General features: G+C 37.5%; 1 long non-coding RNA gene and 2 other non-coding genes across 7 annotated transcripts; 2 read left to right on the top strand and 1 right to left on the bottom strand.

Annotated features, from left to right (window-relative positions):
• Nucleotides 1-24,282: 24,282 nt before the first annotated feature.
• Nucleotides 24,283-27,687, top strand: LOC141611586 (uncharacterized). Of its 5 annotated transcripts, XR_012528661.1 has the most exons (5): nucleotides 24,288-24,881; nucleotides 25,706-25,820; nucleotides 26,780-26,968; nucleotides 27,191-27,286; nucleotides 27,434-27,687. It is a non-coding gene; the product is annotated as an uncharacterized LOC141611586 (long non-coding RNA). The 5 variants fall into 5 exon arrangements; XR_012528659.1 differs by having other exon boundaries at nucleotides 24,283-25,621; nucleotides 25,706-26,968; XR_012528658.1 differs by having other exon boundaries at nucleotides 24,285-24,881; nucleotides 25,706-26,968.
• Nucleotides 27,688-28,318: 631 nt separating this feature from the next.
• Nucleotides 28,319-28,425, bottom strand: LOC141616072 (small nucleolar RNA R71). The gene has a single exon (XR_012530447.1). It is a non-coding gene; the product is annotated as a small nucleolar RNA R71 (small nucleolar RNA).
• Nucleotides 28,426-54,433: 26,008 nt separating this feature from the next.
• LOC141616659 (small nucleolar RNA R71) lies at nucleotides 54,434-54,540 on the top strand. The gene has a single exon (XR_012530991.1). It is a non-coding gene; the product is annotated as a small nucleolar RNA R71 (small nucleolar RNA).
• The last annotated feature ends 17,549 nt before the right edge of the window (nucleotides 54,541-72,089 follow it).

Raw genomic sequence — 72,089 nt, 5'->3', positions numbered from 1 at the left:
AGTTCCTCTCATATTTGTTTCTCCATCTACGTGTAAAGTCCATTCCCGTCCTGATTTAAGGGTGTCTAGATGGTTGACCTCTTTTATAGGGTATGGTTCTAGGTTGGGACTGAATTCAGCCACAAAGTCTGCTAATGCCTGAGATTTAATTGTTTTCCTAGGTTCAAAGGTTATGTCATAAGTGCTTAGTTGTACTGACCATTTTGCCATTCTGCCTGAAAGCTCAGGTTTTCTTAGGACAGATTTAATAGGCAGGTTGGTTCTGACAATTATTGGGTGACTTTCAAAGTAGGGTCTAAGTTTAGTGCATGATATAATTAAAGCAAGTACATATTTTTCAAGTAAACCATACCTTGTTTCTGCATCCAGGAGACTTTTGCTTACGTAGTATACAGGATGTTGTTGGCCTTCAATTTCCTTAGCTAGAACTCCGCTTACTGTTGTGTCAGTGACAGATAGGTAGACCGTCAGGGGTTCTCCTCTGTTTGGTTTAGCCAGCATTGGAGGAGTGGTCAGGTATGCTTTTAAGTCCTGGAAGGCTGCTTCGTGTTCAAACAACCATTTGAATGATTTGTTCTTCTTCAGGAGGTTATAGAATGATCTGCATCTTTCTGATGATCTGGATATGAATATATTCAGGGCTGCAACTCTTCCTGTTAATCTTTGGATATCTTTGACTGATTTGGGAGATTCCAATTCCAGGATGGCTTTTATCTGTTTTGGGCTGCCTTCAATCCCTCTTTTTGTTACCATGTATCCAAGGAATTTGCCTAAAGAGACTCCAAAGTGGCATTTGGAATGGTTGAGCTTCATATTGAATTCTTCCACGATTTTGAAGGCTACTTCTAGATCTTTTACATGATTTTCAGCCTTTTTTATTTAACTACCATGTCATCAATATAGACCTCCATTATATCAACTATTTTATCTTTGAACATCATGTTGACCAGGCGTTGATATGTTGCCCCAGCATTCTTCAGGCCAAAGGGCATTGCTGTGTAGCAATATATGCCCCTTTCCGTGATGAATACAGTGTTTTCCTGGTCAGATGGGTGCATCTTGATCTGGTTGAATCCACTTGAGGCATCAATGAATGTTAGGAGTTCATGCCCTACTGTGGCATCTACCATTGCATCTATATGAGGACGTGGGAATGGGTCCTTTTCGCAGGCTTTATTTAGATCTGTGTAGTCTACACAAACTCTCCACTTGCCATTTTTCTTTTGTACTACAACCACATTTGCTAACCATTTAGGGCACTTATCTAATCATTCCCATATCTAGCAATTTTTCTACTTCTACATTAATAATAGAATTGCGTTCAGAGGCGAACTTCCTTCTTTTATGTTGCACATGCTTAAAAGATTTGTCAATATTGAGTTTATGGGTAATAATATTGGCGTCTATACCAGTCATATCAAAGTGGGACTTGGCAAAACATGAAGACTTATTCTTAAAAAAACTTACTAATTCTGGTCTGATATTGTCAGGGACATCAGATCCTACCAGTACATGCCTATCAGGATACTCAGGGTCTAAAACTAGTTGATCTGTTTCCATTTTGGTTTCTGCCACATAAGTTCTCCTGACAGGGTACTGTAATTGCTAAGCGAGAGACTTACCTGTCTTGGAAGGTTTTAATAATTCAGTGTAACATTCCTGGGCAGACTTTTGTTCACCATTAATGGTTGTTATTCCCCACTATGTTGGTATCTTGATACATTGGTGGTAAGTGGAAGATATAGCTCCGACATTGTGGATCCATGGTCTGCCTAGGATAACATTGTAGGATGACAGGCAGTCCAGGACTCTAAATCTCTCTTATGAGGAGACTCCTTCCACAAATGTTGGCAGGTATGTTTCTCCTAGAGTGTTCTTTATCTCACCACTGAATCCTACCAGGGCATTTGATTTCTTTATGATCTAACTTTCATCAATCTACATTGCTTTCAGGATGTTAAGCATGATCAGGTTGACTGAGCTGCCTCCATCTACTAAAATTCTAAGGATACGTGCCGTTCCTATTTGCATGGTAATAACCAAGCCATCATGATGTAGATCAGGGATTCCTTGCATGTCAGTATCATCAAAAGTAATCTGAGGTAAATTTCTGGGTTTAAAAGGAGATTTCATTTTTGACTCCCTGGCTATTTTCTTTGCAGCAGAACTGGTCAGGCCACAGATCTCAGATCCTCCATTGATGAATTTGAACTCATAGATGGGTGGTGCTGGAGGCAGGTCACGTTGTTGTATTTCCTGATCTTTTCTTCCTCCATTGTCTTCCCTTCTTTTTGATGGCATCAGATCTTTTAAGTAGCCTTTCTTTAGTAGGTAGGTTACTTGCCTGCGCAGTCCCAGGCATTCTTCTATTGTGTGCCCTATGTCCATGTGGAATTCACACCATCTTGTTGTGTCTTTCCTTGAGTCGGGGTTGTCTGTCTTCTTTGACCATTTGACAATGTCTCCTATGTTGTCAAGTTTTTTGATTAGTTCTGCAGTGTCAACAGAGAAGTTATACTCTTGAATAGGGGGTAAGCATAGGAATTAGCTCGTTGTTCGTGTGCATAGTTGACTTCTGATCTGCCAGGCCTTGTATAAGGGGATGGCCTGGTATTGCTTCCTCTATGATTGGAACTCTTCCTGTTGGATCTGTCATATCCTGGGTTGTTATCAGTGGTATCCGCTTTGAAACCTTTATCCTCTTCCAGCCAGATGTAGCATATGGCTAATGCCTGAACATCTTCAAAGGTGTAGCAGGGCTTCATAGTCATCTCATCATAGAAATCACTGTCCAGTGGTAGCCCTTGCCTGAAAGCTTCCACAGCTATTTCAACATCACATCTGGGGATTGACACCTTTTCTTTGTTGAATCTGGTCATAAATACTCTGATTGATTCACCAGGCTTTTGCTTGATCCTATACAGATCAGTGGATCTCTTTTCAAGTTCCCTACTGCTTGCGAATTGGTGGTTGAAGGAGTTTATCAGGTCAGCAAAGGACTTGATGCTTCCATTTGGTAGATTTATGTACTATTGTAGGGCAGGCCCATTCAGGGTTGTTCCAGATCCTTTGCACATACAGACTTGTCGTAGTTCACTAGGTATAGAGGCTACCAATATTCTTTGTTTGTAGTAGACTGCATGATTTTGTGGGTCTGTAGTCCCATCATAAATTCTCATTGAAGGGACCACAAATTTCTTTGGTAAATCTATCATTGCTATCTCATCCACGAAGGGTGAGTCAGCATAAATCTCTGGATTTACTTCTTCAATTGGGGTATGTACTCCAGGGATCTTCTCAAATTTCTCATAGAGTTTCTGGATTTCCTGGAGCATGGCCATCATTATTGTTGTATTAGTTTGATCTGGTACATCCTCTTCATTTGGGATTTCTTCTAAGTCTGTATCACCTTCTCCTGCTCTGGATTTTGATGGAGTAGGAGTACCAAAGTTGAAGAAATCAATGTTTCTAATAATTGAAGAGAATGGCGTGCCAGGCTGAATTTTCAATTTTGAGCCTGCGGCTTTGTCTCCTAGCCTTTGCTTCAGACTGGATTCTGGTTCTTTTAATTTCATAACTTCAACTTCAGCCTGAGCCATCTTTTGTTTCAGCTGTTCCATTTCCAACAATTGTTGTTGAGCGGCAGCCAGTTGTTGCTCAATGCTATCTCCGGCCATTCTTTGAGATTGTTTTTGTGTTGTTTGGTTTTAGATTTTGATGTGACACCCTTAAAAATTAGCGTTATCTAATTACTTAAATGCGTAAATTCTACGGAAAAACTGGTAGGATATGTTTGTAAATGGTTCAACTAGATAAAACTTGCAATTTCAAAAAATTTTCTTCCTAAACCATTCACAACCAATCCAACTCAAGAAGAGTGTCAAAAACCCTGCAAAAGCTGATAAACTAATTTATATACATAACTTAAGACGCGGAAATATAGTGATACAAACCCAAAATAGAAAAGGGAGACATATGTCCCTTCAAATTATATACAAACCAAAAGTTAAAAGGTTATATACATAACCAAAAGATAAAAGGTTTCTACAAAAGAAAGCCAAGCTAGGTCCAAGGTTCCTTGCTCACTAGCTCGTCTGTGACCCCAACTAAGCATCAACAACCTGTCAATCGCATTTTATACAAACACGAAAGCCACAATTCAGTGGGGAGTAACTTCGAGTCCTCCCAGCCACGAATCGTCAAAATTAATGTAACATGTAGTAAAACATGTAAACAATATGATAAACAATGTAATTATCATGTAATCTAACCTATGACCCCTAAAATGACCAAACTAAACTATCATGTGAATCATATAATTCAAATAGTAATCCAAACTTTATCAATCAGAATCGCTTACATCTCACCTATTATAGTTCATAAAATCACCATACAAGAAAGGGCAATATATTAGAGACAGGCATAAGTTCTTAGCACCGTCAATAGTCACTTTGTAACTCGAGTCTATACCACGAGGTAGGGAAGGTAATCGAACCGGTATCTTGGCTCAGCGGTTAATATTAATAAAACATGGCCAAGAGACAACACAACCCTAGCCTAAAATCACATGCAGACCTAGACATGCGGATACACACCACCGCACCCAAGACCCACAATTTTTCTAAAACAAAGTGAGTACCCTAAGGAGTCCACCAAAGGGTTGGCTAGTACTTAAGCTGACCACTTACTATCAAAATAAGTAACTGAGGTCATGCCCCAACTTGGATATAAATCCACTAGTCAGGAACACAAAGGCTATCAAGCAGTGAACATATACTCGTCAAAGACTATAAAGACCTATCTATGATGAAGGCCGAAATACTCACCTAGGACCTAGTCCCAGCTAGTCCCAGCTTGAATACTTTAGCCCACACCACACAAGACTCACCACACAAGTCAAGTAAGACACCCACTTAACCTTAAGAGGGCAAAAAGTCCTACTTACCAACATAAATTCTAACATTCTATCATGTGAAAGGCTATATAAATGTCTATTCAGCAAACAATCCAACAGTGTCCTCAATAAGTATTCAAAACTAAATTCCAATTCTAACAATATTAACCATATTAAAGGCTTCAGGGAATCTAGGGCCGTTTCTACAATATAAGAAGCTACTTAAATTCAACTAACTACACATGTGGAATAAAGATATAATAAATGGCCTAAAACAAGAAAAAGGCCGATTATCTAAATCATTCAACCGAATTTTTACCCGCAACCCCTGACCTGCGGCAGTGCACGGGTCAAATTGCGGTCGACCAATCACTCAATTAACTGACATCGCATCAGTCAAAGGGACTAAGGCTCAGTTTTCGGCACAATCAACAAAATATTACAATTATCGCTATAAAATTCATTTTGAGCCTATTAATTACAATTTCATTTTGTAAACTATCCTAACATGTGATAACTATTAATATAAGCACAATTTTACCATTAACATAATTTTTGTTACTAGTATGCTTCAATTCAAAATACTACCCATTTGTTACTTATACTATTCTAACATTAATTAATCCGAAATGACCAATATTGTACGAAAAACCGCGAAACAAGCACGGACGAACCCGGGCCAACCCCAAGGCCGGCCGTGGGCTGCCGTGGGCCTGCCGGCTGCTGGCCGTCCCCTACACCACCATTTTTCAAATTATATGTTTAAATATAGTGATATGTATTCTCATATGAAAGAGTTTTTCATAAGGAATTTAATGGTATAATTTTTATAATTTTTTACCAAATATATTTTTGTAACTATTAAAGTCAAAGGCTCGCCTCGAAAAAGCAAAACGTCATATATTAAAAAATGGAGGGAGTACTTTATATTTAATTTGGTCAATTTGTCATTTAATAATTGATCACCTCCTTTTTTTTTCTTATTCTTTATATTGAAATCAAAAGTAAACAAATAAACGGAACATAGGGGTTATTTATAGGAATTTTGAGCTACATGCCCCACGGTGGGCGCCAATTATTTTAGCAGGGATTTTGATCAATGAAAATGTTCTGGCAGGGTAGATTTGAAGGGGTGATCTAACTCAATTTAATTCCCTGACTAATATTGCTAAATAAGTAAACGAATAGAAAACAATAATACAAAGATTTATACGTGGAAAAACTCTGGGAATAGGGGAAAAAACCACGGGCACCAAGCCAGGAGGGATTATTATTATGATTTTAGGCAACCTGACAAGGAATATGTATGTCAGGCATGGAATAAGGTATGGCAGGCTAAGAATAATGCTAAGTAATATGTTGATTACAAGTATGAGAAAAGTATGTGTGAGTGAGTAAGTAAGCAAGTGTCTCTTCTTTTCTTGTCTTCAGCTATTTATAGTAGCCTTGCAACGTTCTCTTGAGGTTGATTTAGGGTTTCCTGGTTAATAGGCTCCGTGCTCTATTTACCCGGGAGTAGTTTGGTTGACTTGAGAAGTGGCTACCTCTTTTCCTGCTAGTTTGACCGTGTCAATAACTGTTGTGGAGATTGTTGAATAAGTCTTCCATATAAATAGGAACTGCTTTGGAGATCTTTTGAGGTTGCCTGACGCCTTCAGGTTATGTTTTATCATGTAGCTTGGTAAGATGTTTCCTCAGGCCTGGCTTAACAGGTGCCAAGCTTGTCTTTCCCTCCTGGCTGGTGCGTGCTGGGCTGTTTGGATGCTTTATAGTGGGTGCCTTCTGGTCAGGCTCGGCTTTCGGGATCGCCTGTTTGTTTATCTAATCAGGCAGGGTAATTCTGGGCCCAACAATAAATATTGACTAATTACGAACAAATAAACTTAAAACAATTACATCATAATCGTTTTTCCAAACTATTCATGTCAAGCTTGCAAAACCGAACTCGACATCGAATATCGTTAACACAATGATGATTGTTCAAGTTTCGTTCTTCATATGGGCATAAAAGCGGTCTAAACGACCTTTTCAAGCAAAGACGGGTTCAAACACCCCTTTACAAACCGTTTTACAAATGATTTCAAACAGGCAGAAGACATCCCTTTGGATCGTCTGCTGTCCCGCGCCTAAACAGGCCAACTATTTTCCAATTATTAAACCAGGACATGAGACCTTTTTGCATCTCCTGACGACTCGCGGGTTAATCGGCTACCTGATGCAGACCCTGCTTCCTTCCCCGCACGTGTCTAGGACGATCCCGACTTCGGTTAACCTGAATACAAGACGGATCGGATGACAAATCTTCCCCCTTTTACATTATATTTGCAAAACGCCTTTTTAAGACAAATGGATCACGTTATGCACCATAAACCTAACTCGGTAAATGGATGTTTAATTTTCGTTTTGCATGCAAATCAACAATAAATCCAACTTGACATAAATTACTTGATATTTAGATAAACAAACCGACATTAAAAGCTCACAAGTTAGGTTCAAATTTGTGCATGCGCATTCATGCATTTACCCGTTTTATCAACTTTTTCATTTAACCAACCAAGATCGATTAGTAGAAGCCGCTACCGCGGGCGGGATTGGGTGTCCGATTAAAGGGCTTCCCAATACGTACCTTCACCTCTTACTCGGAAACTTTGGATAGTGGACGACCTTATCCAGGGCGAACGAGAGTCAGTCTAGAGATAGGATGCTAAAGAAGGACGACTCCTTATCTTTAGTACCTATGTCAAACACCGCTTTTTGCCTGGGTTGGCCTAGGTATAAAGTGGATTCGAACGGGTTCCAAGCATCCCACAAATGCTTGGTGACGACTCCGAACATCTCTTGCATCGTTTCGAGACCCTTGCCTAAACGAAACCGACCGATCATAAAGGATCTAGTCGAAAGCATTTTTTACGCCGCTAAGCGTGGCTTTCAAAAGACCGATATATGCCCACGGATTGGCCCGACGTGTAGGTGGCATGTCCACAACATCAACTGCATTTTGAAGCAGATTATATGCATATGTACATGTTCATACTTGTGAAAGAAAATGAATTAAGTCCAAATTGGGGGCTTACTTTCCTTACGATGTGCTGCCACTCGTCAAGTCCAGGCTCCGTCACTTACTCTGGGAAGGACGGATCTGTCATGGAAACATCGTACCAGCGCGTGCTCCAACGTCTCAGAGAAAGTTGGGGGCTCGACGCCTGCTGAATAGATCTCCTGTCAATTCAAGTAAATATTAGCCTTCGCCAAGTCAAAGAAACAACGTTCAAATTTCATGAAGAGGATAAATTCTCACCACGATCGGCCAGTAAGCCAGCCGTCTCTGCACAAACTCAGAGTACTCCTGGTCGGAAAGAAATAGGGCGTCAACACTTGACCCCGCCAAGTCAGCTATCCTATAACATTGTATGTGGAGGATCGTTGGGAACCACACAAAAGTGTCTCGAAGACACTGTCGAGCCAAACGTTCACCCCAAGTACCAAATAGACCTCATGGGTGTCACAAGGAGTAACCAACTCGAACTCCTAGGCCGAAGTACATCAGCCACGAAGGCCCGTGCCCCCGTGTAAGGCACCCAAGGCCTCGGTGTTCACTAAATAAAGTCAGTATAAGGGATGGTTTCAAGTGCAAATACAAAGTAATAACAAATTAAAACAGAAAATGAATAAAGGTTACTCACGTTGTCAAGCTTCATAGCATTCACGCTCCTCCTACATGTGTCATATGAAGACCACTGACTCTTTTGCCGATCGACGATCCGGTTTCTCACCATAGGGTACTGCCTGGCTATTGATGTGACCATAATTAGCGTATATTTAGCCCCGAATTAGCCTTGTTCCCATGCTTTTTAGTGCATATTTGGGTCATTTCTTATCTTTAGTTCTTTGTTTTGCATATTCTTTGAGATTTTGATCCCTTGGTAGGAAAGGAGTAAGAATCTTGCATTTTCATGGCAAAACAAGACTAAATTGATCGAATCCAATGACCAAGCATCAAGGAGAGACAAGATTAGAAGGCGTTTGTAGATATTATAGTAGATGAGCAATGTTGAGAAAGGATCCTTGAGTCCCCAAGGAAATCCCCAAGGAATTTATGAAGAAAAGGGAAGAAAAGAAGAAGAAATCTTGCTGAAGAACAATCCGTGCGGATAGACTACAATCCGGCCGTCCTCCACCTGCACAATCCGTGCGGTTTCATCCCAAGACGCTCGGGTTAGCACTGCCACAATCCGCCCGGATTCCTCCCAAGCCGCTCGTATTCCACCGCCAGAATCCGCCCGTCCCGACACTAATCCGCTCGGATTCCTCTACAGCGCAATTTCGTCTCCTCCAAGCTACAAAGAAAGAAGCCCTTCCTTCGAAAAATACCGGCTCCTCCCTGCTCAATCTAAAAAGTGTAATTACTAGTTTAGCCATTAGTTAACCCTAATGCATCCCCCTAATCTCCACTATAAATACCCCATTAGTCTAATTAGAAGAGCATGTTCTTCTTATCAATTCTTAGAGTAGTTAATACCAATCAAATCTCTCTTTAATTTTGTAATCAACAATTAATCAAGTTATAATACAAGTTTTATTTCCTTAATCTCTCTTTTGTTCATCCTTTATTTTGGGTAATTGAAGATTATTTGGGTTATTATTGGGAGATTGACAACCTCTCAATCAAGCATCAAGTACTTCTTTTATCTTTGCTTTATTATTGGAATCATTAGTAGGTATAATTCTCTTAATCCCTTTTTAATTATTGTTAATTACTTTCATTTATTCATCATGTTTCATTTTGTTTGTATGATTGACAACCTTGCTAGCATGATCAACATGATAATGAGTGAGTAGTCTCTTAGCTAGGGTTAATGGGTGATTAGGGGAAACCAACATGGGGAATGATTCATGCTTAAATTAATATGCTTTCATGTTTTATTTGCTTGCTTGTTTTGATCTCAACTCATGCACATGTTATATTTGATGAAATGCTAAGCCTATGAATCCTTGCATTTACCACCATCTCCTATCTTTTCAATGAGACTTGTAAGACATAACCCAACTCGAGTCTCATTAGACCATGCATGTTGTTGAGTAGGGAAGACTAAGTCGACTTGTAGGTGTTGTACAATCTAATCGATTCGGCTCCGGGACCCAAACTTTCCTAGGATTATAAGATATAACCCAACTCAATCCATCACAATAATAATTGCTTGCTTATAATTTGAGAACATGTTTGTATGATCAATTCCCATGATTTCCCTATGACCCCATGACACCCTAGTGCTTTTTATCAATTGTTTACAACCCTTTTAATTCATCTTGCTTGTTTATTTCCATTGATATTTTAGTTTAGTGACCTTCTACATCAACCCAATTTGTGACACCCCTAAGACACCACTAGTTGCAATAGAAATCTCATTTCAATACCCGTCCCTTGGGATCCGACCTTTACTTGCCTCTTTACTAATTGTAGAGTTGTTTGTGAAGCTATAAATTGTGTTTTGATTCGGACGTGACCCAACGACCACACCTTAAATTGTGAACACGAAACGGACCGATCAGCTATGTCTGGCCCTCTTGCATGAGCGAAGCCGGAAAAGTAAGAGGCAACCCAGGCCTTTTGAAAAAGAAAGGAATAACATTGTACGATCTTTCGTTATTCGGTCAAATATTATTTTATTTGCTAAAAGGAATATTCATTCATTTGCTAAGGCCGATTCTTCATTCTTATTATTTCTCTTTATTCGTATAAAGAGTTGAATTTTATTCATATGATCTTTCATTTTGTTAAGTTTCATTTTCGAGTCCATATTCGTATAAGGGAAAGGATGTTGCAAGCCATAATAACTAATTTTGAGTTTCAAGCCACTTAATTTCATTTCAAGATTTCGAGTCCTACTTATAATTGTGATTCAAATAAAGCAAATGCAATAGGAAAGGACAAGTTATACCTAGATGATAAGTCCTGGACCAACAGTAGTAGGTGCGGTCCCTCTCTAGATTAGCTCGGGATGAACCATGGTCTTCATGTACCGATTGAGGACCGCAAAGCTAGGAGTGACCCAGTCCCCCCATCTGAGTCCACCCAAGTCAAAAAGAAAACGCAGAAGCTTTATCGACAGCCTCTTGCCCTTGTCTCTGAAGTAGATCGAAGATAAGAACCACCAAAGCCACAACCGATCTCTCTGCTCAGCTGTACACGGAGGACGAGGTACCTCTCCACCCTTCGGAGTCATCTACACCGGCGCATGAGTCTTACCGTCAAAGTAATGTTTCATCTTAGTCCTGGGAACAAGGCCTGGTACCCTAGCCAAAGCATTAGTGAGGTTCCAACCTATAAACCCTGTAGCCTCGTTCGAGTTTGCTCGTATGGCCACCTCTGGCCACACAATCGGCTCCCCTCCATAAGATAAGCCCGAGATCATACCGAAATCCTCCAACGTGATCCCGATTTTACCAAAAGGCATGTAAAATGTCGAGGTCGTGTCCCAGAAGCGATCCAAGAAGGCCCGGATAAAACACATGTTTGCCCGTATCTTCTTCCCCTTGATTCCGTGCTAAGCCTTCACTAAATTTCTACATGCACCTTGGTCGAAAATCGCCTTCTCTTCTTCCGACAGTTTCCCAACGGCCTCAATCATGGTTGTATACCCCTAGAAATATCTCATGTTGCCAACCTTCTGCAAATATTCAAGGCACTTGTTAAATCACTCACTTTAAGCATACAAAAAATGAGAATTTCAAGCTCAAGCTCATATAAAGCCGAGTTTCTTACCATACTTCTCACCGTACGGTATGACAAGTGACTCTCTGCAGTCCAAATGAGATGTCGACCATCTCATTTCTCAGCCCACTCAGGTGCCCGGGCAAGCTGATATTTGCCTCTCCTCACATTTGCCCTCCTAGGCACCTTCTCTTCCTCCCCACAATCCTTCGGGATACCTGTAAACATCACAAGAGATTCATTGGGGTCAAAGTCCAGGTCCATGGGGTCATCTCGTCCCCAAGTCGAAGGCATATTCTCTACAAAACAGTCCAAAACAAGGCATAAAGAAGGTCATTCCGGGCCGTTTCAAGCTCATTTTCAAGCATATTATCTAAAAACTCGATATGTATGTTCAATTCATGTTCTTATGTGCCTAAGTCAAGCCTAGTATCGATAACGAGTCAAAATTTTGACAACATTTAAGCATATAGGCCTGCTCTCTACCAAAAAGTGTCCTGCAATAACAGTTGCAAACTGAAATTCCTGCATGATAGTAAGTTTACCCATAACCCAATGATTCCAAAACATCAAGTTTCATCGATTTCAGACTCGTTTTCAGTCATTTTTTAGCCTATGGGGTGTTCTAGCATGAAACCGTTTCATTTTAGCCTAAAATTGTCTACGATTGATGAAAATTCGAGATGAATATATGGTTGTGCTCCTAGCATGGCCAATTACATATTTCTAATGTCAATTTAACAAGGCACATTCATTTGGAGCAAATGCCTCAAGTTTTCGACTAAATCAAGCATATAAACCCTAATTTTCCACCCCAAATTCAAGCTACAAACATAAGCAAAGTCGAAAACAAGATGCATACTTAGATTATTCATGATTTATGGCGAGTCTAGATCAAATTTGGTAAATATTGGTGAAGGTTTTCGCGTTTTGTGTATTTGAAGTCGAAAAAATGTTTTTAAATGGGAAATAGAGAACTCGCGCTGAAAGTTCGTATTTTAATGGACCTAGACAAGCCCAAGAGAACGCAACATATGTTGTGCTTCTTCCTGAGGCTCTTGCATGCTGCGCCTCTTCTCTGGGATGATTCATAGTAGCGTTTTTTATTCACCTTTTCCTATTATTACATGTTCGTTAGGAGTTCGTTATTCGTGGGCCCGGGTTGTTTGGGATATTTTTCCCAAATTTCAAGATATTTCTCTAGACAATTCTATGGGAGTATTCTCTCGTCAAGTCATTTATGTCCGCTATGACAGTCAAGTTTCTTTTTCTCCCCAGTGGATTATTCAAAGTTTATTACTCCCAGCGAGAATTCGTTGTCGCCTACTGCCGACTTTCATTCACAGAAATTTGCTCAATCCTGACACAAGCAGATTTCTTCCCCAACATTTTCGCAGAATATGCTTGATCCTGATGCAAGCAGATTCAACCTCAAGTTTTTTTTCGCAAGAGTTCGCTTGAAATTAACGCAAGCATATTCTTTCCAAGTTCTTTTAAAGCTCACTTGAGACTTACGCAAGCAGATTCCTTCCGAGTTTTTTCTAGAGTTCTCTTGAGACTGACGCAAGCTTATTCTTCCCCTGGTGGTTCCCTGATGACTCATGCCTTTGCTTCATTCAGCAAAAAATTCGGATGCTATTCAAGCCTCTTAATATTAAGACAATATCATTGCATTTCCTCACGGAGTTAGAGGCGCTCGATTCTCCGCCTTTCTTGTTAGCCTTTAGGAGGTATCGAGTGTGCTTCTTCTTATGCTTGGCGAGCTTCCTTATGTAGTCTAATGGGCTTTAAAGGACCCTCCACGGAAGTCGACACACTCTAAAATGTTACTGACGACAATTCCTTGGCTCCAACCCCTTGAGCCGCCTCGCATCGCTATAGTCTTCAGGTTGTAATCTTCGATTGACCTGAAGGCTATACTTTGATTTTTAGCTTTTCCAAGCCTCAGTTAAAGTGGGGGATTTGTAGATACCTCATTGAAGCACCTCCCACCAAACACCCAGTGATGATTGGGCCGCATGTTTAACATACAGAGTAACTTATTATATTTCGTAAGTTCGTCGATAAGTGGTAGCTCAAACAATCTTGCCAACCCCTTGGTCATCATCTGCGTGCCAATACAGTCGTTTTGATAGTAATTAGAGTACATTTTGGAGTCCGGGTCAAAATCCGTCTTCATTTTCTAAAACTGTCTTAGTTTGAATCGGAATATTCCAGAAATTAATCTTAAAGAATATTTTAATATTTTATTTCCCGAAATATCTTGCCTTGCGGAGTAAGGAAGTCCATATCTTCCCTATTTTCTATTTCAATCCACGGAAATCTTTCTTGCTGAGGAGGAAAAGCCTCAGGAGAGAACGCAGTAGGTATTGCGCTTCGTAATGCCTGCTGCGTCTCTTCCTTGAATGGTTTTCGTCAACTTCAATAATATTTCCGGATTCTCTCCAATTTTTCTCTTTTTCTAAACTTATAACTCGTTATTAGTATAAATAGAGGCCTCCGTCTAACATATTCTTCACGCGAGTGTCCGCCCTTTCTATTCGCCCATTGCATTCTAAGACCTTTGCTATTTCTTTGACACCTACATACTTAATCACTCGACCACGTAAGCCCAAATCCTTTTAGGTAGCAGTCTCGTTTCATGACCGGCTAATTTGACCAACTCCACCTCAATTAATGTAATCAATTTGTTTCTAAATTTCTTTTTTAAGAGCACCTTTGTTTGCATTAAATCGAGTCGAGCAACCACTAAACGACTACTTAGTAAATCTCGCTTCGTTAAACATGTAAGTTTGAGGGTGTAATCCCACCTTAAACTTGTATTTATTTATGTATTATAACTTTTGTACAAATCTCTGTTATAAGCATGCTCAAAATCGTTTTCAAAGTCATGTTTTAAATATTTTTTTATGGATCAGCAGAGAAAGACCGTCGAGAAGAAACGCAACAGCTGATGGGCCTTCTAGAACAGTCGTAGCATCTGTTGTGCCTCTTCTAGGGGCTGCTTGTCAGTTGTTGCTCTTTTTATTCTTCCATGAGTATCTACTGTTTCGTTCTTTGTTTTTATTCCCTTTTTCTTTCTTTATTTCTTCAAACCTTTGCAAACTACAAGTATCTTATTTTGCTTTAGCAATTTTCAACTTAAATCCCTTATAATCAATATTTGTGGCTTTTTATCATTAATTCAAACCCAGATTTTAGAAATTCGATTTCTACATATCGAGTCGCTTTAGTTTTTTTTAATACATAATTTTAGTTTGTTTTCCGTTCTTAAATCTTTTGATTTTAATCCTTTGGTTCCGCTTATAGACAAAAGTTAATATTTACACTTAATTTCCGAACCCGACATTGTAAATTATCGTATATCATCAGAAACCGCTGTATAATTTGTGTTAAATTTGCCTTGATTAATTTATGCGGTTTCCAGTACATATTAACATGCCTAAATCACTTCATTCAAGTAATTCATGACAATAATCAATCAAAACTAACCAACGAACATTAACAACCCGCGGGTCTGAATTTCCCAATCAAAACCCAGCTCAAGAACAGGCGCATAGACTGATGCTCCTCTTCTAAAGGACGCAACATGTGTTGCGCCTGTTCTGGGTTGGTTTCTGTCTCTGATGTCATATCGTTTTGACGTAGGTTTGTATTAACTTAAAATCACCTATTATCCTTATTATCACCATATTTTGACATATTTAAGTTGTAATACCGCATAGTTTCTAAGCCTGACACTCGACCGAGTAAATGGAGTACTCGACTGAGTGAAGCTCACTCGACCGAGTGAGGAACCGAGTAACACATGCTCAATCATAAAATTTTATGATGTTGGGTCACTCAACCAAGTGGCGGTTCACTCGACCGAGTGAACCGAACACTCGACCGAGTGCCCTGTCGTCCATGTTTACGAGTGTAAGCTTGTGGTGGACCTTATCTCTTTTAAACCGTTATTTTACATATTTTATTACCGTTATTTCACTCCTACCTTATCCTCTAATCTCTAAAAACCCTCTCAAATATCTCTAGAACCTTCTCTATACACACAAGCAAGAAAACCTACCTAGATTTGGAGGAATTACTCACCATGCTTGAATCATTCTCATTCCTTTCCAGTAGTAAGTTATCACTCACTATTTTCCTTTCATTTTATGTTGACCCAAACCCTATAATTTCGGGCTTTTCATGGGTAATTTTAATTAGTACTAGCAATTAGTATTATGGGAAATAATAAGGGGTTTTGTATTATATAATAGTGTAGGATGTATTGCGATAATATTATGTAATTCATCTAGGTTAAGACGGTCTTATGAGAGGATCCTGGTCTTATGAGAGGATCCTTGGTGGTTTCAATTAGTTTTTGGAGTATGCTAAAAGGTAGTTTAATCCTACTCGGTTTCAATAAGTATAAATGGTTGTATGTGTCATTATTGTGTTGTCATTGCATTATAACACGATTGTTGTGGATAATTGTTGTTAGTCTCATATAATTGTTTCGATTTCTTCATAACATGAAATTGAGTCATTAGTGTTAATTTTATAAGGTCATTGAATTTGCATTATAACATGTGGTTGTTGGTATACATAGATATGTGGCATGATTGATATTCATGATATATGGGAAAGGGGCACAATTGGTAAGAGTTAAGCATATTCATTGTGAAATGGGCATATTGGCATAATGTGTGGTATTTACATTTATTGAGTCATTATATATATTGGAGGACATCATGGATTGTGATGATGATACTATATCCACGAGGGTTTTTCAAACACAGGGAGTCGCCACTGAATTTTAAGGAAAAATCAGAAACCGTTATAGAGAAAAGGATTCGTGTGAAATTACGTGTTGGGAAGCTCGTTCAAACACCCAACCCCACCCGTTGTAAACAACGGCCTCTACTAATGTCAAACAATGGCCAATTTTAATTGAACTAGTATTTGGCGTATGCATCCATTCATATTAAACACTAACATGTGACAATCAATTCTAATGGTTTAAATGCACATAACTTCGTCAAGTGATTTAAACATGTGAGTCCATTTAGCTATTCTAGCATAAATAAACAAACAAAGATAAGAGAGAGAAATTCATTCTTACTCTAGCGGCACTGCAACAAACATGGGTTAGATTACACTAACAATTGCAATAAAACCGTAAACAAACAAGGCATTTATCAAACACCTAAGCAATCGAAACAAGGCCTCCTAGCCGAACTAAGCACACGGCCAAACAGGGCCTCCAAGGGGTACATGCATGACCTATTCTAAGTCAAGTCGGTTTTCAAACACGTGACATAAGATAACATAATCATATGCAAATGAAAAGAAGCAAACATGCATCTAAATCAAACAGTTGTTTCACAAAAGATTGGCATATGAACGAGGAAAATTAGAGGACTAATTCTTAGTCTAAAACAGCCTATAAAACCGTACATTAGGGTATCCTGCCCGACACAAATCGACGAAGTAATCAAGCATGACAATAATTGAACAAACATGCTAAAGGTTTCAATTAATTCATAGTTAAAACAATTAATCCTAAACATGCTTATCTAATCATGTGAATCATGTTAATCATACACAAATTAGACTAATTCTCAGCCTAAAATAACCGTGACACTCGACATACATATTTAGACAAATAAATCGACACAAACAATTCTAATTCATGCGATTTCGTGCAAAATTCTAATTAATTAAACTTAATTAATTAAACTAACATGTGAACAAATAACCAAATTAAATCATACAAATATGCATAACCTAATTTAAGCAAACAAATATCATGTTGATGTTCATACATCTCATGCCAACATGTGAATTAAATCAAACAATTTCATTATTTAATCAAATTAAACATAAACTAGCAAATCAATTCAAAGATGTAAACTTTAATAGTTAAACATACTACTTAAACATAAAAAGCATGTTATAATTTCAGATTAAGAGCATAAGCATTAAATTAAGCACCGATTTAAATATTCGAATAAATCTAGCATAATAAACTATAGTCATGTGAAAAACAATTCATATAACAATACAAAAGTTTTAATTCCTAACAGAAATTAATCCACACAATTAAAAGGGTATCCATCGGCATTCATCATCATACTTAATCCCATCCTCCTCCATAATTATCAACAACAAAAATTATTATCACAAATTAAACATAATTAATATGATAAAACGATAATTAATGAAAGTAAATAACATTAAGAGAAGAAAAGAATGATTTTTGGCACCCTCGGCGTACATGTATCTTGGATGCTAGTTTATTGGTACGTCTACGACGGTTTTCAAATCAACAATCGAAACCAAACTCTGAAATAAACAAACACGTTTCACGCGTTTTTCCCGACTTGCGCATCGATTTTAAAACGATCACCACGACTTCAATACTCAACGATTTTTTAAACTGAAAGATGTTTTCGAATCCTTGAAGAACAAAGTTTTCAAATTTGGCAAAAAATTAGTGTGACACCCCCACATACCATAAAGCGATACAAGATCAAATCCCAAAACTGATAAAGAAAATACAACTGTTTCTCAAACTGCAAAACCAAATGAAATAAACTTGTTTATGACACAACGGAAGACTATTAAACAGCTTCTGATGACTCAACCCAGCTATCCCATGCGCATCAACTCATACCTAGACAATAACTGCTCACCATCCCCGAATGAATCACCACAGATTTTACAAAACAACAACGGGGTCAGTTACTGTATAATCAAAATAAGACAAGTACAAAAGGCAACTGTTGGTCAGCATCATCAACCTCCAACTCCCGATCTCACATAGTAACTGACTAAACACTAAAGTGTGTAGCCCTGCCAGATTACCCATCGCAACAGATAATCCTCACTGCCAGTGTGGGACTGCAGCCAATCCCCACCTAAGCCCCGCTCATCAACGAGCGATAACCCTGTTCATTAATGTGCACATCCCCTTCTATGACGGGTTCCACAGAGGGCGAAACTAGGGCGAGCCACTCCCGCAAGTGACTCCACTCAACCGAGGACGCACCTCGCGAACATCATCAACAACCATCACAACAACCACACCAATTCTAACACACCAACAATGATCAGCAAATAATCAATCGTACAAGAATACAAACATAATCTTATAACAATTAAACAGTAAACCGAGTAGGGAAACCCTACCTTTTCGCAATCCAAGCACACACAAGCAATCAATTATGATCCTTCACATATCCATCACCTACATGTCATAATTATGTATAATTACCACCTACTCAATCAATTAATCATGCACTTCACCTAGACTCATCATAACTTAATAGGAATATCAACTTAAAGAACAAACACGACTTTTCCTGATTTTCCAGCACATAACAGACTCGGTATAAAATGCATAACTACTTCCAGTAAAATCGAATCGATGCAAAACCAATTGGATTGGAATCCCATGAGTCTTGCCTACAAATATTATCTAACGTATTTTTCCCAAATTCCAAACTTATCAAGGGTTTTCAGACTGATTTTAAAAAGCTGACAGAATCCCCCGCATAAAAAGTATTGAGTCATAAAACGAGATTAAAACATCATTTTTCCGTAATTCCAAATCCTATTGTCATATAGACTCTACAAAGATGATGTATGAAAAAGCCCCAAAACTGAATCGATATATAAGTTAGGGTTTCAAATCATTTTCCACAACCAAATCAGATTCGCGGACTTTTCAGCGACATGTAATAAATCACTTAGGACAAACCATAAGGAATATAACTACGAATTTGATATGCATAAACTATACTTCAAATAAATAGGACTTTATTTTCAATTTTTTCGAAGATGAAGATGTTAAGACAGTATAAACAATTGAATGATATCGACTTACAAACAGGGAAATCGAATTAGGTTAAAATCGGTGAGAAATCTTCAATCAAATGAAAGGCTCGACAATTCCTCTTCCTCTCCCTCTCTCAAGGTTTAGAAATGGTTTTTAGAGATGTTAAAATGAACTAAAAATGACTTAAGCCTTATAAACAAAACCCTTGCTTAAAACATAAAAGAAACCGTCAAACTTGCTGAACCGGTATACTCGGTCAAGTGCACTCGGCCGAGTAACACATACTCGACCGAGTACCAACTAAGTACTCGACCGAGTACTCCAACTAAAATACGAAGTATTAAAATGAGACTCAAATTGCCTTTAAAACAATTAAAAATAACAATGAACAAGGGCTGACAAAAACGTGAGCAAGGGTAAAAAGTCGAGCAAATTAATGCTCAAAACAATACCAATGCTCTTGTAAGAAGACACGAATCAATCAAGGGCACTACCTAGATTGTGTATGTAAAATTTCGTGAATTGTAATGGAGATTTAAGGGTGTTTCGAGGCAATTTTCGAGAGGTATGCGGACTACCCCTATTTTCTGAGTTCGTGCTCAAGGAAGAAGATGAAGATCTTGCTTGAGTTTTTATCAATGCTTGAGGCTATGCTTTATGTTCTGGGTGATCTCATATACTCAATTTTGTGTCCCTTCTTCTGAATGAGGCAAACGAAGCTTATATAGCTAGGTTATAGGGTTTTTAAACCGATTGAAGAATAGGAAAGTTACAAGAACTCGGTTTTGGAAAGTGATCTAATGCAACGATTTTTCTATTTTTTTTTTCGATCTTTCTAGCTGGAAAAGGTAAGTATAGAGATATAGGGAATCTCTTACTTGATGGGAAAGCCTAGAGGAAAGCTTGGAGCTCAACAAACAAGCTCCAAGAGCCCGTAAAAACAGGGCACGGGAGAGGGCTCGGGTTGGCTTTGTTTGGGCTCGTTGGGCAAGGTTTTGTGGTTAGCTAGGATGGGTCATGGCCTAGGATTAATGGGTTAGGGATAAGGCATGGCTAGGACGTGGGTAAGAGCTAAAATATGGGTGTTTGATGTCGGGTTTGGGCTGCCAAAACAGAGCACGAGTTTGGTGATGAGGCTGTTTTGAGCACGGGTTTTGAGAGGAAAAGGGAAGGGTTTTGGGTTGCTTATGGTGAAGCTCGAGGGTGGGATAAGGGGGAAGGAAATGGGTTGAAAGTTGCCTCGAGATTCGTGCCAAAACTCGGCCCAATTAGCGTCAAAAATCTCTTCACAAAACACTTCAAAAACGGGTTAAAAAACCGCTTTAAAAACTCGAACTTTAGAATTAAATAAAACGATAAATAACAAACCGTCACAAAAATCACATTTGATCTTTTTAAACCAAAAAGTCAAAAATAAACAAATTTGACTTTTAAACCCAAATCAAATAAAAGCCTTTAAAAACAATTTGTAATGGTAAATCGTAAATAAAAACTCCCGACACGAATTACATTCAAATCGAATGAAATAAATTACATTTATTTTATAAATTAATCAAAATATTAAATAAATGAAATAAAAACTTTATTTCATAAATTTTTAAAGCACCAATGTAAAGAATTAAATAAACCTTTATTTCAAAACAAATTTAAATGTCAATTTAAATAACCCTTTAAATTAACAGAAACCGTTGACGTAACCTTGCTTAACACCCATATGACATATCAGTATCACGCGCATGTCACTTTGAGAATACATGTTTCCTATCGTCATCAGGTGGCTGGCGGGTTCTCTATAAATTCCAATATCGGTAGATACGGGTATCTACAGAGCCCTCACTTTGACTGAGGATTGGACAGGGCGAAAGTCAAAGTTTACCCCAAGTCTCTCTTGACCTGAGGATTTTGTGGGTCTTTAGTAGTCTATTAGAATCGCGTACATAAGCTCGCCAGCCATAAGAAGAGATCATACCTGAAACACGGTTCTGGACTCCTCAACTTCTGCAACGCTCTTTTCATTCCAAATCAAAGTTGGGTTGGGCTTCGTTCAAGGCGGCCTACGTATCCGTTTGTGATGGAATCAAATTCGCATCGTAGTTCGGCAAACATGGCCTCGGCATTCTGCACCTCCCGGCCCCAAACGGAGCTTTCCAAAAGGAGTTTGCCGTTATACATTGGAGATACATCTCCATACTATCGATGCTCAAAACCGAGCAACGTTATCGAATTGAATATCGAATCAAATTGTATCCCTGCATGGGAACATTTCCATTTGTGCTCCGCTGTGGAGCGATTCATCTATATCTGTTGCAATATGTTGTGGATCACTTACTTCGCAGAGAATCTTCCTGTTCAGAAAAATGGTCTCTGAAGCTAACGGCTTTAGAGCCCCTGATATGACTCATATTTGAGCACATTTAGACCCCGAATTAACCTCCTTCCCATGCTTTATGGTGCATAATTGGGTAATTTACTATCTTTAGTTTCCCATTTTGCATATTCTTTGAGGTTTTGTCTCCTTGGTAGGAAAGGATTGCTAACATTGCATTTACAAGGCGAAATGGAGCTAAATTGATCGCATCTAATGACCAAGCATCAAAGAGAAGACCAACACTAGAGGCCTAAGTAGATAATAAAGTGAAATGGGCAATGACGAAAGGATCCTTGCATCCCCAACACGATCCTTGCGGATTGTTGGGGCGAAAAAGAAAAGAAGTTGTCTGTCCAGGAATCCGACCGGATCATGCACAATCTGGGCGTCTCCCAACAGCAAAATCCGGGCGTCTTGTGCCCAAGACAAGCGGCTTGCAGCTCAAGGAGTCGAGCGTCTTCCCATGGATCCGAGCGGATCCTAAGACAAAAAAGCCCGTGCCACAGCACAGAACGAGCAGATCGTGGCAAGACTACCAATGGGGATCCGCTCATTTCCTTCGAGAGGAGCATTTCCTCAACTTTTCTTAGGGTCTTATTAGTCATTTAAGCCCTTAGTAACCCTAATATTTGTACCTAATCTTTAGTATAAATACCCCTTTGTACTATCTAGATTAGCATGCACCCTTAATGCACCCTGAATCAATCCTTAATCATATTTTAATCTATCCTTAATCATCTCTTAATTACTTCTTAATACTCTCAAATTAGTTGTAATACAATTTATTAATATTAACCATATCTTAATTTCTGTATTGTTCTTCATTTTATTTTGGGAAATTAGAAGATCAGTTGGGTTTATTTGACAGATTGACAACCTTCCATCAATCATCAAGTACTTCTATTATTCTTTGCTTTATTATTTGGAATCATCTTCATAGGTATAATTCCTTTTACCCTTATTTTAATTATTGTTAATCATTTTCATTTATTCATCATGTTTAGCTTTGTTAGTTTGATTGACAATCTTATTAGCATGTTGAACTTGGTAATAAGTGAGTAGTCTTTTAGCTAGGATTAATGGGGAATTTGGGGAAACAAACATTGGGAATGATTCATGCTTAATCTAATATGTTTTCATAATTAATTTGCTTGCTTGTTGTGATTTCAACTTATGCACATGTTATGTTTGATGAAATGCGAGCCTATGAATCCTTGTATTTTTTGATACATCACCTATCTTTTCAATGAGGCTTATAAGCATATAAACCAACTCGAGCCTCATTAGACCATGCATAAAGTTGAATAGGAAGGTTTAAGTCGACTTTTAGGTGTTGTAAAATCTAATCGATTCGGCTCCGGAAACCAAACCTTCTTAGGGATTGTAAGCTTATACACCAACTCGATCCCATCACAACAATACGTGCTTGCATATAATGGAGAACATGTTTGTATGATCAACTCCCATGAATCCCCTATGAACCCATGACACCCTAGTGCTTTTAATCAATTGTTTACATCTCCTTTTAATTACCTTGCTTTGTTTTTGTTAATTTACTTTCATCTTGTTGATTAGTTTAGTGTATCTCCTACCTCAACCCAAAGTGTGACACCCTAAGATACAACCATTTGCAATTGAGAATCCTACATCAATACCCGTCCCTTGGGATCCGACCTTTACTTACCTCTTTGCTAAGAGTAGTTTGTAAAGATATAAATATTGTTTTGGTTGGTAACTTTTGGCGACGAGTTTTAAACCGGACCAAAAATGGCGCCGTTGCCGGGGACGGTGTTAAATTGATTTGCTTTTCATTAATTGTTTTTAGTTGTGTCTTTCTTTACCTTGGGGAAGTAAAACTCCTCAAGGTTGTTCTAATTGTTTTCAAGTTGTTTGATATTTTGCATGACTAGGAGATCACAAGGTAATCTATTGCCTATTGATTTCGAAATTGAAAGGACCTTAACCACCAATGGAAGAGTTGCTAGAGTTACTTCAAGAGTTGTAGGTATTAGTTAGATTGTGGACATTCAACCAAATACCATTTAGTTCACCAACCCTTTTGCAAAAGAAGGCGAGGATAACCCAATACAAAACCCACCACAAAATCAACCCATGCCTAAATTTTCATCACATTCCGTACCAACCGAGGAGAACCTACCAAATGGTACTCCTACACCTCAACATCTAACCAGTAATTTCATTGCCAAATCCGCATTCATACAATTAGTTGAGAGAAGTCAATTTGGAGCACTAGTAGAAAAAGTCCTATTGACATCGCCACAAAGACATCGGTTTTAATTAAAACGATGTAAATGTTTATAAATAACATCGATTTTTACAAAAACCGATGTACAATGTGTACAAGTTTTTTTCCCTTACATCGGTTGTTTTTAAAAATGATGTATAAAAATAAGTGTACCATCAGTTTTAATATAAACGATGTAAATGAGTATTATTAACATCGGGTTTAAATAACCGATGTAAAAATATTCTCCTTAACCGAAAAAGCTTAATAAACAAACTGCCCTAGCTCCTCCTCTTCACACGACCCTTCACTTTCTCATAATCCATAATTAAATTTGCCTTTTTTTTGCCCTTGAAACATAGCCGACTCATCGACGGCACCACCACCGCCACTTATCACTTCCCTTTGCCAACCATATAGATGGCGTCACAAAACCGTAGCCCCTTTCCATTCTTCCTATTTCTGGCGAAGAACCATACCTTTTCGGATTTTTCTGGCCTTGAACTTCCCGATTAGTTCCCTGATGGAGTTAGGTTTTTCTAATTTAAGTTCGACTTTTGTAGATCTATAACTCAAATGTCGAATTTAAAGAGGAAACGAGTGAATGGAGATCTGGCATTCAGATCTCGATATGGTTCTCGACGACGGCGCTCCGGTGGTCGCTTAAGTGTTGCGATGGAGTTCTTTATAAGGTGATGGTGTTGGGGTCAGGGTTGTTGTGATGGTTCTGAGTGTGGATGACGATGGCCGACTCCTTATATGGTGCTTTGAGTGTGGATGACGACGGCGCTCCGATGGTCGATAAACTCATGTTTTATTTATTGGGTGTGAAACTGTCAGGTGAAGTCACTCGCCTTGTTTTTCCAAACATACAGTCCACTTAGTTATTCGTAAGCTTTAGCCATAGATTGTGGTGAACTCAAATGTTCAAATGATACACATAACACATGTGTTTGGATTAATCTATTTAGTGACTGTATTGATGAATTTCATTGGGTTGCAATGATATTTATTAATAATTATAATTATTGATGAAGACAGATTCATAGTATTAAGTGTTAACCTGCCTAAATCTATTTAGTGATGCATGATATTTGGAATTTTTCATTCAATTTTATTTTGTAGTGTCAAGCAGTGGTGGAGCTAGGGAGGCGGTCGCCCCCCCGGCGGATGAAATTTTCAAAGTTTTTAGTTAAATTTATCGAAATTTTTTTGAGGGTGCCTTATGAAATTAGTCGTTTGCCCCCTAAAATTTCCCCCCCCCCCTAAGTTCAAATCCTGGCTCTGCCACTGGTGTCAAGTGATGCTTATGTTGAACTGCCTCATAAACTATGTCTTGTCATTATGTCTCATGTACTCCTGTATCAGTTGCAACTTTTGATACCTTCTCATTTGTTCCTTCAATTATGCATCGAGTTGAATCTTGGTTGTTAAGTGCCAACTTGAGAAGGATTATGTTGAAGGCAGTTATGCTGAATCTCATTTAAGACAGTTATATCCGTGACGGACTGACGGGTCAAATACTCCCATGTGACTTTATGCCAAATATTATTATCTTAAACCTTGTTGATTGGCCTAATGTATGCTTTCTCTTTCTTTGGTTAAAATCTTTTATATCTATTATACTATGTGCAATATAAATTAATCTTTTTGTTTGACTGTAGATGCTGAGTTTAGTATTTATGTAACTGCCCAAAACCTTCTTGATGCATCGACCAATACTTCAGGAAGTAGACTTCACTTTCTCATATATGATAAGTGCCTTCAGAGCCTTGACAAGTAAGTTTTTGCAGCTTATGCTCTTTGAGTTTGTTACTTATTACTATCCAAACTTGGTGTGGTGCAGTTATCCCGTTTTTTCATTTTGCTTTTTTTAGTGAATTGTTACACATTACAAACAATATGAGGATCATATCAAATGTACAAATGGCCAAGATACGTAGCTTTGTAGTTGTAGCTATCCTTTAGCAATATATGCATATCTGGCTTGACGTGTCAAATTACTGAGGCTTGATGTGGAAGCATTGAATCTCATTACGCAGTTATGCTAGTACCAATGCATTGCTACTCAAGCATTGTATGAAGTTGCTCCATCAATCTGTTACAACATTAAGTTACACATTTTGGCATCAATAAGCATTGCGACATTAGAAGTTTGTGTTTGATAGTATCAGTTGAATTTAATTTATCAATGATACTTTTAATTAATAGTTTTTGTGGCACTTGGGGTAATTGAGTTTTGAGACGGAAACTCGCGCTGAACTACAAATTGAGACGGAAAGAGTACAAGGTAACCATGTAAACTCGTGCTGAACTGAATGTGGCAGTTTCGTAAAATCATGCTTGAATCATTCTGAGCCAGACTGAATAAGATGATAAATGGTGATAGTATCACAATCACTTTTTTTTTCACTTTGTTATCCGAATTATCTCACCTATCTGGAATATTATCTGATAGTCTTATTTCCTGCAGTGCTCTGCATGGTCAATTTATCTGTAAGTTATACACCTTTACTTCAGGGGTTTATTTAGTTAAGTAGTAGTCTAGTGAGCATTTTACATGACATTATATCTTCTATGAAGCTATGTCAGTGTTTAAGGCGACAAATTATGGAATAGTTTATATTGATGTTACCCCTTAAAATTGTTGTATTTACCTGTACAAGTGCTATGTTGCTCATCTTGTATCTTTGCTTTGCTCTCTTGGTTTGATGCCATAGTTGTTCAATTGGATACAGGACAAGGTAAGGGGTGATAGTTTCCGCTAGTGAAAACATCAGTTTGGCAATTATGCGTTTGTTGTTCTTATCAATGTAAGGATGTAGATGTGGAGATGACAGAAGTTGCAAAGATTATGATATTACTCCAACTGTCAGAGGGTTTTACTGATATCCCAATCAATCTAAGGTCTTTAAGCACACACTGAGGTAGAATTAGATTCACTTTGTTTTGTGTTGCTACTTATTTAGTGTCTATTACTCTTTCTTGAATAAAGTAATTGAAAACATTAGTGACTAATGTTTCAATTGGCCATAAGAATTCATGTAGAACTATGCACGTCTTAGGAGAATTTATCAAAATTTTACACTATTCGAGCTTTAACCAATAATAATTGTGATTAATTATACGTGAGATTCCCCCTTTGACAGGATATCTGAACAGGGGATATAGCGTACTACGATCATGATGGTTACTTGTACATACTTGATCGGTTTAAAGGGATTATGAAATACAAGGACATCCAGGTGCCATTCTTACTCTACTCTTATACACTTATACTATCTATTTTACTTAGATTCGGGACACGAGTCTGCTGAACTCGACATTACTCAGCTTTTTTTAGGCATGGGTAGCCTGTCCTGAACTAGGTATACATGTGTTGTGCATGACAGATACATTGTTGATACTGGTGATGAGCTACGAGCCTTTCCAAGTTGAAAACTGGATGCAATCTTGCTAGTTAGAAGGAGCTCGGATACAAGGAACTAACGAGGAGTATTAAACTATTATGCTATTTTTTTTTTGACATTTTGTATCTATAGGTATTGTTTAAGTGTAGATCTAATTATTTATGAATTATGTTCAAAACATGTGTATATTTATAAGTTTGGAGTATTTATTTATAAATTATTGGCTTTTGATGTGTAATTTTTCTTAATTGATGGCAACTCTCATTTGAGGCGTTTTACCCATAAGAAATGCCTCAAAATATATATATTTTTTTAATTAAAAAAATGCCTATTAACATCGGTTTGAATTAATAAATGATGTAAAAAATACCTATTAACATCGTTTTTAGTTAATAAATGATGTAAATAAGGTGATATTTACATCGGTTATGCACCAAAACCGATGTAAATTAGAGTCTATTAACATCGGTTTTCACATAACCGATGTACATCAGATTTTCTATTTACATCGGTTTTAAAACCGATGTTAAGGTTAAAATACTATATACGTCGCCCCCAGAAACATCGCCACAAAACCGATGTAAATGGGGCAAAATAACCGATGTCAATGACACTTTTTCTACTAGTGGAGGGATGCCAAGTGAAGGCCCTCATTCACATATGGAGACTTTTTGTGACTATTGTGATGCGATTTCTCAAACCGGAGTTACTCAAGACCAAATCCGATGGGTATTATTTCCTTTTTCTTTGATTGGTACCGCAAAGCAATGGTTGAAAGGCCTAGACAAGGCTACTCTTGGTATTGATTCATAGAAGAAGCTAGCACTTGCTTTGTATAAGAAATTCTATCCTCCGGAGAAGACCAATATGTTGAGAGCCCAAATTACCGGGTTCAAGCAAAGAGATGAAGAATCATTATATGAGGCATGAGAGAGATTTAAGGACACTTGTCGTTCTTGTCCACACCATGGGCTTAGTGAGTGGTTCCTTGTGCAACAATTTTAGAACGGTCTATATGAAGATTCCCGCAATATCCTCAACATGGGATCAAAAGGGATGTTTACCGAAGTTGATGACAATCAAACATGAGCCCAAATCGAAGAGATGGCGGTTCGTAATTCACAATATAGTAGACCTCAAAAGGCTTCTAGAGGAGGGAAGCATGAGGTAGATTCCATCACACAATTGGGTGCTCAACTAAGTGCTCACATTGACACCATCAATTTGAAGTTTGAGAAGGCCATGGCTAAGTTTGATGAAGCTTCCAAATCACCCAAACAATATGTTAATGCTATGGTGGCATCATCCTCAATTCCAAGTGGAGTATGTGAGAGTTGTGGAACTTTGGGACATTAGCAAAGTGAGTGTAGGGGAACAAGTGAACAAGTGAATGCTTTCCAAGCATACAAGAGTGGTACCCCTTATTCCAACTACTATAATGAGAATACCAAATTCCATCCCAATCTTTCATACAAGAGCCAAAATGTTCAAAACCCCCAACCAACATACACCCCACCTCCAATGAGAAATCAAGCTCAAAGACCCTTTTACAATCAAAGCCAAAGTTATCAAAATCAACCTTCATACAATCAAACAAATAACCAAGGCTTTCATGTTCAAAAAGCGGTCCTCCAAATGCAAAAGAATCAACAAGAATTTTTCACCCAAGTGCAAAAAGATAGCCAAGCAAAAGACATCACCATCAACAACATACTAGCCCACATAAAGATGCTAGAAACTCAAATGACTCAATTAGCATCTTCTAACTATCAAAGACAAAGGGGGCAATTACCACCTCAAGGTAATCCCCCCAGACATGAAACGGTGAATGTCATCCATTTGAGGAGTGGTACAAGATATGAAGGGCCAAAATGCCAATTGATGAAAATGTTGTGGATTCTAGTGACTAGCAAAGAGTTGAGAACTCTAAAGAAGAAGGACCCACCACCAATGAAGTTTCAAAGAAGAAGAATGAAGAGAAGGCTAAGGAGAAAGAGCCTATTGTGATTATACTTCCATTCACAAGTCGTCAAGCTAAGCCTAAGTTTGATGAACAACTTGGAAAGTTCATGGAAATTGTGAAGAACTTAAAAGTCTCAATCCCATTCACGGAATGGATCAATCATGTTCCGGCCTATGCAAAATACATGAAAGATATTCTTACCAAGAAGAAGTCCATCCGAAAGCTAGAGACTATTGCCTTTACCAAAGTGAGTAGTGCTATTCTACAAGGAAGTTCCCCTCCAAAACTCAAAGATTCGGGAAGTTTCTCTGTTCCATGCACCATTGGCGATACTACAATCAACAAAGCATTGTGTGACCTTGGAGCAAGTGTAAGTGTCATGCCATACTCGGTGTGCAAGAGGCTAGGAATAGGAGAACTCAAATGCACCAACATTACACTTCAAATGGGAAATCGATCAACAAAGATACCTCTAGGGATATGGGAGGATGTGCCCGTGAGAATTGGCAAATTCTTCATCCCGGTAGACTTTGTAATTGTAGACATGGAGGAGGATTCCAACATTCCTATAATTTTAGGAAGACCTTTCTTGCATACCGCGGGAGCGGTGATTGATGTGATACATGGAGAGCTCACACTTGAAGTGGGAGATGAGACAATCACTTTTAATTTTGACAAGACAATGAGAGCTCCCCGATTACTTGAGCCATGTTTCAAAATTGATCACGATAGCCGAGAAATTGATAGGAAGAAGTTAGCAACTCAATGCAAAGATCAAGCTATAGGTAAAGACTCACCACCCATATGGAAGAAGAAAAGGGATAACCTTCAAGATGCTCCATCCAAAGAGCAAGGAAATTTCCAAAATAATGAGAGCTTGAATAGCTCACCACCAACCATGACAAGCAAAGAAGAAGGCCTCATTGGCCATGACAACAAGGAAGAAGAGTTGCTCTTGTCAACTCCTGATACCATTGGGGAGCAAGCTAGTGAAGTGTATGGTCTATGGGATGACGAATTTAAAGGATTGGTCAATCCCTACATTGGCAATCCTATGACCTTAGACCAAGGCTTTGTTGATCATTATCATCACTTTGACATGGGTCACCATCATGAAGAACACAATGTGGAAAGATCTATGCAATATCTTTACAATGAAAATGAACAAGACTTTGACTACTTCTACAAGGTGTTGAGCAACGTCAACAACACCTTGGCTATGCCCCCTTTACATCTCATTCAAGAATGATAGTTTGGTGGAGTCCTCCCTAAACCACCATTTGTAAATATTCTAACCCTTAACTTGCATTTTACTTCTTATATTGCTTTTTTGTTAATTTTGGATTTGCAATTTCATACTTTGATCAAGATTTTCATTATGAGAGAAAGTGAGGGAGGTATTTTAATGTGCTTTGATGTGTAGTGTTTGCTTTAGTGTGGGGATAGCAATTGCCTAAGCTAACTGAGCCTTCATAGTGCACCCACAATGTTGAACAAAGGAATGAAGAAAGAATGATATGGGAAATAAAGATCCCCACGATGGAACTGAACTCGTGGGTACAGGAAGAGATCTGAGTGTCCCAGGTGGAATCCGCTCGTCTTGGGAGCGATCCGAGCATCCTGACTCTAAGACGCTCGTCTTAGGAGTTATGAAATTGAAGAATTGGGTCTGTTTAAAAATATGAGCAGAGTATACTGAAGACGCCCATCCAAGTCCTAAATCCGCTCGTCTCGAGAGAAATCTGCACGTCCTGGCTGCTGTCAAAATTATCAGTCCACACTGGCTATGAATCTGAGCGTCCTCTGAAGGATCCGCTCGTCTCTTGAAGAATCCGCGTGTCTCAGCACGGGTTAGAATTTCCTGAGCTCACTTACTAAGGATCTGAGCGTCCCCAGCCCAAGACGCTCGTTTCCTGCTGCTGAATGAATATAACATGGGATTCAATCCCTCCTTCCCCAATTCATTTCTATCTTATACAAACACAAACCCACACCCTTTCTCCCTCAAAATCCTCAATCCCCTTATCAACAAAACACAAATTCCTCAACCAAATTCATCAAAATCAAACCCAAACTTCCTCAAATCACAATCAAACTACCCCTTCATCAACAAAAAACCATCCAAACATCAAAATCCTCAAAAATTTGAATCGATTTCCTAAGGTTTCAAGGCAATTTCGAAAACCCCAAAATCAATTAGGGATTAATTGAAGCTTGAGGAGACTAGAAGCATTCAAGAAAAACTTTGGTTTATTGATAAAATCTTGACAAGGAGAAGAACATGGCAAGAACAAAGGGTGGAAGAAAGGCACCCACAACATCCAATCTTTCCAAAAGGCAACAAGCTCTTTTAGCCTTAAAGGCTATGGTAGTGCATCAACCAAGGGTGGAAAGTCATGAAATTGCTACTTCTATGGTGGAAGATACTCCTACTCCGGTCATTCAACAATTGCAAGATTATCCGGAGGTAACTTTCATAAACGATTCTCATAGGAAAGCATTTGTATCCCTTGCTAGAAAGACTATTTTGCCTACCAAATTCATATGCCATGATGCCTTAGACAAGTTGGGTGTGCTTGAAAGGACCAATAATTTTTTCGCGTCTATGAAGTTGAAAACACTCTTTGCCATGCAAGAATTGACCTACCCTTCCCTTACCATGGAGTTTGTAAGCTCTTTGAAGGTGACTAAGGTAGAGACTCGGAAAAATATAGAATTCCGCCTTGAAAATTGTTGGAGCTTGTGTCCTCCACAATTAGTGTGATAACATATATAAATCTCATATAGGTTCACAAGGGTATACTTTGTATTTTATCAGTTGATTAACGATTACCTAATAACGGTTGGCTTGCTAGAAAGTTTGACGTTATTATCATACTGATGGCGGTGATCAACTGGTCCCTAAAAGTCACACCTAAAGGATGTGTTTGAGAGATGTGATTATGGAAATGTAATCACATTGATGCCTTATATGACTAAAAGGTTAGTTCATGTATTTGACTAAACACTTAGTCAATGTGTTCATGAGACGATTATTTAATCTAATTAAATAATATTAGCTGAGACGAATTAACTGTCAAATTCGTAAATTGAATATAAACTGTTATATTTAGTTAATGTATATAATGTTAGCTTGAACGAATTAAGATGTTAATTCGTAATTAAATGTAATTGATTATATTTAATTAGATAATTATAAATATGCGATATTTATGGTTAAAGTATATATTATACGATATTGTCATAATGTATTATTACAGACCGGCATTAACAAATTGACTGCAAGCTATTGTGTGTAGACTTATTAATACAGAATAAAATAAATGACAATTTATAAATAATACACTTTATATACATTTTGTAAACTACCAAAATAAGAAGATTTAAACTCCTTATTTTTGGTAGGTGAAAAACCGAAAATAAGAAGATAATTCCTCTTATTTTTTTCGGTTGGATTAGCACAAATAAAGGGATGAAAATATCTCCCCCTTTGGACTCTTTACACGGTTTTAAGAGGGCTTGGGAGATCAATTTTTCTAACCTAATTTTTTACCTAGCATTCTCTCATCAAACAAAACACAAAAAAAAACCTAAATTAATTAGTGAATTTGGGGATCTCATTCTAGCAATTTGAGGGGTATTTCTCGGAGCATCTTGGGTGCAACGATTAGGCGAATATCATTTTGATATTGTTCTTAGGCCAATTTTGCTAGGACCAAAGGTTGTTTCTTGATCTATTCTATTTTGTTTATGCGATTCATTTATGACTAGTTTTCATAGATTATAATTTCGTTATAATCCTAATAAATTTCAAGGGAAGTATACCGATATTTCCTACAAGTGGTATTAGAGCCATAAGGCCACGAAATTATTTTGTATGATATTCATAAATGATTTTGAACAAAATTGAAGAAAAAAAAGGGGTGCGGCTGTTTTGAAAAAAAAAAATTGCCGATTTAATTTTTTTTTCAACCGAAAGTTTTTTTTTTTGTTTTGTTGTTTTGTTTCCATTTTGATTTTTCATATTGTTGTTTTAATTAGTTAAAATGACTATATGATGAATTTGTAGATGTTTAATTTAACGAGGATTAAATTAAAATGTAAATGGAAATCGTCTTGTTTGATGATGTTAAATTTGTTTTTGCTATATAGTTTTTGGCATATATGGTTTTAAATCGTTGTTTAGAATCATGTTTCATCAATTTATATGTCCATGATTATGCCAATCTTGTTCTAATAGCAACTATAAACGAATTTGTTCATCTAAAATTTTTTTAGGGCATTATGCCGAGTAAATATAAAAAAAGGGTTTCTGTTTTTTTTTCGGTTTTGGAAATGTCGAGAGGAATTGAAAGAAAAAATAAAAAACCTGTTTTGTTTTGTTTTTCTTTGGATTATTGCCGAAATTTGTTTTTTTGGAATTTTGGCAAAAAGGCCGAGAGCTGTAAAAAAAATAAAATAAAAATAAACGGTTTTTTTTTTTTGGGTGAAATGCCGAGTGCATTAGTAAGAAAAAAAAACAGTTTTTTGTATTTTGGAAATGCCGAGAACTTTAATAAAAAATAAAACAGTTTTGTTTTTGTTAGTTTTTGGCCAATTATAATTATACATTACTTCTATATTGTATAATTGTTTGTTGTGATAAAGTTCACAAATTATAAGATACCTAATTATTTTAAAGAGGTTTAAAATAATATTGGATTAATTATATTACAAGATTAATGTGAATTTAGATTGAAATTATTGTGAGTAATTGAGGAATTGTCACATAATTTGATCATTAAAATAGGTGGTTTGGATAAATTAATCTACATAATTAAGGAATTATGTCTTGCATGTTTAATTTATTAATTGATGCAATTTTTTTTAGTTGAATGAATTGTTGAATGGATTTATTTACGTATTTTTGCAATCGGTTGTAATTTATAAGTGTGGCCTTAGTTAAATTATGTTTTCGTAATGATGGAAACATAATTTTTAATGTAATTTGAGATCTCGTATCTCTGTTTGGTTTTCTTTTATATTATGGTTTTGAAATTAGAATGTAAATAGGTTTATTATGTAATTTTTAAATTGTAATTTTGAGAAGACTAAAGATGGAGATTGGATTGCTCACTCCCGCTACATGGACCAAGATGGAACATCAAGACAAGCTTCTCGGGTCCAAGGATGGATTCCAAAGTTGTATTTATGTTCATTTTGGTAGATAGGCCACACTAGGACTTTATTTTGTTTTACGTTTTTTCATTCTTATTGCTTTTCATTCACATGATAGTTAATGCATCATATTCCGCCTAAACCAAACCACCTACTAAAATGCATGAAAATTGACTCATATAGGTTGTATGTTAGTTTCCATAGACATACAGATGTCACACAATTTTAAGTCATCACCTTAGTTTATTCATTCTCACATGCTAGATATTAGTTCACTTAAAATGAATTAAAAATTAAGTTGATGGGATCTTCCTCTAAAACTGAAATTGAGACTAGTCTTTATAAGGGCAAACAACTATGAATCCCTTCTTCGTCGGTAGGCATATAGGACCTTACTCTTCATATGACCCCTTCTACGTTGGGTAAGTAGTTTGTGTTGACTTAGTTTACCTCAACATTATAATCCGAAGAGTTTCTCGTGATTATGATGGACTAAAGATAGAATTTACAGAAATTTATCGACCAAGAATTCTAACAGTAGAATTAGCCAAAAGGTTGGCTTATCAATTTACAGATAATTGAGTCTTGGGATCATTTATATAATTCTTGAGGGAGGTCAATTGTATAAATGCTTGAGTCTTTGCGTTATAACAGTATTGCATTAGACTTAAATCATAAAGATTAGTATGCTTATTATATTTATTCTTCTTTTCGCAGTGTAGAATACGTTTATTTTGATAATACTGTTACAACAAATGGCTGGAAATAACGAAATCCCAATGCCAAGTGCCACACTTGGACGCGAGTCCTGGCTAAAAGCTTTTATGGACCACATGAATCAGTTCACACGTCTGAAAAATGACGGGTCCAACTTTGCGGACTGGGAGGCATCATTGCGGAATGCTGTCATTGCTGACGGTAAGCTCAAGTACTTAACTGAGCCAATACCGGTAAACCCAGGCCCCAATGCAGGAGTTAACGAGTCACTTGCTTATAGTGACTTCGTCATGGAAGCGGGTGCGATAAAGAACGTACTCATCTTTGCAATGGAAACCAATTTGCAAAGACGCTTCATTGCCCAAACAAGATTTTCACCACGCTGACTAACGAGTTCTCAAAAGCACCGAGAATCGTTACTTATGAGCATACCTGTCGCTTCTTTGATGCGAAACTCCAAAATGGCCAACCGGTTAGCCCACACATTCTTAACATGAATGAGAATGTCGAGAAATTGAAGGCACTTGATTGCAAAATCAGTGAGAGCATAGTCATTGACCGTATGCTTCATTCACTTCATGATGGTTTTGCCCTTTTCAGGGCAAATTACTACATGAATGACATGAAGAAAAGTCCTCATGAGCTACACTCACTTCTCGTACAGACCGAGAAGGATATGAAATTGAGTGGGAGCATGAAGTAAGATGTTCTCATGATTTCCAACAAGAATAAGGGTAAGAGCAAAGCTCCCGGCGACCTAACTGTAGGTAAGCCAAAGTTTAAGAAGCCAGGAAACGGTAAGAGTGGGCCTGATGAGACTAGTGGCTCACAAGGCAAGGCAAAGAGCAAGGGCGGTGACATTGAGTGCCACCATTGTCACAAGACTGGACATTGGAGGAGGAACTGTCCCGTGTACCGTGAGGACATAAAAGTAGGCCGCGTCACTCCTGTTGGTATGTCATCTTATATTCATATGATTGAGATTCACCATGCAAGTTTCGGAACTTGGGTACTTGATACTGGTTGTGGTTCTCATCTGTGTAATCATTTGCAGGGCCTAAGAAACATCAAACCCCTCGCAAAGGGTGATGTGAACCTGAGAGTTGGGAATGGAGCACGAGTTGCTGCAGTCTCAATGGGAACATATGTAATCCAGCTCCCTAGTGGTTTTTAGTTATATTTATATAACTGTTAGTATGTACCCAGTTTATCTAAGAACATTATTTCTGTTTCCGTACTCAATAAAGACGGTTTTGCATTTTCAATAAAGGATAATAGCTGTATTTTCTCTTTTAATGAAATGGTTTATGGCAAAGCAGTTTCCATAAATGGAATTTACATGTTAGATCAAACTACAGATATATTACACGTGAATAATAAGAAACTAAAGGTTGGTGACAAAGATCAAACCTATCTATGGCATTTTCAAATGGGACACATAAATGAAAAACGTGTAAAGAAACTCGTCGAGAATGGGACTATTCCCGCATTCGATTTTTCTACATTTGGCACGTGCGAATCATGTCTTATCGGCAAAATGACTCGAATTTCCTTCAAAGGTGTTGGAATGCGTGCTAATGACCTATTAGGTTTCATACATACTGATGTATGTGGACCTATGTCAATTACCGCTAGAGATGGCTATATATATTTTATCACTTTCGCGGACGATTTGAGTAGATACGGATATGTCTACTTAATGAAGCATAAAAGTGAGTCCTTTGAGAAATTCAAGGAATACCAGAATAAGGTTGAGAACCAACTGGGTAGAAAGGTTAAAGCACTCCGTTCAGATCGGGGTGGCGAATATCTTTCAAATGAGTTTGATCAACACCTTATAGACTGTGGAATCGTTTTATAGTTAACTCCACCTGGAACGCCTCAATTAAATGGTGTGTCCGAACGGAGAAATCGAACATTACTTGATATGGTTCGATCCATGATGAGTCACACAGTAGTACCTGATTCATTATGGGGTTTATCTCTTTTGTCAGCTGCTCTTATACTTAACCGAAGTCCGACTAAAGCTGTCGACAAGACTCCATATGAAATGTGGAAGGGAACAGTACCTAACTTGTCAAGTGGAGACACGAGGATAAGCTCGGCCCGCGATCGGTCAAGACATACTTTATTGGTTATCCAAAAGGAACGTTTGGTCATTACTTCTATTCGCCTACCGAACATCGAGTTTTTGTTGCGGCTAGTGCAAAGCTCTTAGAGAAATAATTTCTTGAGAACAAGACAAGTAATAGAACCTTCGAGCTGTCGGAGGTTTAAGAACCAACCACCGAGGAACAGATGGAGGAAGTTGTTCCTCCAACTGATGATACGGTTAATATTCCTCAGGAACCTAGGAGGTCGGGTAGAGTCTCTAATCCTCCGGACAGATACATTGGTATGGTCGAGGAGAGTGACGTTTTGCTCCTAGAGAGTAATGAACCCGCTACCTATAAAGGTGACATGACCTGTTCCGACTCAAAGCTATGGCTTGAATCCATGCAATGCGATATGGAATCCATGTATGAGAATAACGTATGGGATCTTGTTGATTTACCTAATAAGGTAAAACCTCTACAGTGCAAATGGCTTTACAAAATAAAGCATTCTGTAGACGGGCAACCAGATACCTATAAGGCACGACTAGTGGCAAAAGGTTTCACTCAAGTTCACGGATTGCATTATGATGAAATTTTTGCACCCGTAGTCATGTTATGTTCCATTCGGATAATCTTAGCGATTGCCGCTATTCATGACTATGAAATTTGGCAAATGGATGTGAAAACCGCCTTCTTAAACGGTTATTTGGAGGAAGAGTTGTACATGGTACAACCCGAAGGATTCATAGATCCTGAAAATCTTAGGAAAGTGTGCGAGCTTAAGCGTTCCATTTATGGACTTAAGCAAGCTTCTCGGAGTTGGAATCATCGTTTCGACCAGGTGATAAAAGAGTATGGCTTCACTCGATCGGTCGAGGAACCATGCTTATATATTAAGTCGAGTGGGAGCGAGATTGTTTTCTTGATATTGTATGTCGATGACATACTCTTGATTGGGAATGACATTCCTCTCTTATCTTCGGTTAAAGGATGGTTGAAGAACCATTTCCAGATGAAAGATCTGGGTGAGGCACAACGCATATTGGGAATCCGTATCTACCGAGATAGATCACGATGGACGTTATCACTGAGTCAGGAGTCTTATTTGGATAGGATTCATGAAAGGTTCAGCATGACTAACTCCAAGAAGGGGAACCTTCCAATGACGTCTGGGATGCAGTTGAGCAAGTCTCAATCACCCACTACGCCTGAAGGGATTGAGCGCATGAGTCGTGTTCCTTATGCATCTGCAATAGGATCAATCATGTATGCCATGATATATACACGTCCAAACGTGGCATATGCATTGAGTATGACGAGTCGGTACCAAAAGAATCCAGGTGAAACACACTGGATAGCTGTTAAAAACATCTTTAAGTACCTACGGAGGACTAAGGATAGGGTATTTACTTATGGAGGAAATACTAAGCTATGCTTTAATCGATTCTACGCAGATGCTAGCTTCCAAACGGATCGAGATGATTCAAAATCTCAGTCCGGGTTCGTCTTCACTCTTAATGGTGTTGCGGTCAGCTGGAAGAGTTCCAAACAGGATGTTGTAGCAGATTCTACCACTGAATCCGAGTACTATGCCGCTTCGAAGCAAAGAAAGGAAGCTATATGGATGCGTCAATTCTTACAAGGACTTACGATAGTTCCTAGTTCGAATGACCCGATCACCATCTATTGTGACAATAGAGGTGCCATTTTCCAGGCTAAGGAGCCTAAGTCTAGCAACAAGTCTAGACATGTACATCGGAAAGCTCACCTGATCCGTGATTACGTGGAGCAAGAGGAGATAGTGATTGACAAGATAGCTTCGGATGATAACATCGTGGATCCTCTCACTAAACCGTTGAATTATGATAAGCATGAAGGGCACGTTATTTCCATGGGAATTAAACGTGTTCTTGAGTTGTAGTAGTTGATTATGGATTCCATACATTATCTTTTTCATATACTATTTATAACTTCATCGTTTTATTTGATATTGTGTTTTTCATGTGGATTGTACTGACAACATTGAACGCCACAAAGTGAACTGAATTACATTATATTTGTTTTGGTCCGTAATCGCCCACATGAGCTGATAACTCTTGCTATTATATTGTGCAGTCGATTGATGGTGGGTTCAACGAGCCATAAGTCAAACGGTTGGTTGATCGATCACAGATACAAGTTATAACGATACCTCGTAGGACAATTTTTGTGACAACGTAATGGAGTCCTAAATGTTTAAAAACATTCGGTGCCAGGTCGTGGATTGGACGTCCATTGTGTTCCTAGAGTCAATTCGTTTGACTATAGACTGTCTCTTGAGATTAAGGCAGTTTTTGGGTGACTTTGGTTTCTTTCTCATGGTCTGCCGTAACAGGAGGCTAAGGGATTTTTTTCTGGGTCATTTCATACTGTGCTTATATCTGCAGGATTCGAGTTGAAGAAAATATCCAACCTTTATCAGGTTTAGTTATTTCTCAGCGCCAATCGAGGAGTTGTAATTGAAATGCATGGCCATGCTCGAATGATGATTCGTTTATCAGTTAAGTTACTCTCTAGTCGGGGAAACCACTCTTGATATTGATCACTTGTAAAATACGACCTTTGTGAATACGGATTTTGCAAATTGTTTTACATTGAGTGGGAGAAATTTTAGGATATGAGAATCGGTTATCGCATATACACTTGTGAGGAAAAGTGGGAGATTGTTGGAGCTTGTGTCCTCCACAATTAGTGTGATAACATATATAAATCTCTTATAGGTTCACAAGGGTATACTTTGTATTTTATCAGTTGATTAACGATTACCTAATAACGGTTGGCTTGCTAGAAAGTTTGACGTTATTATCATACTAATGGCGGTGATCAACTGGTCCCTAAAAGTCACACCTAAAGGATGTGTTTGAGAGATGTGATTATGCAAATGTAATCACATTTATGCCTTATATGACTAAAAGGTTAGTTCATTTATTTGACTAAACAGTTAGTCAATGTGTTGATGAGACGATTATTTAATTTAATTAAATAATATTAGCTGAGACGAATTAACTGTCAAATTCGTAAATTGAATATAAACTGATATATTTAATTAATGTATATAATGTTAGCTTGAACGAATTAAGATGTTAATTCATAATTAAATGTAATTTGTTATATTTAATTAGCTAATTATAAATATGCGATATTTATGGTTAAAGTATATATTATACGATATTGTCATAATATATTATTATAGACCGGCATTAATAAATCGACTGCAAGCTGTTGTGTGTAGACTTATTAATACGGAATAAAATAAATGACAATTTATAAATAATACACTTTATATACATTTTTTAAACTACCAAAATAAGAAGATTTAATCTCCTTATTTTTGGTAGGTGAAAAACTGAAAATAAGAAGATAATTCCTCTTATTTTTTTCGGTTGGATTAGCACAAATTAAGGGAAGAAAATATCTCCCCCTTTGGACTCTTTACACGGTTTTAAAAGGGCTTGGGAGATCAATTTTTCTAACCTAATTTTTTACCTAGCATTCTCTCATCAAACAAAACACAAAAAAAACCCTAAATTAATTAGTGAATTTGGGGATCTCATTCTAGCAATTTGAGGGGCATTTCTGTTAGAAATCTATATCTCATACTACTCAACATATTCTTATATGTTACAATTTAATTTAATCATAAAATTAATTTAGATCTTATGCATGCAAACATGAATAAAGATAAAGAAGAAATCGTCATTCTTACAATAGAAATTTCGGATTATTGGGCACAAATGAGTTCTCCTACTCACTTGTTCTTGAGCTCTCCTAATATGGATGAACAAAGATTCAAGGGTAGAATCTCTCCCAAAGATGAATACCCAAAGTAACCGCTTAATAACATTAATATTATTAATACTAGTACAACATTAATCTAAATAAAATTGACCCAAAAATATTGAATTTGGTCTCTTAATTTTCGGTTAAGAGAAGGGAGAAGAAGGAGTAATAATCTCTCTAAAAACTCTTTATTTTTAGATGTTAGAATGAAAATGAATATGCACTAGTATGCATGTAGTGTATATTAGGTAAATTAAGAGAAAAACCCTTTGGCCTTTTCACTAGGAAAACCGGGTAGGGGCAGGGTAAAGGGGTCAATGCATGATCAAGGTGCTCTTCACAAGAGTAACTAGGTATGCATGGCTAGCAATTAGGTAAATGATTATGCTTTCCACTTAAAATTAATCAACACAATATTTAGCCTAATACACCCTCTATTTCGGTCCATTTAAGATAAAATGGATTCCATTTTATCTTTGTCAATTTGTCAATTTGTCAATTTGTCACATGTCACAAGTCGTGTAAAATTGTTATGCATTTTTAACATATTAAAAATAAACGTATTAATAAAAATACGTCATGTACAAAATCGACTTAATAATTCATAATTACTCGTACCAAAATGATTTACCAATTATAAATCACAACATCTTGTATTTATAATAAATTATTCATTCAAATTTAATTGTTTCCGTAAACAATAATTTCATCTATGTAATAAAACAATTCGATCACTTATACCGTATCTTATTTAATCAAATTATAATGAGATATGTAAATATTACTTCCAAAATCGTCCGTCAATTTTAAGTAATTTAATTAATCCGTATCGTCATACGATCAATTAAATAATCAATTAAGAGTGTTACCCTTTAGGTATGACCTAAGGGGATCAACTGATCACCACCGTCGCACGACAGTAATGTCAAACTCTAGTAAGCCAATCATTACCGATATGTGCGGACCAGTTGACACTAAAATATTACTTCCCACATGTATTCTTAAAATGAGACTTAAACATGTGATCATCATGATCGACAGTTGTGATCGCATTATTGTCGGAGGACACATATTCCAACAATCTCCCACTTGTCCTCGACAAGTGTGCGTCACCAATTCTCTTGTCCTATTACTATATCCCACTCAATACTTGTCTTCCAGGTCGTACTTGCAAGTAATCATATCGAGAGTGGTTTCCTCGATCTGGAGAATAACTGATTGACCGGATTCATCTACCATAGATATCATCCGAGCGTGGCCACGCATTTCCAGTTCATTACTCCTCGAGTGGCCTTGAGATATTTTTATAACCCTGACTAGGGGTGGACAATTCCTATTGCACTTATTCCCTTCGACTAGCCACAGCCATCATAACCCAAAATATGCCCATTTGACCCCATTTACGAAGGTCGTAGTAACACAAATCAAAGTTAATCTGAAACTGTGCCATCTTAGGCGAACAGTCTTTAGTCAAAAGAATCGACTCATTAGAATACTATAGTAGCTCTCGCCACGATCAGGCTATATAAATTTGCCAGAACTCTATAAGCGGTCATAAGGCCCAACAAAGTGTTCCTAACAGTCTGCCTATGTGATCGACCAGTCATCACACATGAATCCATGGCAATTGAACTAGCCATCAATAGCATCACACTCTAGTCACTTCGAGACGTCACCTCATGTAAGTAACTATGGGCGAATACAATGCTAATCCGTGTTCACTTTAACGGGGTTCAATTGTCTCTACAACCCGTTTGGATGTAACAAAGTATAAGGTGAGTTAATAATAACTCAAACGACAAATGTCGACATCACATTCGGGTAGTCAATACCATATTACAACATTGTGATGCATATCGTAAGTGTGCAAACACTAGTCGATTGCAATAGAAGTTTAACATACCATATGTCCATGTGTTCAAACTTCTTTTATTGCATTATCCTTTATATTCATGTTATCTCTCATAGCATGAATCTTACCAAGTACACATATAGGTTCCCAACCTTGGTTTGGGTTCTTTATCTTGAAAGAACTTTCTTGTTGTTTATCACATAACCAACGAATTTGTGGTGGATGATATACCTTGCACTGATCAAGTGTTCTACCATTTCGCAATGCACTAGGTATACGTTTTACTGGGTCTTGCAACAATTGTCAAGATGATTAGCCTAGCACTTCTCATAAGTTCTAGCATATTAGAAAATATTAGTTTTGAGTAACTTCTTACTTCAACTAAGTATCTTTCCAAGCTTCTTATTTCTCCTTTTATCTTGAATAGCTTAGAATTTTCATAAATCCTTACGTGTGATCGAACTTCAATATGTGCAACCTCTTGTCACATAACAGAGTGTTTTGTCCATCACTGGAATTGCTCATTAGTTCTCCTCGAGAATTCATGACGATTCTTCTATGGCTTGCCAATGATTCATCATGCTCTTATGCATATGATTCATTATTGGACATCTGCATGATTATTCTAATGGCGGAAACATTAGTAACTTAAAATCATGTGATCAACCATTCTTAGGTTCAATGAATGACCATGACTGCTAATGGCAATTCCATTTTCATTGACATGAATAACCTACGTTTCTCGTTGATTCGATGTGTATATCTCAAAACTTATCCAACATCTTATGATGTGATTGGATTCATCATAGTCCATTTTCATCCAGAATTGAAAACTCAAATACTTCTTTATGAAAGATAATATTAGCTCGTCATTCTCAATGAGTAATGAGTTATAAATTTTTACAAGATGATTGCTCCCACTAAATTCCATGTCTTCACATGATAATTTCAAACTCCCACTTAATTCCACATGTTTCATAATTGACTACTCAATCGAAACATTTCAAGAATTGAAATATATTTTGCTTTGCCATGTTATTAAGATAAAACCTAAATGTTCCCAACATATCTTTTCAAAATACCTATTTAGAAAAGGTTTCAATCTTAAACTTATGGAAAGAGATTTTAATCTCTAACTCATTCATTTTAAAATGATGCGTAGCAATGTCATTATTTAAATGTGAATTTCATTTAATATACGTCCTTCTCAAAATACCCTTTTCTGGAAGGAGGTTTAACCATTTCATTTTCATAATGAGGTTAAGTAAGGACACTAGCGTGGTTAACAATTAATTTAGCTTTCGTAGATATCGGCATATCTTTCTTTTCAACGTTTAGTCATAAATCTCATTTACTTTCAAGGATGCAACTTTGTTTCATTTAGGCTCTTAAGTAAATATCAATATTGAAACTCTTGGTCAAATGTTGTTCATAAACTAGCCAAATCTCTTTGATAAGTCTTTTCATTAGTCATTTTCTTCCAAAACTTCCTTTTGGTCTCCTCGTGTAGTAATCTTGAGAACATATTCTTTTGATTACTTTACTTGGTCTCTTATGTCATGTAGATTTCATCTATTCGAGACCATATATCTCATCTATTCGTGTACACTATCTATATAGGTATACAAATCATTCTTTCTTGCGTAGATCTCATTTACTCAAGTACACAAATTTGCACAAATTTGCTTTGTGTCTTCATTTTTCTCCCACTCTATCTTTAGAATAAATACACTAGAGATTCAAAGATAGCTTATGAGACACAAATAATGATTTTGAAGCATAAGGAGGACTATCTCATAGATTGACTAATTGTTTTAGATTTGATAAGTGTACTTGGTGATTGACATTCCTTTAAGAGAGTTCATAACTTCAACATCACTTTATAATTGATCATACACAAGCCTTAAGCTTGTGGACATATAATGAATCCCATCATTATAGTTGTCTATTAGATCACTTTAAGTGGATGATCATATGTTTCTATGTGCAAGCGTATAAAGACGAATTTTTAGAACAAAGAAAATACGATAAAAGGGGTGACTTGGGTTGCAAACCAAGCCACCATAATCCAAAATACAACAATTGTTTAGAAAGGATCAATCATTTCCATGTCGAACACGGAAATCAAAATAGTTCTAAAAATCCGAAACATAAATTAAAATATAAGACAATAAAAAGCCAAGCTTCATGGAAGCTACTCCTAGCTTCTTGATGATTTCTCAAGCTTGCTTTTCCTTTCCCTTGTCCTTGCTTGGTGGAGGCCCTATTTACAATAAAAAGGGGATACATTATCACAACTTTGTATCACAATATCATAGTTGAATTAGAAATATAAAAGAAAGGATAGTCATTTACCTACTGGAGTGATTTTTCTAGCTTTGATGTCACCAAGATACTTGGAACAATTCCTTTTCCAATGTCCAACACCATTACAATAATGGCATTTATCAAGAGGACCCTTCTTGGTCTTGGAAGTGCTAGCTTCATAAGTCTTAGCCTTGGTGAAAGTGGGAGCTTGCTTCTTACCCTTCTTCCTATTCTTCTTGAATTTTCCCTTGCTCTTGGTGCTTATGTTAAGCACATCCGTAGGTGGGTTAACATTTAACCCCATGTCTCTTTCGGCTTGCACAAGTAACTTGTGAAACTCTTCAAGAGACACGTCCTTGTCTTGCCTGTTAAAATTCACCCGGAATTGAACATATGCCTTGACTTTGGATAAGGAGTGTAGAATCCTATCTACAATGAGTTCTTTGGGGATTTTGATCGGTCCGTTTCGAGTTCACAATTTAATAGATGTTGTCGTTGGGTCACGTCCGAATCAAAACACAATTTATAGCTTCACAAACAACTCTACAATTAGTAAAGAGGCAAGTAAAGGTCGGATCCCAAGGGACGGGAATTGAGATGAGATTTATATTGAAACTAGTGGTGTCTTAGGGGTGTCACAATTTGGGTTGATGTAGAAGGTCACTAACTAAATAGCAATGAAAGTAAATAAGCAAGATGAAATAAAAGGGTTGTAAACAATTGATAAAAAGCACTAGGGTGTCATGGGGTCATAGGGGAATCATGGGAATTGATCATACAAACATGTTCTCAAATTATAAGCAAGCAATTATTGTTGTGATGGATTGAGTTGGGTTATATCTTACAATCCTAGGAAAGTTTGGGTCCCGGAGCCGAATCAATTAGATTGTACAACACCTACAAGTCGACTTAGTCTTCCCTACTCAACAACATGCATGGTCTAATGAGACTCGAGTTGGTTTATGTCTTATAAGTCTCATTGAAAAGATAGGTGATGGGTAAAAAATGCAAGGATTCATAGGCTCACATTTCATCAAACATAACATGTGCATGAGTTGAGATCAAAACAAGCAAGCAAATAAACCATGAAAGCATATTAATTTAAGCATGAATCATTCCCTATGTTGGTTTCCCCTAATTACCCATTAACCCTAGCTAGGTCACTACTCACTCATTATCTTGTTGATCATGCTAGCAAGGTTGTCAATCATACCAACAAAAGGAAACGTGATGAATAAATGAAAGTAATTAACAATAATTAAAAAGGGATTAAGAGAATTATACCTACTAATGATTCCAATAATAAAGCAAAGAATAAAAGAAATACTTGATGCTTGATTGAGAGGTTGTCAATCTCCCAATAATAACCCAAATAATCTTCAATTACCCAAAATAAAGGATGAACAAAAGAGAGATTAAGGAAATAAAACTTGTATTAGAACTTGATTAATTGTTGATTATAATACTAAAGATAGATTTGATTGATATTAACTACTCTAAATATTGATAAGAAGAACATACTCTTCTAATTAGACTAATGGGGTATTTATAGTGGAAATTAGGTGGATGCATTAGGGTTAACTAAGGGTTAAACTAGTAATTACACTTTTTAGATTGAGCAGGGAGGAGCCGGTATTTTTCGAAGGAAGGGCTTCTTTCTTTGTAGCTTGGAGAAGACGAAATTTCGCTGTACTGGAATCCGAGCGTGTTGGAGTCGGGACGGGCGGATTCAGGCAGGGGAAGACGGGCGTCTTCAGGGGAATCCGGGCGGATTATGGGGGCTGCTAACCCGGGCGTCTTTGAAGGAAGACGCACGGATCGTGCTTGTGGAGGACGGGCGGATTCAGGACAATCCGCTCGGATTGTAGCTCAGCGCTATTTCTTCTTCTTTTCTTCCCTTTTCTTCATAAAATCCTTGGGGATTTCCTCGGGGATGCAAGGATCCTTTCTCAACATTGCTTATCTATTATCATATGTACAAAGGGCTTCTAATCTTGTCTCTCCTTGATGCTTGGTCATTGAATTCAATCAATTTAGTCTCGTTTTGTCATGAAAATGCAAGATTTGCACTCCTTTCCTACCAAGGGATCAAAATCTCAAAGAATATGCAAAACAAAGAACTAAAGACAATAAATGACCCAAATATGCACTAAAAAGCATGGGAACAAGGCTAATTCGGGGGCTAAATATGCGCTAATTATGGTCACATCAAATATCCCCAAACCGAACCTTTGCTCATCCCGAGTAAAGAGGTGACAAAGACTAGGACCTTTATTTAAAGTAACCTAATAACATAGCCGATATGAGACAATTAGCGGGTCTCACTCCGCCCCTTCAAATCACAACAAGACAACCATGAGGTAGGATGCCTTCTTGCAAGGCAAGGTGGGTCTTGCCAAAATGGCGACACATCCAAACATTAAGCACACAAAATAAAATAATGGATGCATCTACAAAAGGAATAGCCACTTCCTCATCAAGTGGCGGAGGCAACCAAGAGAGAACAAATTTAAAAGCATATAATCCTTCACAAATACTAGTTCAACAAATTACTAAGGCTAAGAGGATGGCACTAAATCACCTCCAAATGGTGTTAAACTAGACTACTTTCGTCCTCAATTTCCAAATGCTTTCGTCAAGAGCGATCGGATGGTGGTGGAATGATGATCCCTATGATGCTAGTAGCATATGACATGACAAGTCTCGAATTCTCTACAAAAGTAAAGGTCATGGATCGTTCCAAGCTCGACAAAGTGGTTTGACAAAAGGCTTTTTGGGAATGAAATGCTCAAATCTTTATAAACAAGGGTGGATATGACTAGTATTCAAAATTGTCCTCATTTAACTTTCACATTTCAAAAATTTAAGATGGGGTTTGTCTCTTCTGGGCTAGTGTCCTTTGCTTTCGCCAATCGCTTATTAGGCAACCGGTTAACCTCTAGACAATAGCTTTTCGGGGTGATAGTCACTCTGTCTCTGGGCGGTCGAATTCACAACCGTGTGGGGGCCCAATTCAATGGATCCATCTCCAAAGCACATCGAAGTGGTACGCCTCCATCAAAACAACTAAATTTCTCAACATTTCAACATTTTATAACATTTGAGGTTTCCTTAGCAATAAATTACTTCCACATGACAAAATTTTCGAAATGAGCACTTCAAGCTTATTGATAGAAAAGTATTTTTGGGTTGCCTTACCACAAGGTCAATTAAGGTCACCTAGACAAGTTAACCAAGTCCACATCGCATCACGGGGTTGGATAGGTGACTCACATGCAAACCCTTGACTAGGCTTTGGGTCATGGGTCAAAAGACACTAGTATGACACTATCTAGGGTGTTTTACAACCATTCTAGTAGGCAAAGTCTTAAGTTGAAAAAGTATTTGTAATGGCTTAGTTGCTCTTGTCAAAGTTCTCAATTAGGCACTTTTCAAAATGTTTTATCTAAATGCAACTACATGCCATGATGAAACTAGTATATACATCCTAATGCAAGTGATTCTATCAATTAATATGACATATAAACTAAATGCAAGTCCTAAGTTCACATTGTTTTACCGCATCAATCAAAATAAAGCCACATAGTCATTAACATAAAAAGGAAAAAGTAGATTGGAAAGATCATACCATGCGGTCTTCATGATCCTCATGTCTCGGATGTGGCGTAGTGATTCAAAGTGAATAAGGATAGAACAAACACAATATATACAACAATATATACAACAATATATACATATATATATATATATAACTACACTACAAAAGGAATAAACATGTTTTTGGGTTTTTCCAATTTTCAATTTTTTATGGATTTTCGAAATTTTTCAATTTTTTTGGATTTTTGAATGAAAGTTAAGTTAGAATTCCCCATCCCCACACTAATATGGGCATTGTCCTCAATGGCCAAAATGATGGGAAATTATGCAAACATGATGCATGATTTCTACACTAAATGCAAGCTATACTAATCTACACTACATGATGCATGGTTTTTTTGTTTATGACGGAGAGGATAATTTAGATTACCTCCCGTTGTGTATGCATTAACTTCCCCAAACCGATCTAGACATTATTGCTAATGTCCTAAGGATGGGTGTAGTTCATGCACACACTATGCAATGCATGAAACTAATTTTGTCATTTTGGATTTTGAAAGGTGGGAACAATAAAATGAGAATACCTCAAAAGTACCGAGGTGTGAGTCTTCAATGGTGCTAGGACTACTCCAACAATGATCAAGAAAAATAAATAAATCAAAGAGATAAATAGACAAACCTTGAGAGGGTAGGAGCCTCCAAAGCTTGCTAATCTTCCATCATATCATCACTATCATCATCATCCTCATTAGAAGTGGTCTCATTGCCACTTCCCTCTTCACTTTCTTCTTCACCTTGCTCATCATCCTCTTCTCCTTCTTCACTAGCTTCTTCATCAATGTTATCATCAATCTCTTCATTACCTACAACCTCATTATCACCCGGAACAACCCTAGATGCACTCGGAAATAGGACTTCCTTATCCGCCCAACTAGGCAAAGGACATGATGGGTCAAGTAGTCCTTGCCTAGCTAAATTTAAGAGGGGTGGATATTGAGCTAAATAAGCATTTTTCCGATCCTCAAAGGCTTGCTTGTGCATTGCTTGCATGAGAAGAGTCAAATAATCATTTCTTGCTTCAACACCTTCCGGCTTGAACTCTTGGTACTCAAAAGGGTAAGGTGGTGTGACAATGGAAGAGGAGGGTATTTCAAGTTCACCCTTTTGTTGTTGGATAATATATTCGGCCTCTTTTGAAAGGGGAAGTAGATAGTTGGTCCGGTGGACACTCAATCGACAAATCTTTGAAGGCAAAGTGAATAAACTAGCCTCACTAGTGAGCCATCCATACTTGGTGTCAAGAGGGTTATGGGCAACCCACTTGTACTTGTGTATCATAGTATGCATATCAACGAGATGACCACCCTCTTTCGCCTCATACTTGTTATCTTTGTTGAAGTTTGGATCAAAGTATTTAGCTAGGATAGTGACTAGGCCTCCATTCACAATAACGGTAGTGCCTTTCTTCCCCCAATCAATATTTAACCATCTATCCACCAAGAGCCTTAGAAAGTTAAAAGGCTTGGTGAATTCCCTACCAACGTTCAAAGCCGACTCAAGAAGAACAAAATCGAGTTTGGTGAAATGGTTGGTGTCTTTTCTTTCATTGATGGTGTTCCCTACGACCTTGTGCCATACTCTTATGCCCGGATGGTGGACTAAAAGAGCACGACTCGCATGAAAGTATTCAAATTTCCTTCCGGAAATCGCCTCCCAAAGAGGGTCGGGGTCATATTTGCCAAATTTCTTAAAATAACTCGGAGAATCACTAAGACCCAAAGCTTTACCCATTTCCTCAAAGGAGAAGCGCCTACTAACATTAGCTAGACGAAACTCGATGGTCTCCATGGTCTCAACCTTGTTAACTTTCAAAGAACTCAAAAATTCTAAGGTAAGGGAGGGGTATGTCAATTCTTTTGATTCAAACAATTTTTCCAACCCCATGACTTTGAAAAAGGCTCTAGTTTGCTCAAGGACACCCAATTTTTCTAAGGTATCTTCACAAATAAACTTGGTGGATTGAAATGATTTTCTAGCAAACTTGGCAAAAGTGTCCCTATGGGATTTGGAAATGAAAATTACCTCCGGATAGTTTGCAAGTTGATCAATTTCCGGAGTAGTAGATGTTGTTGCTCCCATGGGAGGTTGTTGTTGTTGTTGCACTTCCAAGTTTGGGTTTGCTACCACCATAGCCAATGCTTTCTTTGCTTGAAGAGTCTTTTGCCTTAATGAAAGTGCCTTTGCCTTTGGTGCCTTTACCTTTGTTGCCTTTGTTGCTCCCTTAGACCTTGCCATTGATGAATTAAACCAAGAAAAGAGTGAAAAATCTTCAATTTCTAGTGCACCCAAATCGATTTAAAGATGAAAGGCTTTGCCTTTATGAATTCAAAAATCGACTCAAAGGTTGAAGATTTTGTGCTTGGTTTTGATTTTTTTTTTAAAAAGGAGTGATTGATTTGTTGTTAAAAGGAGTTTTGATTTGATTTTGGTGAATGTTGTTGAGGAATTTTGTTTTTGTGATGGAGAGGATGAGGGTTTTGAGGTTTATGAGTAGTGTTATGCATGAAGGAATGAAGAAATGAAGGTGGGAGGGGGTTTATAAAACCCGAAAATTTTGAACTACATGGGTAAGACGGGCGGATTCTGCTCGGGACGGGCGGATTCTGCTCGGGACGGGCGGATTCTGTCTTTTCTGGGTTGGGAAAAACTCGCCTAAAGACGGGCGTCTTTCAGTGAAGACGCTCGGATTTGCAAACACGGGACGGGCGTCTTCTGCAGAAGACGGGAGGATTCATTTACAGGGATTTTTCTTGTTTTCCTCAGCCAAGAAGACGGGCGTCTTCCGTTCAGGACGGGCAGATTTTTGAAGACGGGCGGATTAGGATGCAGGACGCCCGGATTTGCTGACAGTTAAAAATATCAAAAGTTCAGCTCAATTCAGGACGTGCGTCTTCTACCAAATACGTCCGGATTGCTTGAAAATGGGCGGATTCTCCTGAATCCGCTCGGATTCGACCCCTTTGTACCCGGATTCAGTTCCATCCATGTACTTTGCCAATCCCTTGTCATTCTTCCATTCTTCTTCATATCTCGTGTTCTTCATTGTGGGGGCACTACTAAGGCATGGATAGCCTAGGCAATTGCCATCCCCACACTAAGCTAAAGCACTACACATTAATTGAAATTATTAGTCCCTCCCTCACTTCTCTCAAACATGATAATTATCTTGATCAAAGTATAAAAATCCAAAAATAACAAAAATGCAATACAAGAATTGAAATGCAAGTTAGGGAGTTAGAAATATTTACAAATGGTGGTTTAGGGAGGACTCCACCAAACTCTCATTCTTGATGAGATGTCAAGGGGGCATGTTCAAGGTGTTGTTGATGTTGCTCAACACCTTGAAAAAGTAATCAAAAGCTTGTTCATTATCGTGATAGAGGTCTTCAATAGACCTTGGCCCTTGTTGTCGGTCTTGATAGATGGCATTACCAATGTAGGGATTAAAAATCCCTTCAAATTCGTCGTCCCAAAGACCACATACTTCATTAAGTTGATCATTGAAAATCTCTTGATTTGATGGAGACAACTTTCCCATTTCTTTTTCTTGGCCAATGAGGCCATCTTCTTCATTGCTTGTCTTTGATGAGCCTTGCAAGCTCTCTTTGTCACAATTCACTTGCTTTTTGAATGGAACATCTTCAATTTTCTTCTTCCATTGGAGTTCCGACTTCTTCCTTTCATCCTTCCGACTATAATGATCGATCATAAAACACGGTTCATGTAAACGGGGAGCTCTCATAGTCTTGTCAAGATTAAAAGTTATACTTTCATCTCCCACTTCTAGAGTGAGCTCACCATGTTTTACATCAATCACCGCACCCGCGGTGTGTAAGAAGGGTCTTCCTAGAATTATTGGAATGTTGGAATCTTCCTCCATATCAACAATGACAAAGTCCACCAGGATGAAAAACTTCCCAATTCGTACGGGAACATCTTCCCATATCCCTAATGGTGTCTTCGTCGATCTATCGGCCATTTGGAGTGTGTTATTGGTGCATTTAAGCTCTCCCATCCCCAACCTTTTACTCACCGAGTACGGCATAACACTCACACTAGCCCCTAGATCACATAAGGCTTTGTTGATCGTGGTGTCGCCAATGGTACACGGTATTGAGAAGCTTCCCGGATCCTTTAGTTTTGGAGGTGAACTCCCTTGAAGTATTGCACTACTCACCTTAGTGAAGGCGATAGTCTCAAGTTTCCGGATCGACTTCTTCTTTGTGAGGATGTCTTTCATGTATTTCGCATAGGCCGGCACGTGATTGATTAATTCCGTGAAAGGAATTGAGACTTCCAAATTCTTCACAATTTTCATAAACTTTCCAAGTTGGTCATCAAACTTGGGCTTGGCTTGACGACTTGGAAAAGGAAGTATAATCACAATGGGCTCCTTCTCCTTGGCCTTGTCTTCATTTTTATTTGAAATCTCTTCTTTTGATGATTCTCCATCTTTGGAGTTTTGCACAATTTCTTCCTTATCACTTGCTTCCACAACTTCATCCTCAACTTGCTTCTTCGGTGCTTCATACCTTGTACCACTTCTCAAGTGAATAGCACTAACCGTTTCATGTCTTAGGGGATTACTTTGAGGTGGTAATTGCCCCTTTTGTCTTTGTGAGCTTGAAGATGCTAGTTGAGTCAATTGTGTTTCCAACATCTTGGTGTGAGCTAGAATGTTGTTGATGGTGGTTTCTTTTGCTTGGCTATCTTTTTGCATTTGAGTGAAAAACTCTTGTTGATTCTTTTGCATTTGGAGGACCGCTTTTTGAACATCAAAACCTTGGTCATTTTGGTGATTGTATGGATTTTGGTTTTGGTAACCTTGGTTTTGGTTGAAAAAGGGTGTTTGATTTTGGTTTCTCATGGGAGGTGGGATGTATGTTGTTTGAGGGTTTTGAATATTTTGACTTTTGTATGAGAGATTTGGATGAAACTTGGTATTTTCATTGTAATTGTTGGAATAAGGGGTACCACTCTTGTATGCTTGGAAAGCATTCACTTGTTCATTTGTTCCCCTACATTCACTTTGGTCATGTCCCAAAGTTCCACAATTCTCACATATCCCACTTGGGATTGATGAGGATGCCGTCATGGCATTAACATGATGCTTTGGTGATTTTGAGGCTTCTTCAAGTCTAGCCATAGCTTGTTCAAACTTCAAATTGATTGTGTCAATGTGAGCACTAAGTTGAGCACCCAATTGAGTAACGGAGTCCACTTCATGCCTTCCTCCTCTAGTAGCCTTGCGAGGTCTACTATATTGTGAGTTATGGACCGCCATTTCCTCAATCTTGTTCCATGTTTGATTGTCATCAACTTCGGTGAACATTCCATTTGATCCCATATTGAGAATGTTCCTTGAATCTTCATATAGACCGTTCCAAAATTGTTGTACCAAGAACCACTCGCTAAGTCCATGGTGAGGACATGAGCGACAAATTCCCTTGAACCGCTCCCAAGCTTAATACAAAGATTCTTCATCCCTTTGCTTAAAACCCGTAATTTGAGCTCTTAGCATGTTAGTCTTTTCCGGTGGGTAGAACTTTTTGTAGAAAGCTAGAGCCAACTTCTTCCAAGAATCAATTCCGAGAGTGGCCTTATCAAGGCCCTTCAATCATTGTTTTGCGGTGCCGATTAGAGAAAAAGGAAATAAGACCCATCGAATTTGGTCTTGAGTTACACTGGTTTGAGAAATCGCATCACAATAGTCACAAAAGGTTTCCATATGAGAATGAGGGTCTTCACTAGGCATCCCCCCAAATTGGCTCCTTTCGACTAATTGGATAAAGGCGTATTTGGCAATAAAATTTCCGGTCAAATGTTGTGGTGTGGGAGTACCATTGGGTAGGTTCTCCTCGGTGGGTACGGAATGTGATGAAAATTTAGGCATTGTAGGTTGATTTTGTGAGGTATTTTGTGTTGGGTTCTCCTTACCTTCTCTTGAAAAAGGGTTGATGAACTCAATAGTTGGTTGAATATCCACTACCTCACTAATACCTCTCAAATTCCTCCTAGCAAATCTCCTATTGTTTGTCAAGGTTCTTTCAATTTCACGGTCAAAAGGTAACAAATCACCTTGTGACCTTCTAGACATGCAAAATATCAAACAACTCGAAAAGAATTAGAAAAAACCTTGAGGAGTTTTACTTCCCCAAGGCAAAGAAAGACACAACTAATAACAATATAAGAAAATATAAATCAAGTTAACACCGTCCCCGGCAATGGCACCCTTTTTGATCGGTCCGTTTCGTGTTCACAATTTAATAGATGTTGTCGTTGGGTCACGTCCGAATCAAAACACAATTTATAGCTTCACAAACAACTCTACAATTAGTAAAGAGGAAAGTAAAGGTCGGATCCCAAGGGACGGGAATTGAGATGAGATTTCTATTGAAACTAGTGGTGTCTTAGGGGTGTCACAATTTGGGTTGATGTAGAAGGTCACTAACTAAATAGCAATGAAAGTAAATAAGCAAGATGAAATAAAAGGGTTGTAAACAATTGATAAAAAGCACTAGGGTGTCATGGGGTCATAGGGGAATCATGGGAATCGATCATACAAATATGTTCTCAAATTATAAGCAAGCAATTATTGTTGTGATGGATTGAGTTGGGTTATATCTTACAATCCTAGGAAAGTTTGGGTCCCGGAGCCGAATCGATTAGATTGTACAACACCTACAAGTCGACTTAGTCTTCCCTACTCAACAACATGCATGGTCTAATGAGACTCGAGTTGGTTTATGTCTTACAAGTCTCATTGAAAAGATAGGTGATGGGTAAAAAATGCAAGGATTCATAGGCTCACATTTCATCAAACATAACATGTGCATGAGTTGAAATCAAAACAAGCAAGCAAATAAACCATGAAAGCATATTAATTTAAGCATGAATCATTCCCCATGTTGGTTTCCCCTAATTACCCATTAACCCTAGCTAGGTCACTACTCACTCATTATCATGTTGATCATGCTAGCAAGGTTGTCAATCATACCAACAAAAGGAAACATGATGAATAAATGAAAGTAATTAACAATAATTAAAAAGGGATTAAGAGAATTATACCTACTAATGATTCTAATAATAAAGCAAAGAATAAAAGAAGTACTTGATGCTTGATTGAGAGGTTGTTAATCTCCCAATAATAACCCAAATAATCTTCAATTACCCAAAATAAAGGATGAACAAAAGAGAGATTAAGTAAATAAAACTTGTATTAGAACTTGATTAATTATTGATTATAATACTAAAGAGAGATTTGATTGATATTAACTACTCTAAATATTGATAAGAAGAACATACTCTTCTAATTAGACTAATGGGGTATTTATAGTGGAAATTAGGTGGATGCATTAGGGTTAACTAAGGGCTAAACTAGTAATTACACTTTTTAGATTGAGCAGGGAGGAGCCGGTATTTTTCGAAGGAAGAGCTTCTTTCTTTGTAGCTTGGAGAAGACGAAATTTCGCTGTACTGGAATCCGTGCGTGTTGGAGTCGGGACGGGCGGATTCAGGCAGGGGAAGACGGGCGTTTTCAGGGGAATCCGGGCGGATTCTGGGGGCTGCTAACCCGGGCGTCTTTGAAGGAAGACGCACGGATCGTGCTTGTGGAGGACGGGCGGATTCAGGACAATCCGCTCGGATTGTAGCTCGGCGCTATTTCTTCTTCTTTTCTTCCTTTTTCTTCATAAAATCCTTGGGGATTTCCTCGGGGATGCAAGGATCCTTTCTCAACATTGCTCATCTACTATCATATGTACAAAGGGCTTCTAATCTTGTCTCTCCTTGATGCTTGGTCATTAAATTCAATCAATTTAGTCTCGTTTTGCCATGAAAATGCAAGATTTGCACTCCTTTCCTACCAAGGGATCAAAATCTCAAAGAATATGCAAAACAAAGAACTAAAGACAATAAATGACCCAAATATGCACTAAAAAGCATGGGAACAAGGCTAATTCGGGGGCTAAATATGCACTAATTATGGTCACATCAGATTTCAACTTTTTGAATCTTCAAAGTCTGGACTAGCTCCATTAATTTGAGCACGTGAGGGCTAACCTTTTGGCCCTCCTTAAAGTCGAGATCAAAGAATGCCGCGGCCGCCTCATATTGGATGATCCTCGGAGTTTGTGAAAACATTGTCACAAGCTTGGAATAGATTTCATTAGCGGTGCCCATTTTAAAGGCTCTCCTTTGGAGATCCGCCTCCATCGCAAAATCAACACATTTTTCATTGCGGTGGACTCCTTGTGGTAAGCCTCATATGCTTCCCTAGTGGCGGCACTTGACCTAGCATTAGGTTCGGGTGGAGAGGCCTCGGTAAGGTAACGAAGCTTGTCGTCACCTTGGGCGGCTAATTTGAGTTGGGCATCCCAATCCGAGAAATTTGACCCATTCTTTTCACGTTTACAACGATCCATGAAGGATCGGAGCCATGAAGCATTAGTGAGAAGTGTGGCATTGGTGTTTGGAGTGGCCATATGTTATGAGAAATAAAAGCGGTCTACAAAACAAAAATAGAAGGAATAAAACATATGTCGTTTTCAAAATAATAATACTCGTAAAAATTTAATTTAAAGAAGTTTTATTGCATTTATCTAGTGACCTCTACCCATCTTGATAAATGATTCCAAGACCCAAATTCATATTAACTTGGGCACGGTAGGGCCGATTCATCCCTTATCAATATAACTCGGTGGATTAACGCTTTAATCGATTCTACTTTTAGAACTCTTGGTCGATAAAATTACATTAACATTTATCTTTAGCCCGGAACACATGCGACTACGGTCACGAATACTTCCGTTGAGCTCAATCCAAATTTCGAATAAATGTGTCCATGATCCAAATCCACATCAACTTGGGCACGGTAGGGCCGATTCATCCCTTATCAATATGAATTCGGTAGATAGACATTTATCACCCACTTCCCTTACGTAACAAGGTTTGTACTCCGGTAGGGCCGAGTGCACTCCCTCCCGAAATAGGTTTTCATGGTTTCTACTTTTTGGTAAGGCTAAGTCTCAATTGTTTATTTTAGCGAGAGGTCATGTCAATTTATTATCTATCACGTTTTAAGTGAACTAAAGCGGTGAACTACGATAATTGTAATTGACACGGTCGATATACTCGATTAAAATGATAATGCATGTTTTAGTTATGGCGATTTAGCGATTCATGCAACATATAAATAAAATGCAAAGCATAAAAATAAATCCTAGTATGGCCTTCCTAAAATAGTAAATCCAATAAACTATTACAAATTCGGAAACAAACTCCATTGGTCCCTTAAACTTCGGTCTTGACACGCATCTCGAGGTAACACCGTCTTTAATGGATCGCCTTCTTGAGTGGCATCGTCTTCAAGGAACTCCGGAATAAATAAATTACATAACAAATTACATAATTTCCTATTATACATTTGTAATTAAAATAAAAAAAAATCTATTAAACTACAAAACAGTGATACGAGATCACAATAAATTACAACCGAATCGATATTCCCATACATTTCGGGTAATATCAATTAAAAACTAAGACCATACTAAGTAAAATTACATAATTCAAAAATTACATAAAATAAAATTATGACAATCATAAATTAAAATGCAGCATTATAATATGTATGAACATGTTCAATTTTATGCTAAATCGCCTTTAAAAAGCCAATATCGTATATTAATCGGTTTTTACGGATTTGCGTGATTTAACCTTTTAAAATCACAACAATTACATCAAATCATATTTATGTACTAGTTAATTACCCTAACCATCTTAGGAATCAAAATTAGTCTCCACTAACATTTGACAATAATTAACTTATATATTTCTTAATATTGTTCATAAAAGGTCTTAAAATTACAATATAATGCCATAAACTTCAAATAAATCATAAAAATTTCAAATAAATTTGAAATTTGAAATTTTAAACTCATGGACATTCTGGAAAAATACCATGACACTCATAATGTTCAAAAAACTTAGGTTAAAAATTTCGAAATTTATCGAGAAAAACAATGTTCCGGTTTATCGGATTTATCAAATATTATCATAAAAATATGAGAAAAATTATTTTAATTTACTTTTCACTTTTATATCTGAAATAGGTGATAAAATTTAACATGTGACATTTTTTCTTAGTCATGAAGTATGTTTTAGCAATTTTTCACTAATTAAAGTCACTATTTATGTTATTTTTCATCAAAAATTCCTAAATCATGCATAAGGACTTCATTATAGCCAATTATTTTACATACATATTGTAAAATTTCATGTGACAACATACTAAATTTATATGACCATATTCGAAATATTACTCATATTAACCTATTTTTCCATTTAAATTCGATTTTATCATGAAAAATCCATATTTCGAGCATAAGAACTCAAAAAATTATGAAACTTTCAGGTCATCAAAAGATAATATATGTGAAAAAATATCCAAAAACCACTGGAAAAAACGAAGTTTACCTAATTTTAGTCAAAAAATGTCATTTTTATCATAAAATCACATTTTAATGCCATTATAATATAAAATGAACAATAAAAAAATCCATAAATTAACCAAAATATCCTAAATACATTTTAGGACCAGAAACTTTAACATGCATAATTGATTTCGTCATATATCATAATAAACACAAATTTATAAGTTTTATTTGTTAATCGTATAACTCGGAAAAACTATAACCGATTTGCATGCAAACAACCTAAGGCTCATGATACCGCTTGTTAGAAATCTATATCTCATACTACTCAACATATTCTTTTATGTTACAATTTAATTTAATCATAAAATTAAATTAGATCTTATGCATGCAAACATGAATAAAGATAAAGAAGAAATCGTCATTCTTACAATAGAAATTTCGGATTATTGGGCACAAATGAGTTCTCCTACTCACTTGTTCTTGAGCTCTCCTAATATGGATGAACAAAGATTCAAGGGTAGAATCTCTCCCAAAGATGAATACCCAAAGTAACCCCTTAATAAGATTAATATTATTAATACTAGAACAACATTAATCTAAATAAAATTGACCCAAAAATATTGAATTTAGTCTCTTAATTTTCGGTTAAGAGAAGGGAGAAGAAGGAGTAATAATCTCTCTAAAAACTCTTTATTTTTAGATGTTAGAATGAAAATGAATATGCACTAGTATGCATGTAGTGTATATTAGGTAAATTAGGAGAAAAACCCTTTGGCCTTTTCACTAGGAAAACCGGGTAGGGGGAGGGTAAAGGGGCCAATGCATGATCAAGGTGCTCTTCACAAGAGTAACTAGGTATGCATGGCTAGCAATTAGGTAAATGATTATGCTTTCCACATAAAATTAATCAACAAAATATTTAGCCTAATACACCCTCTATTTCGGTCCATTTAAGATAAAATGGATTCCATTTTATCTTTGTCAATTTGTCAATATGTCACATGTCACAAGTCATGTAAAATTGTTATGCATTTTTAACATATTAAAAGTCAACGTATTAATAAAAATACGTCATGTACAAAATCGACTTAATAATTCATAATTACTCGTACCAAAATGATTTACCAATTATAAATCACAACATCTTGTATTTATAATAAATTATTCATTCAAATTTAATTGTTTCCGTAAACAATAATTTCATCTAAGTAATAAAACAATTCGATCACTTGGACCGTATCTTATTTAATCAAATTATAATGAGATACGTAAATATTACTTCCAACATCGTCCGTCAATTTTAAGTAATTTAATTAACCCGTATCGTCATACGATCAATTAAATAATCAATTAAGAGTGTTACCCTTTAGGTATGACCTAAGGGGATCAACTGATCACCACCGTCGCACGACAGTAATGTCAAACTCTAGTCAGCCAATCATTACCGATATGTGTGGACCAGTTGACAGTAAAATATTACTTCCCACATGTATTCTTAAAATGAGACTTAAACATGCGATCATCATGATCGACAGTTGTGATCGCATTATTGTCGAAGGACACATATTCCAACAATTTCTCGGAGCATCTTGGGTGTAATGATTAGGCGAATATCATTTTGATATTGTTCTTAGGCCAATTTTGCTAGGACCAAAGGGTATTTCTTGATCAATTCTATTTTGTTTATGCGATTCATTTATGACTAGTTTTCATAGATTATAATTTCGTTATAATCCTAATAAATTTCAAGGGAAGTATACCGATATTTCCTACAAAAATAAGGATAGACGAATGTCGATAGAAGAGTTTGGCCAAGTGTTTGGTCTTGTAGAGCATTATCATTATGTGAAGAAGCCTTTGAAATATGATCCCGCACCTCTATGGAAAGCAATCAACGGGAGAAAATTTGAGTCCTTCCATGAGTGTCATGTTCTTTATGTCCACCATCCGGGCATAAGAGTGTGGCATAAGGTTGTGGGCAACACTTTAATCGCAAGAAAAGGCACTAATCACTTCACCGAGCTCGACTTTGTCTACCTAGAATCCACCATGAATATCAACAAAAAGTTCACCAAGGAATACAACATACTTCAACTCTTAATTGATCGATGGCTTGAGGTTGATAATGGTAGAGATGGAGCGGCTTTTATTGTCAACGGAGGCTTAGTAACATGGTTGGCCAAACACTTTAACCCGGATTTTAACAAAGACAAGACATACAAACCGGTTAAGGGTGGCAACCTTCTTGATATGGCCACTATGATCAACAGGCTTCCATTGGGTCAAGAATGATAATCTTGACAACAAATTTGAGTGGCTCACTAAAGAAGTTAAGTCCTTCATTTTGCCGAGCAAGATATGCCGCATCAATGTCCGAAGTCCAAGCTACCTACTCCCCGTCTCCGATGAAGCCGAGATGATTATGAAGCAACATAGGGAATCGCATGCCAAGCCCTCCTTCTCCTTTATTGTGACTCCACCTTATCCAATCACCTACCAAAAATTCACACCAAGTGACACAAATGTTGTGGTAGGCAAAGACTACTTGACTCAATTATTGCAACACATGCATAAGCAAGCTTATGAAGATCGGGTCAATGCCTACCGAGCTCAATATCTGCCCCTCCTTCATCTAGCTAGGCAAGGACTCCTTGATCCTACTTGTCCTTTGCCTAGTTGGGCGGATAGGGAGGTATTCCTCCCAAATTCTCCTAGAGATTCCAACATGGATAGTGAAGTTGCTAAGGGGAAGGAGATTGTTGTTGATGATAGGGAAGGTAGTGACTCTTACCATGAGAAAGAAGAGGAAGAAGTGCCAAGTTCGAGTGATGATGAAGATGGTGAAGCCTCCGGGTCCATGGAGGTAGATGATGATGATGATGATGATAATGAGGAAGATGATGATAATGATGATAGTGATGAGGATGTTGCAATGAGAGACAATTGAGGATTGACAAGCTTTTGGAGGATGCCACGATCCATTGTGAGTTTCCTACACCTCCTCTTAGCTTTGTTTATGTCTCTTATTTAAAATTTTTAATCTTGATCATTAGTTTTGAGTCCTAGAAACACTCAAAGGACTCCCACCTCGGTTCCATTAAGGTGTCTTATTGTTTCCACTTTTAAAAATCCAAAATGACAAATTAGTTACATACATTGCATTTTTGTGCATGAACTCCCCACTTTTACACTAGCAATAGTGTCTTACTTGGTTTGGGGAAGTTCAAGCACAAGTATTTGGAGTCAATTCAAATTGCGCTCTCCAACCAATAAATTCATGCATCATATAGTGTAGTTTAGAACGCATCACTTGTGTATATATCATATAGTTTGCATATTAGTGCAGAAATCATGCATTCCCATAATTTCCTATCGTATTGGCCATTGAAGACAATGCCCATACTAGTGTGGGATGGGAAATTCTAACTTGACTTTTAAATTAAAAATAATAAAATTTGAAAAAATTTGAAAAATTCAAAAATATGTTCTATCTTTTTCACAAAAACAAAAACCATAAAAACTTGAAAAATTTGAAAAACCAAAAACATGTTCATTCCTTTATAGTATAGAATTGTATATCTTGTATATATTTGTTTTTTTGTTTATCCTTCTTTCACATTGATCGACTACGCCACATCCGAGACATGAGTATTATGAAGACCACATGTTATGATCTGTCCAATCTCATTTTTCCTCTTTATGTAAATGACTATGTGGCTTTTATTTGGGTTGATGCGGTATGAACCAATGTGATTGTAGGAATTGCATTTAGCTTATATGACATATTAGTTGGTAGAAGCATATGCATTAGGTTGTATAGATGTTAGTTGCATCATGGCATATAGTTGCATTTTAGAAAAATTTTGTGAAAACATCTATTTGGGAAACTTGACAAGTGTATATAAGGCCCTTGTAGATACTTTTTCTTCTTGAAACTTTCCTCACTAGAATGCTTCTAAAACACCATAGGATGTGTCATGCTAGCATCCTTTGGCCCATGTATTAAGGCCTAGTCAAGAGTACCTTGTGGTGTGATAACTCTTTGGCTACCATTTATTGTAAGGTGGCCTTTGAAGCCATGCAACCATCTTCCACATTCTACGACATTTTGTATACAAAAGGGAATGGACACAAACATTGTTCAAATTCGAGTTCAAGCATTGAAATGAAAAATCAAAAAGTTTGCAAAATGCATCAAAAAATAGAGGAGCTAGACTCCTGTGCTTCAAATATAAGCACCATCCTTACAAATTAGGGTGACTTTAAAAATGTGCAAAAAAATGTAAAAAGTTGAAATTGTCAAGTAACAAATGCCAAACATCAACGAAATGGCAAAACGAAATTGTTCTCAAATATAAAAATGCCACAAGAAATTGGGGGTAATAACAACATCAAAAGCAAACTCCCATATGAAACTCAAAACATATGATCCCTTTATCCATTGAACCCACTTTTATGCATGGTGGAGAAGGGACGACCCTTCTTCTTGTCTAGGCAAGATGGGGAATTCCGCGATCCTCCAGTGTTTCTAACACCATAAGGAGCCTACTCTTGACAAAAGAATTTGACGATTGAGGACAAAGGTACCCTAGCTTGACACAACTTGGAGGGGATTTATTGGTATCCTCCTAGGCTTAGCAGCTTGAAGAAACCGTATCTATAATGGAGTGTGTACCCTTAGATTGTTTCCCTTGTAGATAATTTCCGCCACTTAGATGAGGAAAGTGGATATTACTTTTTGTAGATCCATCCATTACTTGCTTTTCTGTGCTTAATGCTTGGATGTATCGCCATTTTGGCAAGCCTCACCTTGCCTTGCAAGAAGGCATCCTACCTCATGGTTGTCTTGTTGTGAGTTTAAGGGGCGGAGTGAGACCCGCTAATTGTCTCATATCGGATATATTAGTAGGTTAGTTTAAATAAAGGTCCTAGTTTTAGTCACCTCTTTACTCGGGACGACCAAAGGTTCGGTTTGGGGATGTTTGATGTGACTCATATTTGAGCACATTTAGTCCCCGAATTAACCTCGTTCCCATGCTTTATAGTGCATAATTGGGTCATTTACTATCTTTAGTTTCCCATTTTGCATATTCTTTGAGGTTTTGTCTCCTTGGTAGGAAAGGATTGCTAACCGTGCATTTACAAGGCGAAATGGAGCTAAATTGATCACATCTAATGACCAAGCATCAAAGAGAAGACCAACACTAGAGGCCTAAGTAGATAATAAAGTGAAATGGGCAATGACGAAAGGATCCTTGCATCCCCAACACGATCCTTGCGGATTTTTGGGGAGGAAAAGAAGAGAAGCTATCTGTCTAGGAATCCGAGCGGATCATGCACGATCCGGGCGTCTCCCAACAGTAAGATCCGGGCGTCTTGTGCCCAAGACGAGCGGCTTGCAACTCAAGGAGCCGAGCGTCTTCCCATGGATCCGAGCGGATCCTAAGACAGAAGAGCCCGTGCCATAGCACAGGACGGGCGGATCGTGGCAAGACTAGCAATGGGGATCCGCTCATTTCCTTCGAGATGAGCATTTACTCAACTTTTCTTAGGGTCTTATTAGTCAATTAAGCCCTTAGTAACCCTAATCTTTGTACCTAATATTTAGTATAAATACCCCTTTGTACTACCTAGATTAGCATGCACCCTTAATGAACCCTTAATCAATCGTTAATCATATTTTAATCCATCTTTAATCATCTCTTAATTACTTCTTAATACTCTCAAATTAGTTGTAATACAATTTATCAATATTAATCATCTCTTAATTTATCTATTGTTCGTCATTATATTTTGGGTAATTAGAAGATCATTTGGGTTTATTTGGGAGATTGACAACCTTCCATCAATCATCAAGTACTTCTATTATTCTTTGCTTTATTATTTGGAATCAACTTCATAGGTATAATTCCTTTTACCCTTGCTTTAATTATTGTTAATCATTTTCGTTTATTCATCATGTTTAGCTTTGTTAGTTTGATTGACAATCTTATTAGCATGTTGAACTTGGTAATGAATGAGTGGTCTTTTAGCTAGGGTTAATTAGGAATTAGGGGAAACAAACATGGGGAATGATTTATGCTTAATGTAATATATTTTCATAATTAATTTGCTTGCTTGTTTTGATTTCAACTTATGCATATGTTATGTTTGGTGAAATGCGAGCCTATGAATCCTTGCATTTTTTTATCCATCACCTATCTTTTCAATGAGGCTTGTAAGCATATAATCCAACTCAAGCCTCATTAGACCATGCATAAAGTTGAATAGGAAGTATTAAGTCGACTTGTAGGTGTTGTACAATCTAATCGATTCGGCTCTGGGACCCAAACCTTCTTAGGGATTTTAAGCTTATACACCAACCCGATCCCATCACAACAATAAGTGCTTTGCATATAATTGAGAACATGTTTGTGTGATCAACTCCCATGAATCCCCTATGAACCCATGACACCCTAGTGCTTTTAATCAATTGCCTACGTCTCCTTTTAATTACCTTTCTTTGTTTTCATTAATTTACTTTCATCTTGTTGATTAGTTTAGTGTATCTCCTACCTCAACCCAAAGTGTGACACCCTAAGACACAACCATTTCCAGTTGAGAATCCTACATCAATACCCGTCCCTTGGAATCCGACCTTTACTTGCCTCTTTGCAAAGAGTAGTTTGTAAAGTTATAAATATTGTTTTGGTTGGTAACTTTTGACGACGAGTTTTAAACCGGACCAACCCCCAGTTACAATGGGTTCTAAAGTCTTCGACTTTAGAGCCCCCAGTTGGAGCATACATGCATATATCATAATAAATCAATAACACATAAATTCTCGTGACACTTGAAAAATTTTGATTGAATGGGCTTTTAGCCCGAAAACTTTCTTTGAATGGGCCTTCGACCCTAAAACCTTGATTGGATGGGCCTTCGACCCGATAACTTTGATTGAATGGGCTTTCAGCCCGAAAACATTTATTGAATGGGGACTCGACAACTTTCATTGAATGGATTCTCGCGGTTTCACTCATACACTCATAAGGGGTGAGATATATGTAAGATACAAAGAATAAAGACACTCACACAACTTATGAAACATGCATGCAATCTAATGTGATAGTAATTTCTCCACCTAGCACGCATTTACAACATAGACCAAGTACATGTATCAAGGACAAAAAGGTGGTAAATGGGCATGGGTATAGAAGTGGTTTGTGCAAAAGCACATATGGATATATGAGGCTAAGACGGTAGTCACAACGCTAAACCAATAACCAAATCTAATAATAAATATTACAACCATCCAACTAGAGAAATCATCTCAACTTTGACAACATATGAGAGAATGTAAAGACTCTCCAAAAGTGCATTAGACTCTACCACTTATGATCTCCTAATAAAACCGATGAAGCAATTTTTTCTTCTTCTTTCTTTTTCCTTTCTTTTTCTCGCAATTTTCGAATTAGTAATTCATCATCTTCCTCCTCAGAAGTCACCACTACCTCCTGCTGAAGAACGGGAGCGCGCCTCTCCCGTGACCTTTTATGACCTTGTCCACTAGTTGACATACCTGCATAAAGACAAGTATACAATCACAAACCGATTTAATTGCCCAAAACAGTTCACGTTTTTAAGACCATATGAGTCGGAAAATTAGATTTTGAGGCCAAAAATCACACATAAACCATCTAAAAGGCAAGGGAACTGCAATTATATAACAAAAAGTGAAGATTCCAAGCATAAGAACACAATTTCTAACCAATTTGATTCTAAAATTAAACCCAGAATTTATGAACCCTAATTCCCAAATTAGCAAATTAGGTTTTTAATTCATCAAATAAAGGGCTAATAAGCAAGGAAATAGCAATTGTATATGAGCAATGGAAGATTCAAGGCAATAAACACAAGATTTAAGAAAGAAAAACACAAATTTTCGGACCAAATAGGGGAAAAAAATGAAACTTACTTGAGCAAATAAGAGCAATGAGATTCACAAATAAGCACAAAGGAGTGATTTAAATAACTAGCAAAAAACTTAACACAAATTATAATGAAGATTTAATGATGATGATGACGTATTTGAGAGAGGTGAATGAAGAATAGTGGTAGAATGAACAAGCAAAAGTGACCGAATGAAGAATGAATAAGAAATAATATGAGAAAAGAGGGGGAGAAACCACCGGTCCAAAACACGGAACCCGGTTCAACAATGGTTCCTCGATCGAGCTTAACCTCACTCGATCGAGGCACCAATTTTAAAACAAGCCAACTTTCGACATTTAAAGATTTTATTTACTCCCTTGGTTCCTCAATCGAGTCTTGACGACACTCGATCGAGCATGTTGGTTCCTCGATCGAGCCTACATGCACTCGATCAAGGAACTAATTGGCATCCTCTTTTTTCGTTAAATGATAATGTATAGCTTGAAAATCCGTCATTCGCTACAAAATACTTGAAACACATTAAATTCCCACCCTCACATCTCTCAATACACATGAAAAAAAGCTTAATTAAAATACGATAATTAAATTAAAATCCTAAATTACAAAATATTACATTACAAATTCCGAGTTGCCTCTCGGTAGCGCTTGTTTAAGCGGTCCCGCACGACCGTATTACCTCATCAGTAAGAGGAATCAATGGCAAAGAGGTCAATGTTCTCTATTACCCCAATATGAGCACCTTCATAGTAAATCTTCAATCGTTGCCCATTCACTTTGAAAGTCTCACGTTTGTCATTTTGCAGTGTAACTGACCCAAATTTGTTCACTTCAACAACAGTGAACGGCCCAGACCATCTACTCCTTAGCTTACCTGGGAACAAATGCAAACAGGCGTTAAAGAGCAATACCTTTTCACCAACATGAAATTCCCTTTGCAAAATATGTTTGTCATGCCATTTCTTCATTCGTTCTTTGTATACTTGAGCACTATCATAGGCATGCAGTCGAAACTCATCAAGCTCATTCAACTGCATCAATCTTTTCTCACCCGCCAGTGAGGGATCCATATTTAGCTCTTTTATGGCCCACATAGCCTTGTACTCAAGCTCCACAGGTAAATGGCAAGATTTGCCATAGACTAAACGGTAAGGTGATGCTCCAGTCGGCGTCTTGTATGCAGTACGGTAAGCCCATAAGTTGTCATCAAGCGTCCGACTCCAATCTTTTCTATTACTGCTCACTACCTTCTCCAAGATTTGTTTCAACTCTCTGTTGGAAATCTCCACTTGTCCACTAGTTTGAGGATAGTATGCAAATCCTCTACGGTGCGTAACGCCATATTTCTTCAGTAAAGAATTAAGATGGCGATCATTAAAATGCTTTCCTCCATCACTAATCACCGTGCGAGGCACCCCAAACCGTGGAAAGATGATCTTCTGAAACAGCTTAACAACAGATTTAGCATCACAAGTGGGGGTGGCAATTGCCTCCACCCATTTAGAAACATAATCTACAGCTACCAATATATATTGATTCCCATGAGAAGTAGGGAATGGCCCTTGGTAATCAATGCCCCAAACATCAAAAATTTCCACCTCTGAGATTCCAGTTTGAGGCATCTCATGCCTTTGCGAAATATTATATGTTCTTTGACACGCATCACAAGAACGGACAAAAGTAGTAGCATCTTTCAAGATAGTAGGCCAAAAGAAACCCGATTGCATTACGTTAGCAAATGTCCTAGAAGGACCATGATGACCACCATAAGAAGAAGAGTGACAATGAGAAAGGATGGCATGTACCTCACCCTCTGGAATATATCGTCTGTAAATACCGTCTGCACACTCTCGGAAAAAGTATGGATCATCCCAGAAATACCGCTTCACATCATGCATAAATCTCTTCTTCTGCTGATAAGACAAGTCAAGACGAAAAATACCTCCTACCAAGTAATTGGCGTAATCTGCAAACCATGGGGTTTTCGCAGCTACGGGTAGAAGATGGTCATCTGGAAAAGAGTCATCAATAGGCATAATCTCTCTTCCTGCAAATCACAATCTAGACAAGTGATCTGAAACAACATTCTTAGCACCAGACTTATCACGAATTTCTAAATCAAATTCTTGCAATAATAAAATCCATCTAATAAGTCGTGGTTTAGCTTCTTGTTTAGTTAAAAGATACTTTAATGCTGCATGGTCAGTATGAACAATAACTTTAGAACCAACAAGATATGCTCTAAATTTGTCTAAAGAATAGACAACTGCAAGAAGCTCCTTCTCCGTAGTAGCATAGTTGATCTACGCATCATCGAGAGTCTTACTTGCATAATAAATAGCATGCAACACCTTATCTTTTCCTTGCCCCAAAACAGCTCCAACTGCATATTCACTAGCATCACACATAATCACAAAAGGAAGGCTCCAATCCGGAGATCGGATTATAGGAACTGAAATAAAAGCTTGTTTAATCCTGTCAAAAGACTTAACACACTCATCAGTAAACACAAAAGGTGTATCTTTATGAAGCAGTCGGGTTAGAGGTTGAGCAATTTTTGAAAAATCCTTAATAAAGCGGGGATAGAACCCTGCATGACCAAGAAAGCTAAGCACACTCTTAACATTAACCGGGTACGGGAGTTGCTCAATTAACTCAACCTTAGGTTTATCAACTTGGATACCTTTACCTGACACCAAATGACCGAGTACCACCCCTTCAGTAACCATGAAGTGGCACTTCTCCCAATTAAGCACAAGATTGCTTTCCTCACAGCGCTGCAAAACTTTAGTCAAGTTTCTCAAGCAAACATCAAAATCAGTACCATAAACACTGAAATCATCCATAAAGACTTCCATAATAGACTCTATGTAATCAGAAAATATGACCATCATACAGCGCTGAAAGGTAGCTGGGGCATTACATAAACCAAAGGGCATCCTCCTATAAGCAAATAAACCATAAGGACATGTGAAAGTAGTCTTTTCCTGATCGTCAGGATGAATGGGTATTTAAAAGAAACCGGAGTAGCCATCTAGGTAACAGAAATAACTATGGCATGCTAATCTCTCTAACATTTGGTCAATATAAGGAAGTGGAAAATGGTCTTTCTTAGTAGCTGTGTTCAACTTCCTATAATCAATACACATCCTCCAACCTGTAACAAGTCTAGTAGCAATTAATTCATTTATATCATTCTTTACTACTGTAGTACCTCCCTTCTTAGGTGCAACTTGGACAGGACTAACCCACTTAGAATCAGATATAGAGAAAATAATGCCAGCATCTAGTAATTTATGTACCTGTAGATACCCAGTATCTGCTGAGACTCCAACAAACAACCGATGATTATCGAACTATAACATGCTTTGGAATCGCGGCGTTTGATCGACGGTTTGTGTACAACTTTACGTTGGAAAACTTAAAACGATTTCGAAAATAAAATATTTCAAATCATTTCCAAAATACCTAGAGTGTTTAATGCACGACAACGGGGTCGCAATGACACTAACTAGAGTCAAAACCGACACCGGACCAAAACCCGACTCAAAAATTCAAATCCCGACTCCAACAACGAGTCAAACTGAGTCAACCACAAAAACCAAAACTTTCAAAACCTTCTATGCTAAGATTTCCCGGATTTACGTTTGGTCAAGTAGCAAACATATGACTACAAATCCTAAGATAGAACAAATCATGATTGCTCTTGTGTGAAAGCGACAAGACAACTCGAAGACCCGCGAAGTCGCTCGCGCCTCTTTGAGCAGCCCAGGTGGCTACGTCGCTCAAAACTCACACAACCACTCATTTTCCTAAAAATACCCCTCAAATGGCCCCATTTGAGAGTTACACGAGTGTCTGCCCCCTCTTTTCTCCCTTAAAATTCTCGACTCGACTTCTTAAGTCACAACCCGACGCGTATTTACGACCTACCGATCATAAATACAAGCCTTACACATTGTTTGGTACCGTCATCATGCATTAAATCACTTGACCGACCACTTCGACCACTACACCGTCACTAATCTTAAAACACTCTTTTTACTTACCAAAACGGTTTTAAACCGAGTCTTTTCTAACCAAACGAGTTGTTACACTTACGTCGGTTTCTCGCCATAACCAAACATGTAAGTATGAGGGTGTAAAAATCCTTCTTTTATCATGTTTTTATTTGTTTCATGACTACAACATGCTAAAACATGCATAACATGAACCAAAACATGGGATAAACGAGCCAAAACTGATTTTTGGCCAGAGACAGAAGCCCCTTGGTTAGCCGGCTTGCCCGCGCCTAAATGGGGTGTCCAGGTCAGAACTCAACCGTGTTTGTTCTCGTCTTTCCCCTTTAATTCATTTTCATATTTTTAATCGGTTTTTACCATTTCAAATATTTTCGAACCTTTTCATTTTATTTTATGTGTTTTAACCATAAAACATTTTTCACCCTTGGTTCCTCATACCATGACGGTTAAATCCGTGTTTCGGTGATAATATTTGGTTAATAACATTTAAAAGGTATTTTAAAGCGTTTTATTTTATTTTTGGGAGGTATTTTAAAGCCTTTCATCATTTCTTTACATTTTCAAAACAAGCATATTAGTCACCAACACAAAGTCATCCTTGGTTCTACATACCATGCCGGATTTTAACCCGGGTACGATGATGAGTATCGACTAATTACATCCAAATGAACTTAAAACATAGTTCA

Source organism: Silene latifolia, chromosome 11 (genome assembly GCF_048544455.1).
Source record: "Silene latifolia isolate original U9 population chromosome 11, ASM4854445v1, whole genome shotgun sequence".
Taxonomy (NCBI): Eukaryota; Viridiplantae; Streptophyta; class Magnoliopsida; order Caryophyllales; family Caryophyllaceae; genus Silene; species Silene latifolia.
This window is presented reverse-complemented; position numbering and strand designations above follow the sequence as displayed.